The 72,089-nt window shown below is 44.2% G+C and overlaps 1 long non-coding RNA gene, 1 other non-coding gene and 2 pseudogenes across 8 annotated transcripts; 2 read left to right on the top strand and 2 right to left on the bottom strand.

Moving 5' to 3' along the window:
- Nucleotides 3,626-4,081, bottom strand: Gm9391 (predicted gene 9391; annotated as a pseudogene).
- On the top strand, nt 15,453-16,066 carry Gm18076 (predicted gene, 18076; annotated as a pseudogene).
- On the top strand, nt 24,901-69,082 carry Gm41253. 7 transcript variants are annotated; one of them, XR_874981.1, is made up of 6 exons: nt 24,901-25,101; nt 38,586-38,681; nt 40,934-41,341; nt 56,649-56,802; nt 60,350-64,903; nt 68,173-69,082. It is a non-coding gene; the product is annotated as a predicted gene, 41253 (long non-coding RNA). The 7 variants fall into 7 exon arrangements; XR_874987.1 differs by lacking the exon at nt 68,173-69,082 and having other exon boundaries at nt 40,934-41,117; nt 60,350-65,139; XR_874980.1 differs by lacking the exon at nt 68,173-69,082 and having other exon boundaries at nt 60,350-65,139.
- Gm25781 lies at nt 32,233-32,340 on the bottom strand. Its single transcript, XR_003951331.1, has one exon. It is a non-coding gene; the product is annotated as a U6 spliceosomal RNA (small nuclear RNA).
- Nucleotides 69,083-72,089: the final 3,007 nt, after the last annotated feature.

Here is a 72,089-nt window from a genome sequence, read left to right as displayed (position 1 = left end):
TCATTTAAAATAATCATAGTTTAATTAAACAACCTGAGAGGTGTCAATACTTTGTCCTGATTTGCACTGAAATAATCAGTGTAATAAAACTTCTGGGGATGCCTAAAACTTGGTCCAATTATAAATGCCAAGTGGGGGGACAATGAGATAGCTCAGTGGGGGGACATTAAGATAGCTGAGTGGGGGGCAGTGAGATGACTCAGTGGGGATAGTGAGATGTCTCAGTGGGGACAGTGAGATAGCTCAGTGGGGGAAACAGTGAGATAGATAACTCAGTAAGGGGGGCAGTGAGATAGCTTAGTGGGGGGGAATGAGATGTCTTGGGGGGGGGGTGGACAGTGAGATAGCCCAGTGTGCAAAAGTGTGTGTTGTGCAGGCATGGTGCTATGGCTCCATTCCCAGTACGCATGAACGTCGAGAGAACCAGCTCTGTAGCGTTGCCCCGCCTCCGCCTATCATAGAGAACCAGCTCTGGAGCGTTGCCCCGCCCCTGCCTATCATAGAGAACCAGCTCTGTAGCATCGCCCCGCCCCCGCCTATCATAGAGAACCAGCTCTGGAGCGTTGCCCCGCCCAGCCTATCATAGAGAACCAGCTCTGTAGCGTAGCCCCGCCCCCGCCTATCATAGAGAACCAGCTCTGGAGCGTTGCCCCGCCCAGCCTATCATAGAGAACCAGCTCTGTAGCGTAGCCCCGCCCAGCCTATCCTAGCCAGAAGAACAGTACAAGAGTGAGTCATTTCTGCACAAAGTGACTTTTTGTTAAATGGACACACACAGGGCCCAACAAAGCATTGATCTGGTCTCAGAATTTTGTTATTTTAAGACAGTTTACAGCAGAGCCAGCTTCAGCTATGCATTTGCAACAGCGCAGAACCAGAAGCATAATAAACACGACAGAGGAGGTGTGAAACGTATTCTATGAATACATTTGAAATGTGCTTGATTGAAAGGCAGATCGGACCATCTATCGGTGATGGGAAGTAGTGATTTCTCCCTGGCTGTCTCATTAAATAAAAGTCTAGAATTGATCTATTTGGGCGGTGAGGGGGCCATCAATCCCGGCAGGCTTTTAAAGATTAGTGTTTTGAGTGGACTGTTGTGATTCTGGTTCTGAGTTCTTGTTAGCCAGTAGGATTATTGTCATGTTAAAGATAGTCTATTATATAACATAAGCCTGTCTGAGACTAAACTTATGCATAAAATACTCCCAGGTGCCAAAGCGTCACTGAGTCACAGCTCATGAATAGCCCTGATTTTACCCCAGCTGTATTTTTGACATGCTAGTAATTTAACTTTTTTTTAGATTTATTTATTTTATGTGTATGAGTGTTTTTCCTGAGTATATGTGTGTGTGCATGCCATGTGCATGTCTGGTGCTGATGGGGTCCAGAAAAGGGCATTGGACCCCGGAACTGGATTACAGATGATTGTGAGCCACTGTTTGTTGCCTGGGTGTTCTGGAGGAACAGACAGTGCCCTGACCACTGAGCCATCTCTTCACAGACAGTGCCCTGACCACTGAGCCATCTCTCCACGGACAGTGCCCTCTCTGACCACTGAGCCGTCTCTCCATGGACAGTGCCCTCCCTGACCACTGAGCCGTCTCTCCACGGACAGTGCCCTCCCTGACCACTGAGCCGTCTCTCCACGGACAGTGCCCTCCCTGACCACTGAGCCGTCTCTCCACGGACAGTGCCCTCCCTGACCACTGAGCCATCTCTCCACAGACAGTGCCCTGACCACTGAGCCATCTCTCCACAGACAGTGCCCTCCCTGACCACTGAGCCGTCTCTCCACAGACAGTGCCCTCCCTGACCACTGAGCCGTCTCTCCACAGACAGTGCCCTGACCACTGAGCCATCTCTCCACAGACAGTGCCCTGACCACTGAGCCATCTCTCCACAGACAGTGCCCTCCCTGACCACTGAGCTGTCTCTCCACAGACAGTGCCCTGACCACTGAGCCATCTCTCCACAGACAGTGCCTTCCCTGACCACTGAGCCATCTCTCCACAGACAGTGCCCTCCCTGACCACTGAGCCGTCTCTCCACAGACAGTGCCCTGACCACTGAGCCATCTCTCCACAGACAGTGCCCTGACCACTGAGCCATCTCTCCACAGACAGTGCCCTCCCTGACCACTGAGCCATCTCTCCACAGACAGTGCCCTCCCTGACCACTGAGCCATCTCTCCACAGACAGTGCCCTCCCTGACCACTGAGCCATCTCTCCACAGACAGTGCCCTGACCACTGAGCCATCTCTCCACAGACAGTGCCCTGACCACTGAGCCATCTCTCCACAGACAGTGCCCTGACCACTGAGCCATCTCTCCACAGACAGTGCCCTCCCTGACCACTGAGCCATCTCTCCACAGACAGTGCCCTCCCTGACCACTGAGCCATCTCTCCACAGACAGTGCCCTGACCACTGAGCCATCTCTCCACAGACAGTGCCCTCCCTGACCACTGAGCCATCTCTGCAGCCCTCACTCTCTCATGGTGTCCCCATGGAGAGTTAACCCACAAGACCTTCCAGGAAGTGAATGGTAGGGACGCATAGAGCTCCCCCACTTAGAGGCCACATTTAAAACAGCACGAGACTCCTGACTTTGTTTTGTAATTTGCCACTTGTAGAGGGATGGAGCTGTCTGTTACAAGCTTGCCCTGAAACATGAGAGCTTGATCGTCAGAGCACACACATGCAGACACTGGCCATGGCAGCACATGCATGTTATTCTAGTGCTGGAGGTAGAGACAGGCAGATCCCTAGGGCTCTAGGGCTCACTGGCCAGCCAGCCTGCCTATGTGGCACACTCCAGGCCATCGAGAGGCTGTCTTCAAAATCAAGGTGGCCGGCACTTAGGGAATGACACCTGAGGTTGATGTGTGGGTCACACATATATACAGGCACATGCACACACATGCACACACACACACCCCATAGTAGATATGTCTGTTATGACTCTAGTTCCCTAGTATCCCTGGTTGTAGGTTTTATTAATTAGTAAAGTGGAAATCAGTCTGCAAATTTTGAGCTAATAATTTATCACTGCTGTTAATGTTTGTCATAGATATTAGCAGCATGCTTGTTTGAATGTAAGGTGTGTGTAGGGGATAGGGGTGGGAATAGGGTACTTATGGAAGTCAGAGGGCAGCAACAAGCATGCTTTACCTACTGAGTCATTCATTCCCACCCTCTGTGATTTTGTTTCCAATGGACACTCACATGCATATGAAACATATAAAGCCAGAAGTCCACGGGCAAGCACTAAGTCAAATATCAGTCCAATATGTTTGCTGTGGCAGATGGTCACGTCTTGTTTTATACTCCATACATTCTCTGTGTGCGTGTTTGTGTGTGAACATGCTTTTCCGTGTATATCTATGAGTTTATATCTGTCACCTTGTTGACCTGTTTACAGATTTAAAAACTGGGACAAATGTATACTTTGATACACAGTATTGCATCTCATTAGTGTCCTTTACTGTGAGATAAGGTCCCACTGTGTAGCCCTGGCTGGTCTTGAACTCACAGAGATTCAGTTGCCCCTGTCTCCCAAGTGCTGCAATTAAAGATTTATTTATTTATTTATTTATTTATTTATTTATTGATCGATTGGTTGATTTTCAACACCTAGTATTTTATTCAGATAGCAGTCCTGTTACACATGGTCCAAGAACATTCAAATAAGAACTCAAATCAGAAGTTAAAGATTGGTTTTCAAACATTATAGCCAACAATGCCACATTTGCCTATGATCTCTCCGATATAAAACCACATCCACACCTCAGTGGCCACCAAACCATTCAGCACAGCTTCCTTCACTGTAAGGTGTTTGAAGTTATCAGTTTTAACACTTTGAATGATTTTTTTTCACACTCCAAATAGCTGTAGGGATTTCACTAGGGGTTGGGGGAACCAGCTCAACCTTGGCGTAGTGCCAAAATGTGGCCAATTGAGACTTCGAGTAAGTCATGGCAGCGGCCACCATCGACGGTGCCTTCTCTGAGAAGTTACGAATGAACTTGGCCATGGTCTAAGGTGGAAGGTACGTCTCCCCGAACAACCAGCTGAATGTCTTATTTATTTATTTTATGTAGGAGTACAATTATAGCTGTCTTCAGACACACCAGAAGAGGGTGTCAGATCCCATTACAGATGGTTGTGAGCCACCATGTGGTTGCTGGGAATTGAACTCAGGACCTCTGGAAGAAGAGTCAGTGCTCTTAGCCACTGAGCCACCTCTCCAGCCTCCAAGTGCTGGAATTAAAGGCATGAACCTCTGTACCTGGTCCTCATTCACATTCATGTAAGCAGTAGAAATAATTATTAGCATCGTTCAGCAAGAGGAGGAAAATCAAGACACAGACTAGAGAAGTTAGGTGATCAGGGTCACCCCCATAGTCAAGTGCGACTGCTGATACTAACACAGTATTGGTAATATGATAGGGGATCCACACGTACTGACAAAGTCAGGATCTGAACAAGAGTGAGATCCAGAGACCTCCTATTACCTTCAAAGCAGAAGGAAGAAGAAGAAAGACAGAGACCAAACAGGAGAAAGGGGACCAGCAAAGCAGGTGAGGCTGAGAAGGGAGTGTGTCACTCAGTGGAGACCTTGACATGAGGTGCTAACACAGAGAGCTTCCAGATGGCATTTGCCTGCAGAAAACAGTCTTGAGACTTGGTATTCACACCGACTCCTTCGTGCCTTAGATTCTTCATGATGTGTTTTGGTGTCATGAGAACACAGGAACATGGTCTTACCCATGGAGACCATGGCTACTGGAGTCTTTGCCAAAGCTGGGACACTTCCAAGACTCCAGTTCTCTCCTGTCTAGGCAGATGGAAGGGTGGGAGTGAGTATAAACGTGGCAAGAGAGAGAATCTTTCTATTTGTTTAGCCTCTGCAAATTTCTATTTTATTGCCAAAGTTTTTTTTTTTTTTTTTTACTTAAAAATTTCCCACCGAATGAATAATATTGGGGTGTTTGGTTAAAAGACAGACAAACAAACAAACAAACAAATCTAAACTTTGTGATTTTTTTTTTTTGCCTTTGCCATTATAAATTTGAGATGGTCTCTGAGACAAATAACAGGCCTGATGGCGTTACATATGTCTGAGCAGTGAGAACAACAGACATGCCCAGTGATCTGCTTGTTTAGCCAGTGATGTAACAAGCCAGGGCGGCGCTGCCTCTAGGGCTGCACTGCCTTTTGGAAGCAGCTGTTTTCCAAACCAACCACTTAGTCCACAGTGAAGCTGGAATCTTTCCTCACTTTGCTAGGCTCCTGTGGCTTTGAACTCAGAGGTAGCTGGCTGAAGTGTTCAGCATTTTGAATCTGGGAGTCAGTTTGTTAGAATCCACAATCCCCATATTTTAAGGCAGAGAGAGGAGCCTTTACCCACCGAGCCATTTCGCCCTCATACACTTAAATCCAGCCAGGTCAATGAGCACACTCACAGAAACAGTTAAATCACAAAAGCCGGATGGGGAGGAACACCTCTGCTTTTCCAGAGGACCCAAGTTCTATTTCCAGCACCCACACGGTAGCTCAAAACGGCCTGAACTTCAGTTATCAGGAGTGTAAGGGAGAAATGGTGCACAGTGCAAACAAATTTACCAGCAGGACTGGTGATGCTCAGCTGCATCTTCTCTTAAGAAGAATCCCAAGGCGTTAGAAGAGAACTATAATGCATGGTTTTCCACGATTTTGCACAAATACTCTGAAAGCAAAGGAACAGAATTAGCAATTCAAATCTAATGATTAAAAAAAAAAGGGGGGGGATGGTACATCCAGACAAGGGGTTTAACTTAGGAATGCAAGGTTAGTTTAACATTTGAAAATCAATTAATCGGGCTGGAGAGATGGCTCAGCGGTTAAGAGCACAGACTGCTCTTCCAGAGGTCCCGAATTCAATTCCCAGCAACCACATGGTGGCTCACAACCATCTGTAATGAGATCTGACGCCTCTTCTGGTGTGTCCGAAAACATCTACAGTGTACTTATGCATAATAAATAAATCTTTGGGCTGGAGCGAAAAGGGGAAAAAAAATCAATTACTCATGTTACCTTGGAGGTCGGAGGCATCGGATACCCCTGGAGCTTGCGCTTCAGACAGTTGCAGGCTGCCTCGTGTGGATGCTGGTAACTGAACTTGGGTTTTCTCAGGAGCAGTGCACACTTTCAATCACTGAGCCATCTCTCCAGCTAGTCTCTGTTCCCACTGTAATTTCATATACTAGCAATGCACAATCAATTTAAGAAGCACCAGTTTTAAATGGCACAAAAGAAAACTATTTAGCCATAGAGATGACAAAGGCATATGCGAGGATTGTGCATGAAGAACGACAGATGAGGACGCTCGCAGCCAATGCTCGGACTAAGTGAGGAGAACCCAATGAAAGAGCTGCGGGGAGGACCGAAGGAGCTGAAGGGGATTGCAACCCCATAGGAAGAACAACAATATCAAACAACCAGACACTCCAGAGCTCCCAGGGACTAAACCACCAACCAAAGAGTACACATGGAGAGACCCAAGGCTCCAGCTGCATATGTAGCAGAGGATGGCCTTATTTGGCATCCCCAGGGTAGGGGAATGCTAGGGCGGCGAGGTGGGAGTGGGTGGGTGGGTGGGTGGGCAAGCACCCTCATAGAAGCAGGGTAGAGAGGGGAATGGGATAGGGGGTTTGTGGAGGGGAAAATGGGAAGGGAGATAGATAACATTTGAAATGAAAATAAACAAAATAACCAATAAAATATATTAAAACAAACAACAAACAAACAAATGCAACCAATGCCAAAAAGAGGCCACATTTAAAGCATCTATGTTCGAGGACTAGAGGGCTGTTATTGTTCCAAACTGGTCCATGCAAAAGCAATCAAAACCCCTCAGACCTTCTCACTGAAACTGACAAGAGGACTCTATAAAGTCTATGTGGGAATAAGAAGAACCTTGAGTAGCTTAAACATGTTTGCAAAGAAAGTTGGAAGAGCTAGACCTGTTGGCCCTAGGTCCACAGGAAACCCAGCCAAGCCCAAGATTTGCAAAGTCCACTGCAACTTGCAAAAGAGTCTTTTATTTTCAAGTTCAAACTCTGGTTTGGCCACCTAGCACTCACTGCGTGAATGCTGACAAGTGACCCTGAGTCCAGAAAACATTGGGTTTATATACAGTATTAGGAACAGTGTGAATATTCACAGAAAGGGGAGTAGAGAGTGGGATAGTACTGAAGCGGGAGGGGGGCTAATGGGTGTCTGTTCAAGGACTATTTTATGGCCAGTCGTAACTGTCTGTGACCTGACCTCTGTTTACCTTTTACTTTTTCCATGGTCTTCCTCGAGCTTGTTATTTCTCTAAGGTCTCAAGGACAGGCACCCGGAGTTCTTATCAGCAGGAGTGTTGGGTTTTGGAGACACAGAGGATGAGAGAATGTCTCCTCATTATGGGCTGTGCCATTCTAACAATAGGGGAGGGGAAGGAGGAGGGGGAAGGAGCCAAGGAGAGGATGCAGCACAGAAACCAGCTGTCTGCATATCATGTAGGGGGTGGGGTGGGGAGAAGAAGGGGGAGGAAAGGAGGATGGGAGACTCTGGTGGGGAACTCAGAGGCAAACTGTACAACACTGAAGTCTCTCTAATATCAGTAATTCCGGGGTTACAACAGACTGATGGTGGTGTCTGCAGGGTCCTCCAGAAGTGGAGAACCCAAGTCCAGTGAGGAATAGAGTTTTGATGAAGCCATAAAAACAATTTATTGGGAGAGGGAATTTAGTTTTTTCATAGGAGGGTGTTAGGACATGCATGCATACTCAGTCACTGGGCAGAGAGTGACTTCATCAACTATGAACAGAATATGGCAGTGGTCTTATAAGATGAAGATGAAACTTAGAGCAATACACCTCATATATTTGCTGTGTTTCCTAGGTGCATCAGGAGGCCACACTGAGTTATTGACCTGGGCCAGTGAGCTGTGGGCAAATAGACCCTCAGGATGTTTGCATAACAAGTCACGGAGTAGAGAATGTCTTAGAGTACATTCCCGTAGTTAAGCAGACTGTGGTGTCACGTGCACAAAACCCAAACTCAATCAAACAAAATCCTCAACTCCTGTGCCACATGGGAACTGTTTAAGATAGCTGAGACCTGACTGTTGGTGATGGGCTGAAACATGACTGTGTGGTGTGCTCTTACTTTTGGTTTTGATTTATCTTTGTTTTACTTAGTTTAGGTTGTGGTTCTTTATTGTCTTAGTTTGGGTTTCATTGCTGTGAAGTGACAACATGACCAAAGCAACTCTTACAAAGACAAAATTTAATTGGGGCTGGCTTACAGTTTCAGAGGTTCAGTCATTGTCATCATGGTGGAAAGCATGGTAGCATCCGGGCAGATGTGGTACTGGAGAAGGAGCAGAGAGTTGTACATTTTGATTAGAAGGCAGATAGAAGAAGACTGTCTTCAATACTGGGCACAGCTTGAACATATATATATATAACCTCAAAGCCCACCTATACAGTGACATACTTCCTCTAAGGCCACACCTACTCCAACAAGGCCGCATCCCCTCATAGTGCCACTTCCCATGGGTCAAGCATATTCAAACCACCACATTCCATTCCCTGGCCCCCATAGGCTTATTCAAACATACAAGTCTATGGGGGCCATACCTAGCCATAGCATAATGCAAAATACATTTAGTCCAACTTCAAAAGTCTCTGTAGTCTACCATAGTCTAAATGATATTTAAAAGTCCAAAGTCTCTTCTGAGATTCATGCAATCTCTTAACTGTAATCCCCTATAAAATAGAAGTAAAAATAAAACAAATCACATACTTCTAATATCACAGGATACACATTACCATCCCAAAATGTCACATTGAGGAAATACTGGACCAAAGCAAAACCAAAAGCCAGCTGGGCAAACTCCAAACTCTGCATCTCCAAGCCTGACCTCAAAGCAGTCTTCAGATCTCCAACTCCTTTCATCTTTGTTGACTGCAACAAATTTCTTTCTCCTGGGCTGGTTCTGTTCCTCCCTGTTAACAGCTGTCCTTGGCTGTTGAGGATAGCCCTGGGGATAATTATATTTGATGTTAATTCCATTTTCCTGTGAGTGGTTGTGAGCAAGGAATGAGTCAGCACTCAGGTGATTTCCTGTAAACCTGCTTCCCACCTTAATTTGTAAAATAAAGGCGAGCTGATAATTGGGCAGATAAGAGGGAAGGTGGATTGGAAGGTGGGGGGGAAGAGGAGAAAATGGAAGAGGAAGAGGATGCAGAGGAGGAGGAAGAAGAAAAGCGAAGCAGAAGCACATGGCCTGGAGAAACTGCAAGTTCTAAGGGGTCTCATAAGCTGTGGAAGATGGTAGTGTAGCAGTAGATCTGTCCAATCTAGACACACAGCATGTAATCATATTAACTGTGTTGTATTTTCATTGCCGGGGCATATTTGGGGTGGAGAGATTTACCGCAACATTTGGCAAATACCCTATGGCTTTGACATCGCTAACATTTTGGGGGCATCTAAGGCAACTTCAACTTTACAGCTTCTTGTTCCAATGTCTGGGATCCACACATGATCTTCTGGGGTCCTCTGAAGGGCTTGGGTCATTTCTCTATCTCTGCCCTCTGTAGCACTCTAGGCTCTGGTTGTCTCCTCTCCATTACTTCTGTTGTTCTTGGTGATCATCCTATGACAGTGGCATATACACTGAGGCCTTTTGCTGCAACTAGGCTTCATCCATAGTCTCTCATAGGCTCTCTTCGTGGTACCAAGCCTCAGCTCCTTTGCATGACCCCTTCAGTCCTGGGCTGTCAACTGCAACCGAGGCTGCACCTTCACTAATGGCCTTCCATGGTCTCTCACAGTGCCAAGCCTCAGCCACTCTTCATGACTGCTTTATGCCTTCAAAACCAGTACCACTTGGGTGACTCTTAGAGATTATGAAGTACAGCTGTAGCACTAGGTACAACCTTGGCTATCTCTGGAACATAGTGTCTTTGTGCTCTCAGAAAACACTTCCCAGAAGATTTCACCTCAGTGATGCTGGTCTCTTCTTAATCACCTCTAATTTCTTAGCTCCAGCTAACCAGTATCAATTGTCCCAGTAGTCCCTTCTATTCTTTTTTTGTTTGTTTTTGGTTTTTTTTAATGTTAAAGCAACATTTTAATATATGTGATATTTTTAGAGTATGATATTGAATTTTTGAAATTTAATTTTATTTTATTTTTTACTTATTCATTTTACATCCCACCCACTGCCCCTCCTGGTCATCCCCTCCTACAATCTTTCCCCCTTCTTCTCTGAGTGGGTGAGAGCCCCCTTGGCACTTCAAGTCTCTGTGAGGCTAGGCGCTTTGCTTCCTTTCCCACTGAGGCCAGACAAGGCAGCCTAGTTAGTAGAACATATCCCACATATAGGCAACGGTTTTTGGATTAGCCCCCATTCCAGTTGTTTAGGACCCACATGAAGGTCAAGCTGCACATCTGTTACATATGAGCAGAGGGGCCTAGGTCCAGCCTGTGTATATTCTTTGGTTGGTGGTTCAGTCTCTGAGAGCCCCAATGGTCCAGGTTAGTTGACTCTGTTGGTCTTCCTGTGGAGTTCTCAGAGGACAACATGCTCCTATCTGCAAGCATAACAGAGCATCATTAATAGTGTCAGGGATTGGTGCTTGCCCAAGGGATGGGTCTCAAGTTGGGCCAGTTATTGGTTTTTCTTCCTTAAGTCTCTGCTCCTTCCTTCATTTCTGCATTACTTGTAGACAGGATACATTTTGGGCTGAAAGTTTTGTTGGTGGGCTGGTGTCTCTATTGCCCCACTGGGGTTCCTGTCTGGCTACAGGAGGTGGCCTCTTCAGGTCTCATATCCCAATGTTGTGAGTCACAGCTAAGGTCAACCTTACTGATTCATGGGCACCTCCCTTATCCCAGGTCTCTGTCTCATCCTGGAGATGCCCTCTACTTCCTTGCCCATCATCAGTTGCAGATTTCCATTCATTTTCATGGACATCTACCCATTTCCCCTGGCCTTCTCCACACCTGATCCTGAATCCCCTATTCCCCTCCCCATCCCTCCTCCATCCCAGTTCCCTCCTTCCATCTGCCTCTCATGACTATTTTATTCCCCCTTCTTTTTTTTTTTAAAGATTTATTTATTTATTATATGTAAGTACACTGTAGTTGTCTTCAGACTCACCAGAAGAGGGCATCAGATCTCATTACAGATGGTTATGAGTCACCATGTGGTTGCTGGGATTTGAACTCTGGACCTTCGGAAGAGCAGTCAGTGCTCTTAACCGCTGAGCCATCTCTCCAGCCCTTATTCCCCCTTCTAAGTGAGATTCAAACATCCTTCTTGGGCCTTCCTTCTTGTTTAGTTTCTTTGGGTCTGTGGAGTGTAACATGGTACCTGTATTTTGTGACTAATATTCACGTGTAAGTGAGTACATACTATACATGTCCTTTTAAGACTGGGTTATTTCACTCAGAATGATATTCCCAAGGTCCATCCATTTCCCTGAAAAAAATTCACGATGTCCTGGTTTTTCACAGCTAAATAGTATTCCATTTTGTAGTTGTACCACATTTTCTTTATCCATTCTTCAGTTGAGGGACATCTGGGTTGTTTCCAATTTTTGGCTATTACGAATAAAGTTGCTATGAACAGAATTGAGCAAGTATATTTGTGAAATGGAGGAATCACCACCATCCCTGACCTCAAGCTGTACTATAGAGCAATAGTGATAAAAACCATACAGTATTGGTACAGACACAGATACATTGATCAGTGGAATTGAATTAAAGACCCAGAGATAAACCCACACATCTATGGACACTTGATTTTTGATAAAGAAGCCCAAATCATACAATAGAAAAATGAAAACATCTTCAACAAAAGGCGCTGGACTAACTAGATGTCTGTATGCAGAATGAATATAGATCCATATTTATCACCCTGCACAAAACTCAAGTCCAAGTGGATCAAGGGCCTCAATATGAAACCAGATACACTAAATTTCATAGAAGACAAAGTGGGAAATACAAGTACTGTACAGTGCATTGGTACAGGAAACAAGTTCCTAACAGAACGCAATGTCTAAGGCTCTAAGATCAACAATTGACAAATGGGACCTCACGGAACTGCAATGCTTTTGTAAGTCAAAGGACGCTGTCAATAAGTTAAAACAGCAGCCTACAGATTGGGAAAGGATCTTCACCAATCCTACATGTGACACAGGGCTAATATTAAAAACTTATAAAGAACTCAAAAGTTAAACACCAACAACCCAAATAACCCAATTAAAAAGTGGGGCACAGAACTAAACAGAGAACTCTCAACAGAGGAATCTTGGATGACCAAGAAGCACTTAAAGAAATGTTCAACATCCGTAGTCATCAGGGAAATGCAAATCAAACAACTACAAGATTCTATATTATACTTATTAGAATGGCTAAGATGAAAAACTCAAGTGATAGCACATACTGGCAGATATGTGGAGCAAAGGGTACACTCCTCCATTGCTGGTGGGAGTCCAAACTTGTACAACCCCTTTGGAAATAAATTTGAATAGTTCTACCTCAACACCCTGCTATACCACGCCTGGGCATATACTCAAAAGATGTCCCTTCTATTCTTGACTCTAAAGCCAGAGCCATATGGATGAAGCTGCTGAGTTCTGGTGCTTGCTCTGGCTGGAACATGGCCCCATTGTTTATTGCATCATCAGCTTTCTGTTTTCCAACTTCTTCACCCACTAAGTTTGACTGTCCTGGAACTTTCTCTGTAGACTGACCTTGAACTCAGAGATCTGCATGCCTCTATCCTCTGTAAAGGTGTATACCAGGATGCCTAAACATAGACTTTTCTCTATTTGGAGCTTACTCTGTACCAGTCTAACCTTGAACTCAGAGATCTGCTTGCTTGTCTTCTGGGATTAAAGGCATGTACCAGCATACCTGGACCTAGGCTTTTCTTTAGCTTTTCACAGAATCTTATAAATTCTGGGTTGTAGTTCAGTCCAGATATAGACAAGTTGATAACTGAAAATAACCATCACAATCCACCCCTTGTCCAATTGACACACAATCATATCTCCTTTATGTCCAAGTAAAAACAATAACCAGGTCATAATAACACCTAACATGATATAACCATTCTCTTGTCCAACTGAAAACACATAAACAATGAGTTTAGCTGGATAGAATCTTGCCCCAAAGTCACCACTCCATTAATTCCGTTTAATAATCTTGAACACAGGATTTAGCTCCATTACACTTCCTGGTGTGCACTTTTGTTTTTTTTTTTAATTAATTAATTTTTTTAAAAATATTTATTTATTTATCTATTTATCTATTTATTTTACATTGGAACTGTCTTCAGACATTCCAGAAGAGGGCGTCTGATCTCATTACGGATGGTTGCTCTCTCTGGCCCAGCTTGCTCATGCCCTGCTTCTTCCAGCCCCTGGTGTGCCTTTAATCTTTGAATCTTACATTTTGTATTTTTCCTTCCTGTACTTGCTATGCTTGATCAAAATGTTCCTCATGAGAGTGAACCACTGGACAAAGTCTAAACTAGACTTTTTTTTTTTTGAGACTTCCTTTGCTGATGCACTTAATCTAAATCTCTTTACCTTACCCTCAGGCAGACTTTTCAGACAAGGGCAAAAGCAACCACAGTCTTCACCAAAATATCACAAGAACATCCCCTAGGTAACATAACCAAAATCTGATTCCTCTGAAACCTCTTGAGCCAGGCCCCCACCATTAAATCACCCTTAGCCCCACTGTCTTCCATGCTTCTCCTAGGATGGCCCAGTAAGCCCCACTTAAAAGCCTTCCAGTGGGGGCTGGTAAGATGGCTCAGTGGGTAAGAGCACCCGACTGCTCTTCTAAAGGTCCAGAGTTCAAATCCCAGCAACCACATGGTGGCTCACAACCATCTGTAACAAGATCTGACGCCCTCTTCTGGAGTGTCTGAAAACAGCTACAGTGTACTTACATATAATAAATAAATAAATCTTAAAAAAAAAAAAAAAAGCCTTCCAGTGCTGTCCTAATCCAAAGGTCCAAAATCTACATCCCTCCAACAAAAGCAAGGTCAGGCCCATCACAGCAACACCCCATCCCTGGGACCAACTTTTCTCTTAGGGTTTCATTGCTGTGAAGAGACACTGTGACTAAAGCAACTCAATTTAATTTAATTTAATTTAATTTGGTTATTTAAGTGGGGCCAGCTTACAGTTTCAGAGGTTGAGTCCATTATCATTATGGTGGAAAGTGTGGCAGCATCCAGCTAGATGCGGCATTGGAGAAGGAGGTGAGATTTCTACATCTTGATCTGAATGCAACCAGGAGGAAACTGTCTTCTGCATTGGGTGGAGCTTGATTGAGCACTAGGAAACCACAGAGCGTACCTACACAGTGACACACTTCTTCTAACAAGGTCATACTTCCTCCAACCAGGCCACCCTCCTAATAGTGCCACTTCCCATGGGCCAAGTGTATTCAAATTACCACACTCATACAGAAACTCAAAAGTTTGGAGACAGTTTAAAACTAATGGGTTCCTGCCCATTGACCAAGCTAAGACTATTGAAGTTTTAGAAGACCAAAGAAAATGTTTATGGCCTTGGTAGTATTCTCTCTCTCTCTCTCTCTCTCTCTCTCTCTCACACACACACACACACATCTCTCTCTCTTTCTCTCTCTCTCTCTCTCTCTCTCTCTCTCACACACACACACACACACAAAAGTTTCACTTGCAATTTATAGATTTTCTCTTTTGGAGACAGGATTTCATTCCATAGCTCAAGATGGCCTCAAACTGGAAATGCTCCTTTCTCAGACTCTAGAGGGCTGTTTATGCCCCACTGTGCCCAGGTCTTTGTCATAGTTTTCTTAAATGAGGCACAAAAATCACAGATTTTTGAAAGGAGTTGATAAATTTGACAGACAGAAATCATTTGCTCTTCAAAAGGTTCTATCAATGACACAAATAGGCAAGCGACAGACTGGGAGGATATATTTGTAACCCATTTCTGGCAAAGGACTTGCATCTTGGGTATATAAAGAACACTCATGATTCAACAATATGGGGATTTTAAAGCATCCAATAAAAATGGCCAGATGATTTGAAGAGCTGCTTCATTATCAGACTAAGCACATGAGAATATGCCAATCTTCAGGCATTCCAGTAAGTTAACAGGACAACCAACACACACTTCCTAGAGTGGTCATAGACAGGTGGCTAGGCTCTGGTGCTACTGGGATGCTCTTACATCACTAGTGGCATGTGAGACCATACAGCCATTCTAGGAAGCAGGGTCCCCTTCTAGGAATTTACCTAAGGAAAATGAGAGGGTTTATGCCTGGGTATTCACATAGTGGCTTTCATTGTGATCATACAATATGGAAACAGCATAAATGCCTATCAAAAGGTGACCAAATTATGTGGTTAAGGACATGAAGATCAAGTCCTTGGAGGAGATCTACCTGTTCTCCCTGCCCATTAAGGAGTCTGAGATCATTGACTTCTTCCTGGGTGCATCCCTAAAGGATGAGGTTCTGAAAATCATGCCAGTGCAGAAGCAGACTCAGGTTGGCCAGTGGACCAGGTTCAAGGCTTTTGTCCCTGTTGGGGACTACAATGGTCACGTTGGTCTTGGTATTAAGTGCTCCAAGGAGGTTGCCACTGCCATCCGAGGGGCCATCATCTTGGCCAAGCTTTCCATCATCCCTGTGCAGAGAGGCTACTGGGGGAACAAGATTGGCAAGCTGCACACTGTTGCTTACAAGGTGACAGGCCACTGTGACTCTGTGCTGGTGCGTCTCATCCCTGCCCTCAGAGGCCCTGGCATTCAGCCAGAGGCTGCACTGTCATCCTGGGCAACTTTGCCAAGGCCACCTTTGATGCCATCATCAAGACCTACAGCTACCTGATCCCCGACCTCTGGAAAGAGACTGTGTTCACCAAGTCTCCTTATCAGGAATTCACTGATCATCTTGTGAAAACCCACACCAGAGTCTCTGTTCAGAAGATCCAGGCTCCAGCTATGGCTGGTGTGGGTTTTTTATACAAGAAAAATAAATAAAGTCTGGAAAAAAAAGTAGAACAAAAGTTCCTTCAGAGATACTGGAGGGAGGTGGGAGAAAGGTCACCCAGGGCCTTGATGAAGCCTTTGGGGAGGATGAAATAGATGTTCATTATGTTTCTTAAATGTGTGTGCATGTACATGTGTGTGTGTGTGTGTGTGTGTGAGAAAGGCATGCCCTTCTGTGCACACATGTGAGTGTTTGCCACAGTGTGAGTGCATGGGGAGGCCATAGGACAACCTTGGGTCATCTTCCATTTTGTGTGAGAAAGGGTCATTACTGGATGTCAAGCTAGCTAGCCACATGCTTACACACACATACCCACACACACACCACCACACACACACACACCACACCCACCCACACCCACGCACATGCACACACATGCACCTCCACCCACACGCACATGCGCACACACACACACACACACACACACACAGACACGCACACGCACACACACACTTTAGAACGATAGAATGATTGTGGTCATGGTTTCTTGTTTATGCAAAAGCCGGAATGTAACAGAGTCACAGTTCATTAAATGTTTTATGCCAGTCTACTCTACACCTCAGACGAGCTCCTGGGAAGTCGGTGAACATGAACCAGAAGGTGGAGAATATGTTCTGTGACCCTTACTAAAGCTCCTGAGATTTCACATCAGCTGTCACTTGTGCTGCTAATAGCCAGATTTTGGTGTCGGAAAAATAGCAACTTATAAAAAGGTTTCTTGTTCAGGAAGCTTTGAACAAACAATTCATTCGCTTCAAGCACACCAAGCACGCCCGTGTTGTTACCATGCTGCGCCCAGTATGAAAGGGGGGGTTGTTGCAACCATGGACCCAAACTCCTTGTTCCAAATACTAGGAAACAACAGCCTAATGAGTGATTTTTGAAAACCGATTTCCACCCCCAAATGAAGTATAAACCCTGTTGATGCTTCAGAACACAGAAAATGAACACAGATGGTAAATCAAATTTAGGGAGTGGGGACATTCTCCACAGCGCCTAGCTGCCAACTTCAAAACACTAGATGGCTCCCCTAATGTATTTTAGATTGAGTTAAAAATAGGGCTTCTCATCAGAGTTATTGAGAAAGATGACAATCATTTCTCAAGTGACGGTGCCGTTCTTAAGAGCTCTGGCTTACGAAGAAAGGAAGCTGCAGGGCAGGCCCAGAGAGATGGCTCAGGGGTGGCACCACAGGTTCCTTCTCATTAAGACACCTGAGCAATGGTGGGGACTCATCATGTGTCATTTCAAAGAGGGAACAGCAAGTGGGTAGTTTTTCATTTATCTTGAAAGATTTATTTTATGTGTGATTGTGCACACACATGTACACACACATGTACACACATGCACACACATGTACACACACATGTACACACACATGTACACACACATGTACACACACACACACACACACACACACACACACACACAGGTGCCTGAGCATATATCAGTGTGACACGCACACAGGAGCTTATGGAGGCCAGAAGAGGGCATCAGATTTCCTTGCAGCTGGGGTTACAGGCAGTTGTGAGCTGCCCACTGTAAAATAAGTTTGGTTTTTTTTTTTTTGTTTGCTTATTATTGTATTTGCCTGTGTGGATATGGAGGTCAAGGGTCACCTCCTACCGTGTGCATCCTAGGGGCAAACCTCAGGTTATCAGCCTTGGCAGCTAAGGGTCCCTGACACCAGCTAGTGGTTCTTAGTTTAATTTTTTTTTTTTTTTTTTAGATTTTACTTATTTTTATGTGTATGTATGTTTTGCCTGATGTAAGTCTATGTACCACATGTCTGGTTCCCATGGAGTACAGAAGAGGACAGTTGATTTCTGGGAACCTGTTGGGAGCTATTAAGACAACACTATTGTCCTGATCTCTGAATTGGGCCTCTCCCCCCACCCCCGAGAAGAAAAGGGGGTCAAAAGTGGGCCACCGATGCACCGCTCTGAGAACAACCACAGATTGTTCCAGCCCTAAGTCAGCGCCTGATGTCCTGACCTCAAGATGTACCCTGATACCGCCAACTTCCTGCTTCCCCGTGTATTCGCCAAAAGAAAAATTTCCGCTGTCCCATTCCTCCTGCTGAGAAGTACTTCCCCTTTTGCTTGTGCATTTAAACCTTGAGCCTTGCTAATACAGTGAGACCTTGATGTTACTCAGACTGCTTCCGTGTGTCGTTCATTGCACAAAGTTCTCGTCTCTCTCTATCCCCCATTTGGTTCTTAGGAGAAGGTCCCCTTGAGACCCTTGAATAACTGGACCTGCTGGGCGGGTCAGGAACCTAGAGTTACAGATGGTGGTGAGCCACCATGAAGGTGCTGGGAGTCAAACCTGGGTCATCCAGAAGAACAGCCAGTATTCATAACTGCTGAGCCATTTTTCTAGCCTCCGGCAATTAAAAATAAAATTATTTGGCCAGGAAGATGGCTCAGTCATGAGGATGGGAGCTTAGTTTCCAGCATTCACATAACAGATCAGCTGTAGTAGCATGAGCCTGTAGCCCCAGTGCTGGGATATGTAGACACGGGGATTGGGGAAGCTTGCTAGCCAGCCAGTCTAGACCAATCAATGAGAGACCCTTTCTCAAAAATAATGAGGTGGAAAGTGTCTGTGGGAGATGCTTAGGGTCAACTCTGGCCTCTATATGTGTGTGTGCACACAGGTGCACATGCACACAAAGCAAGTATTTGATAGATGCTGTTGAACTTGGAGCTTGACCTTCTGCTCCATCCTTGAGGGAGTTTTGTCAACAGGATAGAGGTCTTAATTCTCTGAGGGGTCAGACAAGCTCAGGTAGACAGGTAGACAGGCAGGCTCTGCATAACAGAGCAAAGCTATGGGTTAGAGCTTCCACACTGATTATGAACTGTTGACCCTGGCAACTTACCGGTTTTTAAATCATTGGTAAAGTGGGTATTTGAGAAATACCAGCACACTAGTGTTGTAAATGATTATAATCCACCCTGAATAGGATGGAATAGGAAACTCTTGGTATTTGCAGGATGCCTTATATTTTGTGAAACATTTTCATATTTATGAGTAATTTGCGAATTTTTGTTAAGAGGAATGTGCTTTCTGATGCAACGTTACCCAGAAGCATGGTGTCTAGGGAACATAAAAGCAGACTTACCCTGGTTCATCAAGGTATAGAGTTTCTACCCAGGCCCATACCAGGTCCTATACCAATACGTGGTCTGCTTCCGACCAAGCGCACCTGGCTCCTCCACCAGGAAGGCAGGTGCTTTGCTCAAACACCAGGACAAAGTGGACGTTTGCATGGCGCAGAATCTTAGAGACCTGTTTACTCTGAAGTCACACACAGATTTACTTCATCATGGCGTTATATGCCGGGATTGCACAGAGGTGCTGGCGTGGGCACTTGGGATATTTTTACAGCTGGGTCTTTTGCTCACCGAGGAGTTGAATTCTGTCTTTAAAACACCTATATTAATGAATAGCAACCAGGCCTGTGTCTTGGAGGATACGAAGAAAGCAATTCAAGTTTGTTGCTTGAATCATTATGCAAAGCTGGAGAGCAATAATGACCTTCATTTGAACACTGGATGCGGGTAAAAGCATTCCCCTTCATCTTAGATAATTGAATTCCTTCATGTAAAATTTATAATAAATCTTGGCTTAGTGACTAATAATGGCATTGTTCTATTTTTTTTTTTTAATTAAAGGGGATTTTAGCTTAGCAGCCCATGGTAGTTTATGATTTTGTTTTATTTTGAGACAAGATCTTATGTAGCCCAAGCTGGCCTTGAACTATATTTCTAAGGATGACCCAATCAAAGATGGCCTTGAACTTTCCAGTCTTATTGGCTTGACTTTTCAAGTGTTGGAATTGCAAGGGTGGATCATCCCATCTGGTTTGATGCAGTTCTGAGAATGGAACCCAAGGTTCATGCATGCTAGGCAACTAGGCTACCTTTCTGCCCTTCCACGGGGTTTCTTTTTTTCTTTTTTTTTAATTAGGTATTTTCCTCGTTTACATTTTCAATGCTATCCCAAAGGTCCCCCATACCCAGCCCCCCAATCCCCTACCCACCCACTCCCCCTTTTTGGCCCTGGTGTTCCCCTGTACTGGGGCATATAAAGTTTGCAAGTCCAATGGGCCTCTATTTGCAGTGATGGCCGATTAGGCCATCTTTTGATACATATGCAGCTAGAGACAAGAGCTCCGGGGTACTGGTTAGTTCATAATGTTGTTCCACCTATAGGGTTGCAGTTCCCTTTAGCTCCTTGGGTACTTTCTCTAGCTCCTCCATTGGGGGCCGTGTGACCCATCCAATAGCTGACTGTGATCATTCCACGGGGTTTCTTGTAGAGCAAAGACTTCATGTCTTTCAGGTGCCAGCAACTTTCATCCCTGTTCTCTTTTCTGGCTAGTTTTATGTCAACTTGACCCAAACTAGGGTCATCTGAAAGGAGGGAACCTCAATTAAGAAAATGTTGCCATAAATCCGGCTGCATTAGTGATCAGTGCTGGGGGGCCCAGCCCATTGTAGGTGATGCCATCCCTGGGCTGGAGGTCCTGGGAAGAAAGCAGGCTGAGCAAGCCACGATAAGCAAGGCAGTACTCCTCCACCGGCTCTGAATCAGCTCCTGCCTCCAGGATCCTGCCTAATTCTAGTTCCTGTCCTGGTTTCCTTCAGCTGGTCTACATATTGGGTGTTATCCATATGGATTTGTGGGGCTCTGGCCCAGCCGAAGAGGCCAAAGAGTTGCAGGTCTCCAAGGGGTAGCGGGAGCAGGGCTGGCTGCTGGGCCTCTTCTGGGGCTGCAGGAGGTGGGAGGTAGTAGGGAGGCTAGGAGCCAAAGTCGGGGCCACTGGACAGGAAGTGGCTGCAGCTGCTCGAGCAGCGTCCAGCCATGTCAGCTTCGGAAGAGAATACTCTTCTCTGGAGTGTTACAGTTCGATGAGATATGCACTCTCAGACGATCTTTGGTGAAATAACTCATGCACTTCATTCCTTGTGGATAGGACCTTATCAACATTTGGGTGTGGGTTGGGATCTAGAGGCAGATGCGCTCTATGGGCTTGGTCTGAGACTCTAGGGATGCCTCATCTGCACGAGGAAGAACTTCAGGTGTTGTCCCTAAGTTACTCAATGGGGTGTCGTGGTCACACGTTCCAGAACAGGAGCCTGGTTGGGAGTAGATTTAAGTACCATTCTCAATGATGAGGATTCCTGAATCCGCCCAGCCTTACCAGGTTTTCTGTCTGGTGGCATGCTTCACCGCTCCACAATGGAGAACGATGTGGAAGTGTAAGCCAAATAAACCCTTTCCTCCCCACATTGCTTTGGTCACGGCGTGTCATCTCAGCAGTAGTGACTGTAACTAGGACAATCACTTAAGCCATGTAGCATGCTTCTCCTAGGCAGAGCATCTTAGTTCCTGCTTCAGTTTTAAGCTACTGCGGGCCGTATGAATTCTGTGAAGCTGCCATCTTCAAGGCCTGTGGGTTGCTACGTTTATCTCCTACATCATTTGCAGCCGATTCAGGCATGGTGTGTGAGGCTCTGACTGGGCACAGGGCCACCTGTGGGAGGGGGTGGTACAAGTCCTTGTTTTCAAGGCTCTGATTCTCTGGAAAGGGATGCTCCAGTCATATGGGCCTCCGCCTCCTCCCTCCTGTTGATGAAGTTTAGTCAGCAATTTGAGGAAAAAGAGACAAAGCAGAAAACATATGGGTTGTCAGCCCTAAGGGGCGATTTGGAGTAAGAAGGTTAGCCTGGGGCTTTTGGGTCATATGTCATTTTGGTATTAGGTAGTTATTTTATTTTATTTTGTTTTATGTGTATGAGTGTTTGGCCTGCATGCATATGTGGGAACCATGAGCATGACCTGTGCCCTCAGAGGCCAGAAGAGTGTCTTGGATTCCCTGGAACTGGAGTTAACAGGCAGTTGTGAGCTGTCACGTAGGTGCTTGGAATCAAACCTGGATACTTTGAAGGAGCACCAAGTGCTGTTAACCACTAAGCCATCTCTCCAGCCCCAGTTGGTGGTTTTAAATGTTATTATTATTATTTTTTACATGTATTGTTGTGGGATATCCATTAGAGAAGACTTGTTGGATATAGGTTTAAGTCAATAAAAAGTCTTCCCAGTGTAACCCACAGCTATTCCCAGGGTGAGCTTTTAAGCATAAAAAACAAAAACAAAAACAAACCAACACCCCCCCCCCAAAAAAAAACCAAAAAACAAAAAACAAAAAAACATGTTCTGGGTTGAGATTCTTCAGTTGACAAGAACAGTTAGCCAGAAGCAGAACTACAGAAGCCAAAAAGCAAGGTTAGTACAGTTAGTGACTTTCCCAGAGCTATGGACTTTGATGGATTAAGTTTTTGTTTTTGTTTTGGCTGATGGTACTGTCTACATGCTGGGTTTTAATGGAGTCAGTTGTGCTAAGGTCTGGGGTCCTATTACAGTATGGATGGTTGCCTGCATGTATGTGTGTGCACCATGTGCAAACCAGGTGCCAGAAGAGGCATTGAGTCCCTTGGAATTGGAGTTAGGGTGGGTTAGGAGCTGCCCTGTGAATGCTGGGAAATGTACCTTCACCCTCTGTAAAAGCAGCAATGCCCTTTACCACTGAGCCCCTTCTCTAGGGATGTTAAGTTAGAATAAAAAGCTGAAAAAAATCAGGGGCATGGGGAGAAAAAGAAGCCCTTTCCACCAGGATCTGGCTTGAGTTACTCACTCGCAGAGTCAAGAGCTTCAACATAACTGACCAAAAATGGAGATTGCCTACTGCCGTAGCTTGCCTCATGTGTCAGCTTGACACACTGGGGAAGAAGGAACCATACTGCAGGGATTGCTTCAGTTGGATTGGCTATGAGCATTTTCGTGACTGCTAATTGATGTGGGAAGGCCCATCCAACTGTGGGCAGCACCAGCACTGGGTGGGTGACAGGTAGGCCTGGGATGTATAAGAAGGGTAGCTGAGAAAACCAGAGTGAGCAGCCATTAAACACCATTCCTCTGTGTTTTCTATGTTAGTTCTTGTCTTAAGCTCCTGTCCTGGCTTCTTGAATGGAAGGAGGATGACCTGTGAGAGGAACTAAACCCTCTGTTCCCCACTGTGAGGCAATGGGCTATGCACAGACAGTCTGGTCTCCAGTCGAGTTGAGGTCTGATCCTCCCCCCTCCCCCAGAATCCGATGGGTGGTAATTCCCACCTACATGGGACATTCCCTCATGTCTCCTGGACCCCTGGCTCCTGTCGAAGTTACCGCCCCCACAGCCCCCACAGCCCCCCAAGAGAGGCTCGTGGCTAGCAGTCATGTACACAATGTCCCAAGCTTCTGATCTTCAAGCTAGACTCCTCCCAGTTACCTAGCAACAGCAAGATAACAAGCCCACTATAAGAGGGGCTGCTTGGCCCCACCTCGCTCTCTCTCTCTTACTCTCTCTCTTACTCTCTAAGCTTTTACCTCTCTCTCTCTAAGCCTTCACCTTTCTTACTCTCTCTCTTTCTCTCTTTCCCTTCTCTCCTCTTGGCCATGGCTGGTTTTTCCTCTCTCTCTTTCTACTTTTTCTCTTTCCTTTTGCCTTTCTACAATAAAGCTCTAAAACCATAGATTGTCTCTGTTTAACAAGGCCCAGACTAAGGACTCTCGCCTGCATGGGAATCTCTCTCCCTCTGCCTCTTCCTGTATCTCTGAGGCCGAGAGAGTTGCTCCGAGGCCCCTATTCTGTTCTCAGCTCCTCTGCCGTATGGAGCATGGGATGCCAGAGACCGAGAACCTGGTACTGGGGGCTGCCCCTTGTCCGCCCCTGTGGGGAGCGGGTGTGGCGGCAGTCCCAAAGGCGCCAGGGACTGCAGCTAAGTCATATGACTTGCACCTGACTTCCTCATATAAGACACAAACATCTTGAGTGCTGCGCAGGTGTACCAGGATACAGGTGAATCCAATTTGGTGGAGATTTGCCCCTGCTGCCCTGATTAGCTGAAGCTGCGTGCCTGGTGAGGTGGCGTGGCCTGCTGTGCGTGGATGGGAACTGAGAGTATAAAAGAGTGAGAGGCCCAGGGTTCGGGGGAGATATAAAAACAAGGGAGATATAAAAACAAGGGAGATATAAACAGGGGAGATATAAACAGGGGGAGATATAAAAACAAGGGAGATATAAACAAGGGAGATATAAACAAGGGAGATATAAACAAGAAGAAACAGGACTGAATAAACATGTGCAGAAGGATCCTGTAGCAGCGTCGTTCTTCCTGGCCAGTTGAGCGCGCGCAACACGCCCCCCCCTCCCCCCCCCCCCCCCCGTGGGGTCAGTGGCTTCACACAGCCAGTTGCCTGGGGCCACGTGGAAAGCATTTGGCAGTCTTCCTGCATCTGCCCGCCCAGAGCACAGGAACTCTGGCAGGACAGCAGCTCCCTTCAACACCCACAGCCCCACATCCCATGTTGCTATTGGTCACGCTGTTCATGGTGCTCTTGGTCATGGTGTGTATCACAGCACAGGAAAGCAAAATTGAACTCTTACAGAGAGGCTATAAGATGTCTTAAGATGTCTCAGACAAGGTTGTTATGGACACAACAGGTGACGCTTGCTCAGAGCGGGGACATTTGTGACCTTCTGGTTTAGTCCACTCTGAACCCCCCACAGTCGCGACCCAGACTGTGCACCCAGTAAAACCAACCCAGCTTCTCTGACAAGAGGGGATTCTTGAGGAGACCGCTTCCATGTAGACGCCTCAGGGGCGTGGTCAGGGGCGTGGTCAAGGGCACTGGAAGTTGGCTGCCTCCTTTCCTGTCCAGTCAGTGGTGCTCAACAGTGTTGGTAACGGGCATTTTTTTTTTTTAAAGACCAGAACGGTTGTGATGCCTCATAGGCAAAGCAACCTCAGGGCCTTTCTTAGTAAGCCTGGCTAAGAAGCAAAGCCTTCCGTCCTGGACTCCTTGCTGATGGACCCTACCTGCCCTTGGGGTTGGAGCTGAGGTGGTGCAGAGCCAACAACACAGACTCCCGGGAGCAGGTGAGAAACAGCCAAAGTTAGCTCTCAGAGCACTGCCTCCAGCCACCACTATTGGTCCCAAGAAAGCAGCTCTTCTAAACAGCACTTCCTGATTGGCTGGCAGTGCCTGCACCAGCAATCCTTGCTCTCTCAGGCAGTCTTCAGTCAGGTTCTCCTATAGGAGATGCTGGTTTTTCAGGCAGTCCTCAATTAGGTCCTCCTGCAGGAGATGCTCTTGGGGCTGCAAGGCCCCACAGTGTTTACACAGAGGCAGCCCAGACCCTCCTTTCCTGCTACATCTCAGTTTATCTTTTGCCTGCTGAGTCCCACCTGCCCCCTTTTCAGACAGAGTCTCACTGTATAGCTCTGGGTGTCCTGAAACTCACTGTGTAGACCAGGCTGGCCTAGAACTCACAGGGACCTTGTCTCTGTCTCCCAAGCACTGGGTTAAAAGTCATGTGTCACCATGCCTGGCATCTTGATTGTTTCCCAGTCTGGATAGCTATGCACAGTACCATCATCAACGAACCTGTGTGAGGTTTTGTGTGGACATAAATTTTTGGTCCCTTTGGGTAAATATTAAGGAGGAGGCAGTGAGATCAGTCTGCTGGCTCTGTGAGGAACCGCAGAACCGTCTCCCAAAGAGCCTGTTGTGTTTTAATTTCCAACAGATTGTTCTCGTTCCTACCACTGTTGTTAACCACACCCTCTGACTGGTCCTGTTCAGTTTGTGTGGTTTGATGAGGAAAAGCTGTGTTGTGTCACTGACCATTGATACAGCCCTATTTTATGTTCTTTTACTATGACCTTCAAGCAACTGGCCTCCCGGAGAGTGAAACTGGACTGAGGCAAAAACTGCCTAGCTCTCGGCTCTGGCTGCCAGAATTCGTTCTCTACACTGACTGAAATAGATTAAGAAAATTATATTTTCCAACCTTATCCTCTCAAAATAAAAGTACATGCTACTTAAGTGTTAATCTTCTCTTTATGCTGAGCTTCCTGTGCTGTGGGTATTTCAATCTGGCTCAATGTTCAGATCTTTCCCTCCACAGAAATCTGTATTTTTTTTTTTTTTCAGTCAAGAGAAGGTCTGTGAAGGTCTGTGATTTTGCTTGTCAATTTGATTGAACTCAGAAACAGCCAGTGGGAAAACACACCCACCCACCTAGGGCATTAGTGAGGTACACCTCGTGGGGCCATGATCAGAGAGCTTTTACTGAGGAGGGAAGACCCACCCAGTATTTGGGTAGAGCCATCCCTTGGGTCCAGGTCTCAGAAGGAAGTGGAAAAAAGAGAAAGTAATCGTTTTTTGCTGGTGGCTGCTCTTTACACAGGCTGTATCCTGGCTTCTTGGTGCCTCACTCAAAGATCTGAAGAAGCTCACACAAAAGGAAAAGTGGTGTGGGCTTTATTCAGAAGGCTCAGCAGGCTGGGGGGGGGGGGAGGGAGGAAATTGCTTAAGGGCTCCCCGGTTACTTCCCATGTGTGCCTTTGGTGATTCTTGGGGGAGAAAGGAGGAGCTGCTAGTGCGGGTGAGGGCGCAATGAGACCATCAAACTGGAAAACTCCAGGGGAAGAAAGAAAGGTTTGGGGAGATTCAAATGGTCCAGGTTGATCCTGGGGGTGGGGGTGAGGGTGAGAATGGGAGTGGGGGGCAGGCAGAGAAAATTACAAACGGTGTGGATAGTCTTGCCAGTTTTAAGGAGTCAGGTTGCTTCAGGAGAAAGGCTGAGAGCCACAGCAGCCTGGGAGTTAGAGTATCTGGGATTGCAGTTTCTGACATCCTTAGCAGCACTGCCATTTTGGGGCCGTTTTGGACCTAACATTCCAGACTTTTCTTGATATTAGGCATGCTGGTTGTCATGTGGTTGCTTTCAGCTGAGTGAGGAAGAACATGGGAGTCGCCTTAGGAAAGCTGAGTTGGGGGGTCATCAGGTGGCCTGATGGCAGGAGAGTCAGGGAAATTTCATCAGAAGCATTGTCTGGTTTACTGACCATCGGGTAATTTCACCAATTGTCTCCCGAGAGAACCGGAAGAGGGAACCGTCGTTGTTACAAGAAATGCAGATATCGGTGGGCTAACGAGATGGATGAGCCAGGGGCCCAAGGAAGACACAAAGGAGAGCCATGCATAGGTCCCCCTGGAAGCTTCAGATTGCGAGGCAGCTCCTGTAAGCCTTTAATCCTCTTTTCCGCTTGACTGCACTGGTTCACACGCTAGCAGCCCTTTTCATTGATGAAGAGGCAAGCAGCTCCGCTTTCAGCCCTCAGCAAGTTCAGGGCTTGCTGGGTTTGTAGGACCACAGAGGCGAGGGAGCTGAGCTGGTTTTGGTGTTGGAGGGCTGAGGTTGATTTTTGGATGGTATCTGCCATCTGAGTGGGGATCAGCTGAGACAGATATAGACGTGGGCAGAGAAGGTAAGGTGCACACGGGGATCTTTATCTTCGGTGTATGTTTGAAACTTCCAGACCTCTTGCGTGCTCCTGGCAGAAAGAACACCCAATAGAAAAGAGAGGAAAGAGCCCAATCTCAGGGACAGGAGGGAGAATTTAACTTTAGCATCCCATGGAAGGGTAGGAGTACTTATCAGGTGGATGTGGGAGCTGGGGGTGGGGGAGGGGGTCCTAGAGCTCGTTTTTTTGGGCTGTGGCAAGAGGATCCCAGTTTCAACACCCTGAAATTTACATAAAATTTAAAGACAAAAAGAGGTAACAGTCCAATCTACATCTACCCAGAAGGGAGAATGAGGACAGAAAGGTAGGGTGTGTGCTTCCGTTCCGCTCCGTTCATCTTTTGGGTCCTCAAGCCTTTCTTCCCCTCAGTTTTCTTCCTGTCCCGTTACAGATGAACGTTCATGCTCATGTTGATAACCTACAGGTTTTATTTTTGCTATGGCTCAAAACATGAGTCTGTTTGAGCAGCTTGCAGACACTTATTAACTGCTTTGTCTACAACAAAGATTTCAATACAGATTAAAACAAGCTGTGGTTCTGATGATACCGCTAAAACTCGAAGCTTGTTTTCAGTTACGTGCTTCAGGTTTAACTTGACAGCTTATACAGAAAACTAGACTGGTCTCTCCCTCCAAGCTGGTCTCTGTAAATGAATTATATTTCTATTTTATATGACTAAAAACACAGTTCTGAAAACATTAAAGAATTTAATTATTTAGAGCTGGGCGTGGTGGTGCACGCCTTTAATTCCAGCACTCGGGAGGCAGAGGCAGGCGAATTTTTGAGTTCAAGGCCAGTCTGGTCTACAAAGTGAGTTCCAGGACAGCCAGGGCTATACAGAGAAACCCTGTCTCAAAAAACCAAAATAAATAAATAAATAAGTAAATAAATAAATAAATAAAATAAAAAAAGAATTTAATTATTTATAAAGAGACTGTCTTAGTCAGGGTTTCTATTCCTGCACAAACATCATGACCAAGAAGCAAGTTGGGGAGGAAAGGGTTTATTTGGCTTACACTTCCATGCTGCTGTTCATCGCCAAAGGAAGTCAGGACTGGAACTCAAGCAGGTCAGAAAGCAGGAGCTGATGCAGAGGCCATGGAGGGATGTTCTGTACTGGCTTGCCTCACCTGGCTTGCTCAGCCTGCTCTCTTATAGAACCCAAGACTACCAGCCCAGAGATGGTTCCACCCACAAGGGGCCTTTCCCCCTTGATCACTAATTGAGAAAATGCCTTACAGTTGGATCTCATGGAGGCATTTCCTCAACTGAAGATCCTTTCTCTGTGATAACTCCAGCTGTGTCAAGTTGACACAAAACTAGCCAGTACAATTGACCCCTTGTCAACTTGACACACAAATGCATCACTAGTAAGCCTCAACCCTTAAAATCTTATTCATCCCCAAGATCTAAATAACTTTAAAAGTCCCACAGTCTTTACATATTCTTAAATTTTCAATCTCTTTAAAATATCCATCTCTTTTAAAATCCAAAGTCTTTTTACAATTAAGTTTCTTAACTGTGGGCTCCACTAAAACAGTTTCTTCCTTCAAGAGGGAAAATATCAGGGCACAGTCACAATCAAAAGCAAAAGTCAATCTCCAACCGCCCAATGTCTGGGATCCAACTCACGATCTTCTGGGCTCCTCCAAGGGCTTGGGTCACTTCTCCAGCCATGCCCTTTGTAGCACACACATCATCCTCTAGGCTCCAGATGCCTGTACTCCACTGCTGCTGCTGCTCTTGGTGGTCATCTCATGGTACTGGCATCTCCAAAACACTGCATGACCCCTTCAGTCCTGGGCCTTCAATTGCAACTGAGGCTGCACCTTCACCAATGACCTTCCATGGCCTCTCACAGTGCCAAGCCTCAGCTGCTTTGCATGACCCTTTCATGCCTTCAAAACCAGTACCACCTGGGTGACTCTTACACAGTACCAAGTCCCGCTGCAGCAGGAGTACAACCTTGGCCATCTCTGGAACACAGCCTGTTTGTGCTTTCAGAAAACACTTCCCAGAAGATGTCACCTCAATGATGCTGGTCTCTTCTTAATCACCGCTAATTTCTTAGCTCCAGCTAACCAGCATCAATAGTCCCAGTAATGCAAAGTTTTTGCTTTGGTAGTTCTGGTATCTTGTTAATCACAGCTGATTCTTCAGCCCCAGCTAACCAGAACTACAGAATCTTCACAATCAAAACAGCAATGGCCCTGAAAAGAGTCTTTAATCTTCCCTCTGAAATTTCACAACCCAGGCCTCCATCCTCTGCACTGTTCTCAACATTATCTTCCAAGCTCCTACACAACATTCGACAGAGTTCTTAACACCGAATGGATCTTCTGGCCCAAAGTTCCAAAGTCCTTCCACAGTCCTTCCCAAAACATGGTCAGGTTGTCACAGGAATACCCCACTCTGCTGGTACCAATTTGTCTTAATCAGGGTTTCTATTCCTGCACAAACATCATGACCAAGAAGCAAGTTGGGGAGGAAAGGGTTTATTTGGCTTACACTTCCATGCTGCTGTTCATCGCCAAAGGAAGTCAGGACTGGAACTCAAGCAGGTCAGGAAGCAGGAGCTGATGCAAAGGCCATGGAGGGATGTTCTGTACTGGCTTGCCTCACCTGGCTTGCTCAGCCTGCTCTCTTATAGAACCCAAGACTACCAGCCCAGAGATGGTTCCACCCACAAGGGGCCTTTCCCCCTTGATCACTAATTGAGAAAATGCCTTACAGTTGGATCTCATGGAGGCATTTCCTCAACTGAAGATCCTTTCTCTGTGATAACTCCAGCTGTGTCAAGTTGACACAAAACTAGCCAGTACAGAGACTGACCATACACTTGTATGTCTTAACTATCTTTAACAATGTACAGCAAGTTAGTAACTTTTTTAAGATTAGGATTTTATAATTTTTATCTCTGTTGAGTTTGAGCTTTAAAAATGTGTAATTTTTGAATTGAAGACCCTTTAGTATCAAAATAAGATTGAAAAGATAAATACAGTTCACGGAGAGGCCAGGAATCTCACTTTCCTGATCCTTTTATAGTGTACTTTACAAGATACCAACGCTTTTTATATTACTCAATTTCTCTAAATAACTAAAGCTTAGTGAAGGCAGCAAACACATAGTAGCAGTTAGACACAAATCTTCAAATTCCATTAGCCCGAATGGAGGATTATAACCTCAAGAATTTGTAAGCTTCAATCACCACCCAGATTTTGTTCCTAAATCCTACAAACCGTGTTCGTGATTTTATTCTCACTTGTTTTTTCTTCACTCTTAGAGTTAATCCCACTAAATGAGAGTAAAGCTCGTTATCCATTTTGTTTTTTTTGTTTTTTTTTTTTAGTTGAATTAAGCAAGGTTTATTTTCTGTTAGGCAGGGACTATCTTCCTAAAGTGGGGTTTGAGGAAATAACATTGAGCAAAGGAGAAGATGGGTTTCTAAGAGACCCCAAACTGCAAGGCAGGGGTTTTATATGAACTCGGCAGAATACCTCAAAATTATTTGCAGAATACCTTATCAGGGTAGAGGTCAGGGTATAGGGTATGAGATATAACAAGTTCCAGAAAATAGGTCAAGACATGGCCAAATCCAGCTTTTACCGACAGCAGGAATGAAGTTATATTGACCTTGTAATAAGATGACTTTTAAGCTTAAGATGGAATCAGGTTGGTTCAACCACATCCTTGATAGGTAACGGCTGTTTTTATCTCTCGTATGGGGCTGGCAGTGCTCTGGTGGGGCACTTTAGTATTTTTTATTTGGAGAGAATAACATTTGTATCATGGCTAGGGTCTCTCTAATTCCATCTGATTGGTTAGCATAGAACGAATACATTTTTTTCTTAAAGCTATCCTTTTGTTCTGCTCAGAGCAGATTGAGTGCCCATCACATAGTAAACTATTTCAGCTAACGAATCTACTTATTGATAGATCTTGGTTTATTTGGTTTTCACAGGTACCTTTCTGATAACGGGAAGCCAGGTATGCTAATAGGTTTACGTGTAGTCATTTTTGTCCGCTTTGCCAAGGAGCTTCCTTTGGATCTAATATTCCTTTGTAGAGGATAAGGGAGATGTAATCTCATCTGCAACTGTTTCTTGGCTGAAATTAGGATGTCATTAGAAGGTTCAGATGTGGGATTAAAACGGGTCCCAAGTCCACTTGGGGCTCGGGCCACTGGGCGAAGCAGGATGCGGGAAGTCTGACTGCGTGGACCCCTCGCAGCTGACGTTGGGCTGTGAGAAGCTGAAGGACCTCACTCCGTGGGTGGGAAAGGCACAGTCTGAGGTCTCTGTGGACCTGCCTGAGTTGGCTAAGGGGTCCAGGGCCGCATGGAGGCCGAGACGGGCAGGTTCTCACTCTTGGGTACCGCAGACACCACTGAATGCTGTGGAAGAGCTGAGAACGGAGTGTGGGCCTGCGGGGGTGGGGGTGGGGAGACACTCTGGCCCAGGGCTGAAGGGAAAATGGCAGGAGAGAGCTTCAGCTGGGTCCCGTGGAAAGGGAAGTCCTAGGCAGGCGTAGTGGTCGGGTAGGCTTGGTGGAGACAGTGCCTGAGAAGGCAGAGAGGCCTCCAGACAGGAGGTTAGATACAAGACTTGTTAGAGGAAGACCTGCTTCATTGCTCCAGGACGGCAGGTTCCAATGAGAAGAGGCAGTCCATGGTTTTTTTGTTTTGTTTTGTTTTGTTTTGTTTTGTGTGTGTGTGTGTGTGTGTGTGTGTGTCATCTTTGCGCAGGGGCCATGCTAATCTTCTCTGTATCGTTCCAATTTTAGTATATGTGCTGCCAAAGCGAGCACCAGTCCATGGTTTTAAGGCATTTAATGTAGAAAGGCAGAGAGAGGGACAGAGTAGGGAAGTAGAGGCCGGCCATGGCTATGTGGAGAGAGGGGGAGCAAGAGGGCAAGAGTGAGAGAGGCAGGGGCAAGATAGTAAGAGAGGGAGGAGGGGGCAAACAGCCTCTTTTATAGTGGGCTGGGCCATCCTGGCTGTTGCCAGGTAACTGTGGGGGTGGAGTCCAGACAGAATACCAGGAGTTTGGGACATTGCCTACATGACTGATGGCCACACACCTCTGAGGGGGTGGGGGTTGTGGGAGGCTGTAGTTGCGACAGTGGCCAGGGGCCCAGGGGTTGTGGCCGAACACCTGCTGTCCCTCATAGGTGGAAGTCATCACCAGGGACCAGGCTGTCTGTGCATGGGCTTACCGCCCTACATTCAGGAAGGCTGGAATGCTGGTCAAAAGCCAGGAGGGGATTCAGGCAATGGGGCACCCATCAGAAGCATCTGCTTTACTGACCCGGCTGAAGAGGCAGGGATCTGTAAATGTGATGTAATGCAATCACATTAGCAGGGGTTGGGGGTGAAGCAACAGGCAGGGAAAGTCTTGCCGGTTTTAAAGAGACATGTTACAATAGGAGGGAGCCTGCAAGCTGTAACAGCCTGAGAGTTGGAGCAGTGGGGCCAGGGAGTGGATAATGGGCCGGGAAAGCTTTGGAGCTAGTGTGAGGATTTTATCTGTTGTGGGCTGGTGTGGTAGTTTGAATATGCTTGGCCCACAGGGAGCGGTGTTGGAGGAAGTGCGTCACTGTGGGGGTGGGTTATGAATCTCGAAGAGCCAGTGAGGAAGAGCCAGTCTCCTGTTTACCTTTGGAACAAGATGTAGAACTCTCAGCTCCTCCTGTGCCATGCCTGCCTGGATGCTGCCATGCTCCTGCCTTGAGGATAATGGACTAAACCTCTGAAACTGTAAGCCAGGGCCAATTAGATGCTGTTGTCCTTATAAGAGTTGCCTTGGTTATGGTGTCTCTTCACAGCAATGGAAACCCTAACTAAGACAGCTGGCCTGAGTTAATAGGGAACTAGGCGCCCCATTGCTGGAGATAGCTGTTTGTAATTGAGATAGAAGTAGCCCAGTGTCTCCTAGTAGTACCTGCTTTCATGTCTTCAGTGTTTGCGGGTTGGTGGAGACAGGTCGATCAGATGCCTTTATGAGAGGCATGCTGAACACAGAAGAATCACACTGCTGCTGGGGACTAGTTGACTTTCTGTCCCCTTATGGTTTCCTTGCAAGCAATCTGCCTTTGTGTCCTGCTCTCAGCTGTGAAGTTTTCTCTGCAGCTTCATTTGCTGCAGTTTCTTGACAATATTCCTGGTTTTGGCTTTCCTTTAATTTATTTAACGTGGGATTCCTTAAGTGCCTGAGATTGCCTATCTCAAGTCAGTTCTAGAACCTTCTTAGGCTTTATTTCTTTAACTGCTTCCTTTTTCCTGGTCCAGGCTCACTCAAAAAAAAAAGCACCCAAGTTTTCCTGTCTTGGAAAATACTTTGAGGGGAAACTGACATATGCTCCAGGGGCTCGGGTTTGCGGCTGTCACTTGTCCTTAGCTCTGCGAGTCCTTTAATGATGTGGTTAAGATACTTAGACTCATTTTACCTGTCATTTTCAGCGGTTTCTGCACAAGAATGTGAATTTTCAGAAAATGGAAATTTAAAACTCCATTTGAACAGGGCTGGAGAGATGGCTCAGAAGTTAAGAGCATTGGTTGCTTATCCAAAGGTCTTGAGTTCTATTCCCAGAATCTACATGGTAGTCATAACTGTCTATGAGATCTGGTGCTACCTCTTCTGGTATGCAGGAAGAACACTGTATATATAAATAAATCTTTAAAAAAAAGAAACCATTTGAACCCTATTCTATCTTAAATTAATTCTGAGGTACAGGCTGCGGATGTATGAACCCAGATTTCCTGTTTTGTTTTTTCCATCATTTTATTTTGAAGGGTTTAACTATTTCTCACTTATTCACTAAGGGTTTCATCTGCCATTGTTTTTATATAACAAAATCCAGTTATAATTCGAAGATTTCTGAGCTTTTAAATCTATTTAATTAAATTAAATGAGAACCATCTTGTTTTAATTACTGTAGCTTTGTGCTATATTTATATCTCTTCGGAGGTGTAGCTCAAGCCTTGTCAGTCTTTCTGTAAGTGAGGGTTGTAAGCAGCTGCTAGCTCTTGGACAAATTCATTCAAGCTATGTGTCATAGATTGGACTTACTTTGCTGAGTGCTGAGACTATAAAGTAGGCCAATGTAATAAAGAAGTCCAATGTAAAATACCAGACATGATGAGTTTTATAGTCTAAGCAGAAAAGGGAGATTGTTAGAAAATAACAACATGATTTAAACGACAAGGGCAGACAAGTAGTGTGGGGAGCGGGTGTGGTGGCAGTCCCAAAGGCGCCAGAGACTGCAGCTAAGTCATATGACTTGCACCTGACTTCCTCATATAAGAAACAAACATCTTGAGTGCTGCGCAGGTGTACCAGGATACAGGTGAATCCAGTTTGATGGAGATATGCCCCTGCTGCCCTGATTAGCTGAAGCTGCGTGCCTGGTGAGGTGGCGTGGCCTGCTGTGCGTGGATGGGAACTGAGAGTATAAAAGAGTGAGAGGCCCAGGGTTCGGGGGAGATATAAAAACAGGGGAGATATATAAACAAGGGAGATATAAAAACAAGGGAGATATAAACAGGGGAGATATAAACAAGGGAGATATATGGAGAAAGAAGAAACAGGACTGAATAAATGTGTGCAGAAGGATCCTGTAGCAGCGTCGTTCTTCCTGGCCTGTTGAGTGCGCGCAACAAGTGGTGCCGAAACCCGGGATGAGAAGACCCAGGACGAGAAGACCTGGGACGAAAAAACCCTGGAAAAGAAACATCTTCAGGCATGAGTGAAGACCCCCTGCTACAGGGAGGATTCAGAACTGCATCACGGGGAAGAAGGGGTTAATAAAGGTTCCCATAAAACAGACTGTTGAGAAGGATCCGGCGTGGATTCAGAACTCTTCAGCTGGGGAACGGTACTGATGAAGAGAAAGAAGAAAGATGAAGACTGAATAAACTGCTGTTAGAAGGACTGGTGGTCGTGTCGTTCTTGCTGGTCGAGAGCGGGCGCGACAATTGGTGGCCCGTACGGGGAACTGACTCCCCCACCGAGTTCAGAACTTTCAGCAGTCAGTGGTTGCCGGCAGGGTAAGTTCACGGTGAGTGAAACTTGGGACCCCAGGAGTTTGGGAAGGACCTCGGATAAAATAGAGGTGAGCATAAAGTTGCCAGGAAGTAGGCACAAAGTAACCCAGGAGTTTGGGAAGGACCTCGGATAAAATAGAGGTGAGTATAAAGTTGCCAGGAAGGAGGCACAAAGTAACGATAAGGTTCCTGGTTTTGGGACAAGTTAAGGTTCCTGGTTTGGGGACAAGTTAAGGAACTATGATAACCTCAGTGTAGTGATCAATAGATCCTCGCTGTGTAGTTATGCTTTTTTCTCCCATTGACCCTTTGTGGGTAGGTCTGATAGTTTTGGTCTTGTTTGTTCTGATATATGGACTCTGTTACTGTTTGAAACTGTGTGTAGAGGCAGTCAAGACAGGTCAGAAAATCCTTACAGAGCAACAAGAAAGTATGTCGGAAGAGGAGAAGGGCTTAAAAAGAAAAAGGAAAAAGAAAGGAGACACAGTGTTATCAGGTGGACAGAAAGGACAAAACAAAATAGCCGAGGCGGAGGAGGAAGGCGAATTAGCTTCTGTGCCTCCTCCCTATGCCTCCTCAGCAGTGAAAACTTGACTCTCATATTGACTCCCCAGATGGACACACAGGTGATTGAGGTTATGGTCTCATTACCACGAGGTATTGTGTCCATCTCCCCTGGGGATCGACCAGATCAGGTGTTGACGTGGGCGAGAGGGTCTGTTTGTGTGTTTCCACAGGACCAGACGGAACCTCTTTGGGTGCCGGAGAGATTGGTGAGACGCTGCAAGAATGAGGCTCCTGATCCAGTTGCCCCTGTGGATGTGGTGGATGATCCCACAAGCACAAACGATGGAGCCGAGATGAGAGATCCTTTCGGTATTCCAGAAGCCGATACCAGCTCGACATGATATTCTTTCCACGCTTTTTGATCCCTGAATTCCCCTTAAAGAGATAGCCCCGCTGGCCATCTATCCCTTGCTTCAGGGAAGATGAGCGGGGATGAGAGCCCTGGGATGTATGCTTGTTATAGTGCGTGTGCGTTGTGTGTTTGGCACATGTGTTAGGTGCAGAGTGTGCGGCCCGCACTTTCGCCATGGTAGCATAGGCTTTTGCTGCAGTGGAGGCGGGACAATCTCCTCAGATTCGGTTTGCCACTCTAAAAGAAATTATGCTGCATTATGCCGTGGGGTGCAAGGCTAAGCACTGCACAGAGGATAGCTGCTGTTGGCATCCTGTGGAAGGCATGTCTGATTGCATGAAGGTTCAGTGTCCTAGTTCCCTTCCCTCAGGAAAAACGACACGGGAGCTGGCCAAGACCTCTCTGGGTGATGAGCCTAAGGGATGGTTTTGTGTAGGGCCCCTATGCTTGCACACTGGGGATCAGACCACTACCTTCACCCATGAGGCTTGCTTGCAGCAATTAAGATCTGGCCATAGGTTAAGTAACATCCTGGCCTTTTGATGCACCTGCCGCAAGCAAAACACAATCTCCCCAGGAGTGGCTTGGCATAATAGAGAGGTAGTCAGTGATAACACTCCCTGGGCATGTCACCAACCTAAGACAGGGATCAAACCAATGCTGTTTGTCTCCCAAAGACGGGTAAGGGGCATGGCTGTGGGGGGCTATCTACAGACATTCTCTCTGCCAAAAAAGAAAAAAGGGGGAATTGTGGGGAGCGGGTGTGGCGGCAGTCCCAAAGGCGCCAGAGACTGCAGCTAAGTCATATGACTTGCACCTGACTTCCTCATATAAGAAACAAACATCTTGAGTGCTGCGCAGGTGTACCAGGATACAGGTGAATCCAGTTTGATGGAGATATGCCCCTGCTGCCCTGATTAGCTGAAGCTGCGTGCCTGGTGAGGTGGCGTGGCCTGCTGTGCGTGGATGGGAACTGAGAGTATAAAAGAGTGAGAGGCCCAGGGTTCGGGGGAGATATAAAAACAGGGGAGATATATAAACAAGGGAGATATAAAAACAAGGGAGATATAAACAGGGGAGATATAAACAAGGGAGATATATGGAGAAAGAAGAAACAGGACTGAATAAATGTGTGCAGAAGGATCCTGTAGCAGCGTCGTTCTTCCTGGCCTGTTGAGTGCGCGCAACAAAGTAGAAGAGAAGTTGGGTTATAAGGCAATGACTGCTGAAGTCCTGACACAGCCCATAACACGTGCTCCTTCATCCCGCTTAAGTGTATGTATCACACTGCACAGGGATAGCCCAGTGCTTCATCTGTCTCCTGAGGGGTCCTTCTGCTGTAGAACAAGAGGACCCTGTGCAGACCAACGGCCCTGCATTGACTTCAGCAGGGGGTGGATGGGGGTGGGGTGGGGGGGTTGGGGGGATGGGGGATGGGGGATGGGGGAGTGGGTGATGGGTTGGCCCTCTGTGTTTGAAGTTTCATTCCAGCCTGGACTTCACTTGCTTTCCTTGGTTACTGTGAGTCCAGTGGCAGGAATGTTGACTTCTGATGCCACTCACCTGCAGATATGCCACAACTGTTTTTGCAGAACTGTCACGGTTGGCTGCCATTGGGCATGGTGTGATGCAGGCAAGATAGAAGGAAGGAACATACAGATGTGCAGAGATGTCATCCATGGTCTGGGCAGGGATGAGAAGTCATTTTCAAAGAGTTTGAGAATAGCAATGCAGAAAGTAGGACAAGAGGGTTTTGCACCAAGCTCACCCTGGAGGACGTTCAAAGTTCAGGAGGCAACACCACCAGTAATTTAAATAGACACAAAATAGCATAAAGGACTATCAACTAGTAAGAAAGTGTTTAACTGTTGTGATGGTTTGAATGAGAACGGCCCCCAGAGGCTCTTATATTTGAATGCTTAGTCACCAGGAATGGAACATTTGACAGGGTTAGAAGGGTTAGGAGGTGTGGTCTTGTTGGAGTTGTGTAGGAGTTGTGTGAAGTTGTAGGAGGAGTGTCACTGGGGGTGGTGTCTTTGAGGTTTCAAAAGCCCAAGCCAGACCCAGTCTCTCTCTGTTTGCTGTCTGCAGATGGGAATGTAGTTCTCAGCTACTGGTTCAGCACCATGTCTATCTGCATGCTGCCATGCTCCTGCCATGGTGTTAACGGACTCAGCTTCTGAAATGGTAAGCAAGCTCCCAATTAAATGCTTCTTAAAAAAATAAGAGTTGCCTTGGTCATGGTGCCTCTTAACAGCAATAGAAAGTGACTAAGATAAGTATTAATAGAAATGAAGAAGATGCCAAGGATTCCAGGAGCAGCCGTTTCCCAGAGCACCTACTTGTCTCTGACTGAGAGACTGTGAGGAGGAGAAGAATCTTGAAGCTCAGGGTTGTGGGTGTAACCTATGGAAAGGACTTGGGAGGCACAGGATGTGCTTGTTGCTAGGGACGGAGGAGACACACTAGGGCTGGAGATGAACTTGCTGAAGATGCAGCTGGTCATAGTCTTTGCAGTTAAAAAAAAAACCAAAACAAAACAACAAAAACACCACAAAAAACCAAACCAAACCAAAAAAACCCTTGTAGGAAGGAATACCCTGCTAGGGAATTTCAGTGGTGCATCTGTGAAGCCTCTGGGGTGTGTGCTGCAGTGCCCTCTGCAGGAAGTCAAGGGGATAACACTACAAACGAGGAAAGGGTTGTGAGTTGTAGCTCACTGGCAGAGTACTTGCCTCTGATGCATGTAGCCCCCTGGCTTTGACCTTCATTACTAGAAGGAGGAAGAGAGTTCCTTCTTCCTGCTTTGGCTCTCCAAGTTCCCTCCAGTGTCCTCTTCAGACAAACATCAAGCTAACTAGAGAAGGAGAAATGTCCATAGGGCCAGTTCTAGCATCTCAAGGCTGAGCAAGGAAAAGGGCAGCGGCTGAGGAGCAATAGAGGCACAAAAGCCCCACTTCACAGCACAGGATGTTGGAGGAAGAACAGCCAGCAGACGTTACAGACACTGTGTCTCTGTTCAAGTGTTTCCTCTCTACTGAGAAGTGACGAGAGCCGGGCGTGGTGGCACACGCCTTTAATCCCAGCACTCGGGAGGCAGAGGCAGGCGGATTTCTGAGTTCGAGGCCAGCGTGGTCTACAGAGTGAGTTCCAGGACAGCCAGGGCTACACAGAGAAACCCTGTCTCGAAAAACCAGAAAAAAAAAAAAAAAAAAAAAAAAAAAAAAAAAAGATACAGAGTAAACCAAACCAAAAAAAACCTTTTGTTTAACACTGTTGTGGATTGCTTTGGGCTGTTTGTATTGTCATGCTGATCGTGCCCCACTGCCCCCTGCCCCCACGAGGAGTGGGTCAAGTACTTAGAGGATTCCACATGAACCTGCTCCCCAACTTAACTGGTCAAATAAAAAAAAAAATGGAGCCGACCCATGTGGCCTGGAGGAGCCACAGTAGTCAGGGATCTCTCAGCTGGGGAATAGAGTAGTGGTGGATCTGCTTAACCCAGGCATGCAGCTTATAAATATTACAACTGAGTTGTATGTTCTTTGCATGGGCACATTGGGGTTGGAGATCTACCGAAACAAATCTGGCTGGTGTAAATATCGGACGCCCTCTTCTGGTGCGTCTGAAGACAGCTACAGTGTACTCAGATATAATAATAAATAAATCTTAAAAAAAGAAAGTAGTTCAGGGTGGGGTGGGCCAGAGAGATGACTCAATGGTAAAGAGTACTTGTTGCTTTTTCAGAGGACCTGGATTCAATTCCCAGCACCCACATATTAGCTCATAACTACATATAACTCCATTTATAAGGGTTAAACTTCTCTGACCTCTTTGTTCACCAGGAACACATATGATGCATGTTTATACACACACACACACACACACACACACACACACAGAGTCAAAACACTTAAAGACATAAAATAAACAAAAGTAATAAAAATAGTCCTTTTGCCTCAGGCACAGGTTTGATGAGTTGCACACGTGTTCCAGAGCATGATGTCTGGAGGAAGGTATACTTTGGGAACTCCCAGCTGAGGTTAGCTTCCAGGGCCTTGACAGGGAGAGGTTTTCTCTGTCACTGTGCTTTCTTCCCCATTCCCCAGCACCTCAACAGGACACCCCAAGTTCTCCCCTCTAGCTACTGACCATCTTCTATGTGTGCGCTGTGTACCTTCTGCGTACCCAAGTATTTGCTTTAATTAGCCTTTTAGGTTAGCATACAGAGCAATAGTTATCTTTGTGGCATCTTTATACACAGGTGTTGGTTTTGATTTTTCAAAACCTACCTTAATAAGAATTTTTAAATGCTAAACCTCCCTTCTTGCCCTCTACCCACCAGAGGTAGTGGAGAAGCAAGGTTAATAGAGCAAAGGGGGATGTGGACCTGGTCAGAAATAGTTCTCTGGGGTGATTCTGGTCTTTACTGTCAGCAGTCCAGTCCTCTAGCAAGCCACCAACATGAATCAGCAGCTGCAGTCCTGTCCACTCGGCAATCACCACTCACGAATCAGCAATGGCGAAGACGTAACCATTCCAGAAGGAACCATGAGGCTCCCCAACTAGTCGGAGTTCGAGGAAGTGCCAAGATGCTGCTGGAATATCAGGAGGAGCTCTTCGGTGAGTTACTCTCTATGAAGTCATGACAAGTGACGATCAGCAACTCGATGCAAGGCAAACCAGTACATGAGCATCACCAGCAAAGACTAGCGAAGCAAAGCAAGGAGAACCAGTGTGATAGCTTCCTCCCACTGTCTGTGGGGTTTAAACATCACCTGTGTCTGCTTCAGCAAAACATTGTGACCCGAGTCTCCAAAGAAGCCAGAAATCTGCACTTCACACAGGTACCATCTATTATCCGTTGTTCTCATTACTTCCTCTACTGCTCTCCCCCATGCCCCCTCCCCGAGCTGGTTCCCACCATTCTCCCACATGATCCTTCCCCCTCCAGTTGGTTCTCACTGCTTTCCCCCAGGACTCCTCCCCCAGCTAGTTCTCACCATTCTCCTCCATGACCTCTCCCCCTCCAGCTGGTTCCCACTGCTCTCCCCCACTGCCCCTCCCCCTCCAGCTGTTTCCTTTTTCCCTTGTTAGCCCTAACTTCTGATTTCCTATTATCTTCATTTCATCACTCTCTTGGCTTTGTTTCCTCCTCTTATAAGATCTCTTCCACCCATCTCATGATTACATTTCTGGCTTTGTGACTTAAACACACCCACATACATAGTTTTAAATGTAGGTTTTGTATATGAGAGAAAATGTGCAGTATTAATCTTCTGAGACTGGCTTATTTTGTTTAAAAATAATTTCTAGCTTTCAGTCTGTACCTCCACCCAGGGAAGATGGATGTGCCCACCGCTTTCCCATACTCCACAGCCTATACTCTCACAGGAGGTCTGCAATAATTAATCAGGGAACAGGTGAGACCCCCGCCTCAATACCCACACCAGAAGATGTGGGATCTAACCTGCTCCTTCCCCATAGTCCTTCTGGTCTGTACATCTATCTGCAACTGGGGAAGATTGTGCCCCCAAACCTCAAAGCCTGCTTGTCTCCCAGGAAGTCTGTCCTAACCAGGGACACAGAAAGCCTGCTGTAACCAGGGACACAGGAGCCCCCCGTCCCCCACTTGGGATAGCATTGTCTGCCTCCCAGGAGGCCCACTCTAACCCAGGTCACAGAGATCTACCTGTCTCCAATGAGGTCTGCTCCAGTTAAATACACCCAGGCCAGTTAACACCACAGATAACCAGATGGCAAGAACATAAGCAACAGAAGCCAATGTAATTTGGTACCATCAGAACCTAGTTCTTCCACCATAGCAAGCCCTGGATACCTTAGCACACTTGAAAAGCTAGATTATGACCTAAAATCCCATCTCATGAAGATGATAGAGGCCTTTAAGGAGGACATAAATAACTCCCTTAGAGACATACAGGGGAAAAGAGGCAAACAGGTAGAAGTCCTTAAAGAGAAACAAATAAGTCTCTTAAAGAAATTCAAGAAAAATACAATCAAGCAGGTGGAGGAATTAAACAAAATGGTCCAAGACCTACAAATTTAAATAAAAACAAAAAAGAAATCACACATGGAGACAACCCTGGAGATGGAAAACCTAGGAAAGAGATCAGGAGCTATAGATGCAAGCATCATCACCAGAATACAAGAGATAAAACAGAGAATCTCAAGCACAGAAGAAGCCTACAGAACACCAAATAGCTTGGACTACGAAAGAAAATCCTCCCATCACACAATAATCAAAACACTAGATGCACAGAACAGAGAAAGAATATTAAAATTTGTAAGGGAAAAAGGCCAAGTAACAAATAAAGGTAGACCTATCAGAATTACACCAGACTTCTCAACAGAGATTCTAAACATCAGAAGATACTGGACAGATGGCATGCAAACCCTAAGAAAATACAAATGCCAGCCCAGGCTACTATACCCAGCAAAACTCTCAATCACCATAGATGGAGAAACCAAGATGTTCCATGATGAAACCAAATTTAAACAATATCTTTCTGCTAATACAGCCCTGCAGAGGATACTAGAAGAAAAACTCCAATACAAGGAGGGTAACTACAATCAAGAAAACACAAGAAATGAATCATCTCACAACAAACCCAAAAGAAGAGAATCACACACACACACACACAATAACACCTCCAACAACAAAAATAACTGGAACAATCATTGGTCTTTAATATCTCTCAAGTCAGTGGACTCAATTCTCCAATAAAATGACGCAGGCTAACAGACTGGATATGTAAACAGGATCCATCATTCTGTTGTATACAAGAAACCCACTTCAGCAACAAAGACAGACACTACCTCAAAGTAAAGAGCTGGAAAAAAAGTTTTCCAAGCAAATGGTCCCAAGAAACAATCTGGAGTCACCATTATTATATCCAATAAAATAAATTTTCAACTAAAAGTAATCAAAAAAAATGGAGAAGGACACTTCATATTAATCAAAGGGAAAATCCACCAAGATGAAGTCTCGATTCTGAGGCATCTGCTTTTGTAAAAGAAACTTTCTTAAGGCTCAAAACACACATTGTACCTCACCAATGGACAGGTCATTGAAATAGAAGTTAAACAGAGACACCTAACAGAAGTTATTAACCAAATGGATTTATCAGATATCTAGAGAACATTTCACCCCCAAATAAAAGAATATACCTTCTTCTTAGCACCTCATGGATCCTTCTCTAAAATTGACCATATAATCGGATACAAAACAATCCTCAAAAGATACAAGAAGATTGAAATAATCCCATGCATTCTATCAGATCATGACAGACTAAGGCTGGACTTCAATGTCAACAAAAATGACAGAAATCTCACATATTTATGGAAACTGAACAACTCTTTACTCAATGATAACTTGGTCAGGGAAGAAATGAAATGAAATTCAATGAAAATAAAGACATAGCATACCTAAACTATGGGACACAATAAAAGTAGTGTTAAGAGGAAAATTAATAGCGATAAATGTCTTCATAAAGACATAGGAGAGATTTTTTTTTACAATTTTTTTTTATTATTAGGTATTTTCCTCATTTACATTTTCAATGCTATCCCAAAGGTCCCCCATACCCACACCCCCAATCCCCTACCCACCCACTCCCCCTTTTTGGCCCTGGCGTTCCCCTGTACTGGGGCATATAAAGTTTGCAAGTCCAATGGGCCTCTCTTTGCAGTGATGGCCGACTAGGCCATCTTTTGATACATATGCAGCTAAAGACAAGAGCTCCCGGGTACTGGTTAGTTCATATTGTTGTTCCACCTATAGGGTTGCAGTTCCCTATAGCTCCTTGGGTAATTTCTCTAGCTCCTCCATTAGGGGCCGTGTGACCCATCCAATAGCTGACTGTGATCATCCACTTCTGTGTTTGCTAGGCCCCGGCATAGTCTCACAAGAGAGAGCTATATCTGGGTCCTTTCAGCAAAATCTTGCTAGTGTATGCAATGGTGTCAGCATTTGGAAGCTGATTATGGGATGGATCCCTGCATATGGTAATCACTAGATGGTCCATCCTTTCGTCACAGCTCCAAATTTTGTCTCTGTAACTCCTTCCATGGGTGTTTTGTTCCCATTTCTAAGAAAGGGTAAAGTGTCCACACTTTGGTTTTCGTTCTTCTTGAATTTCATGCGTTTGGCAAGTTGTATCTTATATCTTGGGTATCCTAAGTTTCTGGGCTATTATCCACTTATCAGTGAGTACATATTGTGTGAGTTCCTTTGTGATTGGGTTACTTCACTCAGGATGATACCCTCCAGGTCCATCCATTTGCCTAGGAATTTCATAAATTCATTTTTTTAAATAGCTGAGTAGTATTCCATTGTGTAAATGTACCACATTTTCTGTATCCATTCCTCTGTTGAGGGGCATCTGGGTTCTTTCCAGCTTCTGGCTATTATAAACAAGGCTGCTATGAACATAGTGGAGCATGTGTTCTTCTTACCGGTTGGGACATCTTCTGGATATATGCCCAGGAGAGGTATTGCTGGATCCTCCGGTAGTACTATGTCCAATTTTCTGAGGAACCGCCAGACTGATTTCCAGAGTGGTTGTACAAGCTTGCAATCCCACCAACAATGGAGGAGTGTTCCCCTTTCTCCACATCCTCGCCAGCATCTGCTGTCACCTGAGTTTTTGATCTTAGCCATTCTGACTGGAGTGAAGTGGAATCTCAGTGTTGTTTTGATTTGCATTTCCCTGATGATTAAGGATGTTGAACATTTTTTCAGGTGCTTCTCTGCCATTCGGTATTCCTCAGGTGAGAATTCTTTGTTCAGCTCTGAGCCCCATTTTTTAATGGGGTTATTTGATTTTCTGGAGTCCACCTTCTTGAGTTCTTTATATATATTGGATATTAGTCCCCTATCCGATTTGGGATAGGTAAAGATCCTTTCCCAATCTGTTGGTGGCCTTTTTGTCTTATTGATGGTGTCTTTTGCTTTGCAGAAGCTTTGCAATTTTATGAGGTCCCATTTATCGATTCTTGATCTTACAGCACAAGCCATTGCTGTTCTATTCAGGAATTTTCCCCCTGTACCCATATCTTCGAGGCTTTTCCCCACTTTCTCCTCTATAAGTTTCAGTGTCTCTGGTTTTATGTGGAGTTCCTTAATCCACTTAGATTTGAGCTTAGTACAAGGAGATAGAAATGGATCAATTCGCATTCTTCTACATGATAACCGCCAGTTGTGCCAGCACCATTTGTTGAAAATGCTGTCTTTTTTCCACTGGATGGTTTTAGCTCCCTTGTCAAAGATCAAGTGACCATAGGTGTGTGGATTCATCTCTGGGTCTTCAATTCTGTTCCATTGGTCTACTTGTCTGTCACTATACCAGTACCATGCAGTTTTGATCACAATTGCTCTGTAGTACAGTTTTAGGTCCGGCATGGTGATTCAACCAGAGGTTCTTTTATCCTTGAGAAGAGTTTTTGCTATCCCATAGGAGAGATCTTATACTAGCAACCTAACAGCACATCTGAAAGCTATAGAACAAAAGGAAGCAAATGCACCTAAGAGGAGTAGAGAGCAGGAAAGAGCCAAACCCAGGACTGAAATTAGCCAATTAGAAACAAAGAGAACAATACAAAGAATAAACAAAACCAAGAGCTGGTTCTTTAAGAAAATCAACAAGACAAATAAACCCTTATCCAAACTAACTGAAAGGTATAGAGACAGCATCCAAATTAACAAAATCAGAAACAAAAAGGGAGACATAAGTACAGAAACTGAGGAAATTTAAAAAAATTCATAAAGCCTATACTCAATAAAACTGGAAAATCTTAGATGAAATGGATGACTTCCTAGACAGACACCACATTCCAAAGTTAAATCAAGATTAAGTAAACTAAACAGTTCTATAACCCCTAAAGAAATAGAAGCAGTCATTGAAACCCCCCCACCCCCAAAAGTCCATGGCCAGATAGTTTTAGTGCACAAAGTAGAAATAGAAGGAACACTACCTAATTCATTCTGAGAAGTCACAATTATGCTGATACCTAAACCCCACAAAGACTCTACAAAGAAAGAGGACTTCAGACCATTTTCGCTTATGAATATCAATGCAAAAATACTCAATAAAATTCTCACAAGCCAAATCCAAGAACACATCAAAATGAACATTCACCATGATTAAGTAGGCTTCATCCCAGAGATGCAATATATGGTTCAATATATGGAAATCCATTAACATAATTCACTATATAAACAAACTCAAAGAAAAAAATCACATGATCATCTCATTAGATGTTTTGATAGAAAATTATCAAATTAGTAAGCCTTTGATAAAATACAACATCCCTTCATGTTAAGTCTTGGCGAGATCAGAAATTCATGGCACAAACTTAAACATAATAAAAGCAATATACAGCAAACCAACAGCCAATATCAAATAAAATGGAGAGAAACTAGAAGAAGTTCAACTAAAATCAGGGACAAGGCTGCCCACTATTTCCTTATCTATTAAATATAGTACTCGAAGTTCTAGCTAGAGCAATGAGACAACAAAAGGAGATCAAGGGCATACAAACAGGAAAGGAAGAAGTCAAAATATCACTATTTGCGGATGATATGATAGTATACATAAGTGCCCCCCCAAATTCTACCAAAGAACACCTACAGCTGATAAATTTTTTTTTCCATTTTTTATTAGGTATTTAGCTCATTTACATTTCCAATGCTATACCAAAAGTCCCCCATACCCACCCACCCCCACTCCCCTACCCACCCACTCCCCCTTTTTGGCCCTGGTGTTCCCCTGTACTGGGGCATATAAAGTTTGCAAGTCCAATGGGCCTCTCTTTCCAGTGATGGCCAACTAGGCCATCTTTTGATATATATGCAGCTAGAGTCAAGAGCTCCGGGGTACTGGTTAGTTCATAATGTTGTTCCACCTATAGGGTTGCAGATCCCTTTAGCTCCTTGGCTACTTTCTCTAGCTCCTCCATTGGGAGCCCTATGATCCATCCATTAGCTGACTGTGAGCATCCACTTCTGTGTTTGCTAGGCCCCGGCATAGTCTCACAAGAGACAGCTACATCTGGGTCCTTTCAATAAAATCTTGCTAGTGTATGCAATGGTGTCAGCGTTTGGATGCTGATTATGGGGTGGATCCCTGGATATGGCAGTCTCTACATGGTCCATCCTTTCATCTCAGCTCCAAACTTTGTCTCTGTAACTCCTTCCATGGGTGTTTTGTTCCCAAATCTAAAAAGGGGCATAGTGTCCACACTTCAGTCTTCATTCTTCTTGAGTTTCATGTGTTTAGCAAATTATATCTTATATCTTGGGTATCCTAGGTTTGGGGCTAATATCCACTTATCAGTGAGTACATATTGTGTGAGTTTCTTTGTGAATGTGTTACCTCACTCAGGATGATGCCCTCCAGGTCCATCCATTTGGCTAGGAATTTCATAAATTCATTCTTTTTAATAGCTGAGTAGTACTCCATTGTGTAGATGTACCACATTTTCTGTATCCATTCCTCTGTTGAGGGGCATCTAGGTTCTTTCCAGCTTCTGGCTATTATAAATAAGGCTGCTCTGAACATAGTGGAGCATGTGTCCTTCTTACCAGTTGGGGCATCTTCTGGATATATGCCCAGGAGAGGTATTGCTGGATCCTCCGGTAGTACTATGTCCAGTTTTCTGAGGAACCGCCAGACTGATTTCCAGAGTGGTTGTACAAGCCTGCACTCCCACCAACAATGGAGGAGTGTTCCTCTTTCTCCACATCCACGCCAGCATCTGCTGTCACCTGAATTTTTGATCTTAGCCATTCTGACTGGTGTGAGGTGGAATCTCAGGGTTGTTTTGATTTGAATTTCCCTGATGATTAAGGATGTTGAACATTTTTTCAGGTGCTTCTCTGCCATTCGGTATTCCTCAGGTGAGAATTCTTTGTTCAGTTCTGAGCCCCATTTTTTAATGGGGTTATTTGATTTTCTGAAGTCCACCTTCTTGAGTTCTTTATATATGTTGGATATTAGTCCCCTATCTGATTTAGGATAGGTAAAGATCCTTTCCCAATCTGTTGGTGGTCTTTTTGTCTTATTGACGGTGTCTTTTGCCTTGCAGAAACTTTGGAGTTTCATTAGGTCCCATTTGTCAATTCTCGATCTTACAGCACAAGCCATTGCTGTTCTGTTCAGGAATTTTTCCCCTGTGCCCATATCTTCAAGGCTTTTCCCCACTTTCTCCTCTATAAGTTTCAGTGTCTCTGGTTTTATGTGAAGTTCCTTGATCCACTTAGATTTGAGCTTAGTACAAGGAGATAAGTATGTATCAATTCGAATTCTTCTACACGATAACAACCAGTTGTGCCAGCACCAATTGTTGAAAATGCTGTCTTTCTTCCACTGGATGGTTTTAGCTCCCTTGTCGAAGATCAAGTGACCATAGGTGTGTGGGTTCATTTCTGGGTCTTCAATTCTATTCCATTGGTCTACTTGTCTGTCTCTATACCAGTACCATGCAGTTTTTATCACAATTGCTCTGTAGTAAAGCTTTAGGTCTGGCATGGTGATTCCGCCAGAAGTTCTTTTATCCTTGAGAAGACTTTTTGCTATCCTAGGTTTTTTGTTATTCCAGACAAATTTGCAAATTGCTCCTTCCAATTCGTTGAAGAATTGAGTTGGAATTTTGATGGGGATTGCATTGAATCTGTAGATTGCTTTTGGCAAGATAGCCATTTTTACAATGTTGATCCTGCCAATCCATGAGCATGGGAGCTCTTTCCATCTTCTGAGATCTTCCTTAATTTCTTTCTTCAGAGATTTGAAGTTTTTATCATACAGATCTTTCACTTCCTTAGTTAGAGTCACGCCAAGATATTTTATATTATTTGTGACTATTGAGAAGGGTGTTGTTTCCCTAATTTCTTTCTCAGCCTGTTTATTCTTTGTATAGAAAAAGGCCATTGACTTGTTTGAGTTTATTTTATATCCTGCTACTTCACCGAAGCTGTTTATCAGGTTTAGGAGTTCTCTGGTAGAATTTTTAGGGTCACTTATATATACTATCATATCATCTGCAAAAAGTGATATTTTGACTTCCTCTTTTCCAATTTGTATCCCCTTGATCTCCTTTTGTTGTCGAATTGCTCTGGCTAATACTTCAAGTACTATGTTGAAAAGGTAGGGAGAAAGTGGGCAGCCTTGTCTAGTCTCTGATTTTAGTGGGATTGCTTCCAGCTTCTCTCCATTTACTTTGATGTTGGCTACTGGTTTGCTGTAGATTGCTTTTATCATGTTTAGATATGGGCCTTGAATTCCTGATCTTTCCAAAACTTTTATCATGAATGGGTGTTGGATCTTGTCAAATGCTTTTTCTGCATCTAACGAGATGATCATGTGGTTTTTGTCTTTGAGTTTGTTTATATAATGGATTACATTGATGGATTTTCGTATATTAAACCATCCCTGCATCCCTGGAATAAAACCTACTTGGTCAGGATGGATGATTGCTTTAATGTGTTCTTGGATTCGGTAAGCGAGAATTTTATTGAGGATTTTTGCATCGATATTCATAAGAGAAATTGGTCTGAAGTTCTCTATCTTTGTTGGGTCTTTTTGTGGTTTAGGTATCAGAGTAATAGTGGCTTCATAAAATGAGTTGGGTAGAGTACCTTCTACTTCTATTTTGTGAAATAGTTTGTGCAGAACTGGAATTAGATGTTCTTTGAAGGTCTGATAGAACTCTGCACTAAACCCATCTGGTCCTGGGCTTTTTTTGGTTGGGAGACTATTAATAACTGCTTCTATTTCTTTAGGTGATATGGGACTGTTTAGATGATCAACTTGATCCTGATTCAACTTTGGTACCTGGTATCTGTCCAGAAATTTGTCCATTTCGTCCAGGTTTTCCAGTTTTGTTGAGTATAGCCTTTTGTAGAAGGATCTGATGGTGTTTTGGATTTCTTCAGGATCTGTTGTTATGTCTCCCTTTTCATTTCTGATTTTGTTAATTAGGATTTTGTCCCTGTGCCCTCTAGTGAGTCTAGCTAAGGGTTTATCTATCTTGTTGATTTTCTCAAAGAACCAACTCCTCGTTTGGTTAATTCTTTGAATAGTTCTTCCTGTTTCCACTTGGTTGATTTCACCCCTGAGTTTGATTATTTCCTGCCGTCTACTCCTCTTGGGTGAATTTGCTTCCTTTTTTTCTAGGGCTTTTAGATGTGTTGTCAAGCTGCTAGTATGTGCTGTCTCCCGTTTCTTCTTGGAGGCACTCAGAGCTATGAGTTTCCCTCTTAGAAATGCTTTCATTGTGTCCCATAGGTTTGGGTACGTTGTGGCTTCATTTTCATTAAACTCTAAAAAGTCTTTAATTTCTTTCTTTATTCCTTCCTTGACCAAGGTATCATTGAGAAGAGTGTTATTCAGTTTCCACGTGAATGTTGGCTTTCCATTATTTATGTTGTTATTGAAGATCAGTCTTAGGCCATGGTGGTCTGACAGGATACATGGGACAATTTCTATATTTTTGTATCTATTGAGGCCTGTTTTGTGACCAATTATATGGTCAATTTTGGAGAAGGTCCCGTGAGGTGCTGAGAAGAAGGTATATCCTTTTGTTTTAGGATAAAATGTTCTGTAGATATCTGTCAGGTCCATTTGTTTCATAACTTCTGTTAGTTTCACTGTGTCCCTGTTTAGTTTCTGTTTCCACGATCTGTCCTTTGAAGAAAGTGGTGTGTTGAAGTCTCCCACTATTATTGTGTGAGGTGCAATGTATGCTTTGAGCTTTACTAAAGTGTCTCTAACGAATGTGGCTGCCCTTGCATTTGGTGCGTAGATATTCAGAATTGAGAGTTCCTCTTGGAGGATTTTACCTTTGATGAGCATGAAGTGTCCCTCCTTGTCTTTTTTGATAACTTTGGGTTGGAAGTCGATTTTATCCGATATTAAAATGGCTACTCCAGCTTGTTTCTTCAGTCCATTTGCTTGGAAAATTGTTTTCCAGCCTTTCACTCTGAGGTAGTGTCTGTCTTTTTCCCTGAGATGGGTTTCCTGTAAGCAGCAGAATGTTGGGTCCTGTTTGTGTAGCCAGTCTGTAAGTCTATATCTTTTTATTGGGGAATTGAGTCCATTGATATTAAGAGATATTAAGGAAAAGTAATTGTTGCTTCCTTTTATTTTTGTTGTTAGAGTTGGCATTCTGTTCTTGTGGCTGTCTTCTTTTTGGTTTGTTCAATGATTACTTTCTTGGTTGTTCTAGGGCGTGATTTCCGTCCTTGTATTGCTTCTTTTCTGTTATTATCCTTTGAAGGGCTGGATTCGTGGAAAGATATTGTGTGAATTTGGTTTTGTCGTGGAATACTTTGGTTTCTCCATCTATGGTAATTGAGAGTTTGGCCAGGTATAGTAGCCTGGGCTGGCATTTGTGTTCTCTTAGTGTCTGTATAACATCTGTCCAGGCTCTTCTGGCTTTCATAGTCTCTGGTGAAAAGTCTGGTGTAATTCTGATAGGCCTTCCTTTATATGTTACTTGACCTTTCTCCCTTACTGCTTTTAATATTCTATCTTTATTTAGTGCATTTGTTGTTCTGATTATTATGTGTCGGGAGGAATTTCTTTTCTGGTCCAGTCTATTTGGAGTTCTGTAGGCTTTTTGTATGATCATGGGCATCTCTTTTTTTATGTTTGGGAAGTTTTCTTCTATTATTTTGTTGAAGATATTAGCTGGCCCTTTAAGTTGAAAATCTTCATTCTCATCAATTCCTATTATCTGTAGGTTTGTTCTTCTCATTGTGTCCTGCATTACCTGGATGTTTTGAGTTAGGATCCTTTTGCATTTTGTATTTTCTTTGACTGTTGTGTCGATGTTCTCTATGGAATCTTCTGCACCTGAGATTCTCTCTTCCATTTCTTGTATTCTGTTGCTGATGCTCGCATCTATGGTTCCAGATCTCTTTCCTAGGGTTTCTATCTCCAGCGTTGCCTCGCTTTGGGTTTTCTTTATTGTGTCTACTTCCCCTTTTATTTCTAATATGGTTTTGTTCATTTCCATCACCTGTTTGGATGTGTTTTCCTGTTTTTCTTTAATGATTTCTACCTGTTTGGCTGTGTTTTCCTGCTTTTCTGTAAGGGCCTGTAACTCTTTAGCAGTGCTCTCCTGTAATTCTTTAAGTGGCTTATGAAAGTCCTTCTTGATGTCCTCTATCATCATCATGAGAAATGTTTTTAAATCTGGGTCTAGATTTTCGGTTGTGTCGGGGTGCCCAGGACTAGGTGGGGTGGGAGTGCTGCGTTCTGATGATGGTGAGTGGTCTTGATTTCTGGTAGTAGGATTCTTACGTTTGCCTTTCGCCATCTGGTAATCTCTGAAGCTAGCTGTTTTAGTTGTCACTGTTAAGAGCTTGTTCTTCAGGTGTCTCTGTTAGCCTCTATAAGCAGACCTGGAGGGTAGCACTCTCCTTAGTTTCAGTGGGCAGAGTATTTTCTGCAGGCAAGCTCTCTTCTTGCAGGGCAGGTACCCAGATATCTGGTGTTCGAACCAGACTCCTGGCAGAAGTTGTGTTCCACTCACTAGAGGTCTTAGGATCTCGTGTGGAATCCTGTGTGGGCCCTTGGGGGTGTTGGGCAAGACTCTGCTGGCAAGGTTGCTCGGGGCTCGAGTGGAGTGGAAGGGACTTGTGCCCCAGATCAGGCCTGGGTAGCCTGCTTCCCTATGTACCGCAGTCTCAGGTTCCGCGCGATTGGATTGGGGCAGGCGCTGTGTTCCACTCACCAGAGGTCTTAGGATCCCGTGGGGATTCCCGTGTGGGCCCTTGTGGGTGTTGGGCAAGACTCTGCTGGCAAGGTAGCCCGGGGCTCGAGCCGAGCAGAAGGGACTTGTGCCCCAGATCAAGCCCGGGTAGCCTGCTTCCCTATGTACCGCAGTCTCAGGTTCCGCGCAATTGGATTGGGGCAGGCGCTGTGTTCCACTCACCAGAGGTCTTAGGATCCCGTGGGGATTCCCGTGTGGGCCCTTGCGGGTGTTGGGCAAGACTCTGCTGGCAAGGTAGCCCGGGGCTCGAGCCGAGCGGAAGGGACTTGTGCCCCAGATCAGGCCCGGGTAGCCTGCTTCCCTATGTACCGCAGTCTCAGGTTCCGTGCAATTGGATTGGGGCTGGCGCTGTGTTCCACTCCCCAGAGGTCTTAGGATCCTGTGGGGAGTCCCGTGTGGGCCCTTGCGGGTGTTGGGCAAGACTCTGCTGGCAAGGTAGCCCGGGGCTCGAGCCGAGCGGAAGGGACTTGTGCCATAAATTTTTTTTTTTAAGCAAAGTGGCTGGATATAAAATTAAATCAAATCAGTAGCCTTCCTGTATACAAAAAAAGATTGCGAAAGAAATTAGGGAAACACGTTTCACAATAGCTACAAATAATATAAAGTATCTTGGTGTAACTCTAACCAAGCAAATGAATGGTCTGTATGGCAATTCACTGAAGAAAGAAATTGAAGAAGAACTCAGAAGATGGAAAGATTTCCCATGCTCATGGATTGGTAGGATTAATATAGTAGGAATGGCCATCTTACCAAAAGTAATCTACATATTCAATGCAATCCCATCAAAATTCCTACACGATTCTTCACAGACATGGAAAGAGCAATTCTCAACTTCATATGGAAAAACACAAAACCCAGGATAGCAAAAACAATTCTCAAGAATAAAGGAACTTCTAGGGGAATCACCATCCCTGACCTCAAGCTATACTACAGAGCAATAGTGATAAAAACCACATGGTTTTGGTTTAGAGATAGACAGGTTGATCAATGGAATAGAACTGAAGACCCTGAAATAAGCTCACACACTTATGGACACTTGATTTTTGACCAAGAAGCCAAAACCATCCAGTGGAAAAAAGAAAGCATCTTCAACAAATGGTGCTGGTCTAACTGGCAGTCTGCATGAGAAGAATGCAAATTGATGCACATTTATCACCTTGTACAGAGCTTAAGTCCAAGTGGATCAAGGACCTCAACATAAAAACATATACACTGAATCTAATAGAAGAGAAAATGGGATATAGCCTTGAATGCACTGGCACAGGTAAAAATTTCCTGAAAAGAACACCAATGGCTCAGATTCTAATTTCAACAACTGACAAATAGGAAATCATGAAACTGAAAATCTTCTGTAAGGCAAAGGACACTGTCAATAGGACAAAATGGCAACTACAACTTGGGAAAACATCTTCACTAACTTTACATGTGATCGAGGCTAATATCCAAAATATACATAGAGCTCAAGAAATTAGACTCCAAAACCAAATAACCAATTTAAAAAATGGGGTAGAGAGCTAAACAGAACTCTCAGGAAAGGACTCTCGAATGGCTGAGAAGCACTTAAAAAATGTTCAGTATCCTTACACATCAGGGAAATGCAAGTCAAAATGACCCCAAGATTCTACCTCACACCAATCAGAATGGCTAAGATAAAAAACTCAACTGACAGGACATGCTGGTGAGGATGTGGAGAAAGAGAAATACTCCTCCATTGCTGGTGGGATTGCAAACTCCACAACCATTCTAGAAATCAGTCTGGAGGTTCCTCAGAAGATTAGAAATAGCTCTACTGAAGACCCAAATATACCACTCCTGTCTATATACCCAAAAGATATCCCACCATACTACAAGGACCTGGGCTCCACTATGTACATAGCAGCCTTATTTGCAACAGCCAGAAGCTAGAAAACAAAACAAAACAACAACAACAACAACAACAACAACAAAAACCCCAGATGTCCCACGACAGCAGAATGGATACAGAAAATGTGGTTCATTTGCACAATGCAATATTATTCAGTTATTAAAAACAAGGACATCCTGAATTTTGCAGGCAAATGGATGGAACCAGAAAATATCCTGAGTGAGATAACCCACTTCCAAAAGGACATGCATAGTATGTACTCACTGATAAGTGGATATTAGCCAAAAGGTACAGACTATCCATGATACAACTCACAGACCATAGGAAACCAAGTGTAGATACTTCAATTCTACTTAGATGGGGGAACAAAGTTATCATGGGAGGGAGGGAGAGAGAAAGGGAAGGAGGGAGGGAGGGACTTGAGTGGGAAAGGGGAGGGGGTGGGAAAAAGAGGGAGGCAGGGTCAGGTATAGGGGGAGACAGGAGAGAAGCCAAGAGGGAGAATGAATGGAAATATGCAGCAGCGGGGGCTGTGGTGTGGGGGGAACCTCTAGAAAGTCTGAGAGACCTAGGATGTGAGTGGTTCCCACAACTCAGCGGGGATGACCTTAACTGAAATGCCCAATAGTAGGGAGATGGAACCTGAAGAGACCATTTCTAAGAGATAGACATGTTTTTTGATCCAGAATTGTCCCCGTCTTAAGGAAATACAGGGACAAAAATGGAGCAGACTTAAGGAAAGTCTGGATAGTGACCTGCCCCAACTGGGGATCCATCCCATAGGCAGGTACCAAATCCTGACACCATTACTGATGCCACGTTGTGCTTGCAGGCAGGAGCCTAGTATGGCTGTCCTCTGAGAGGCTCTACCAGCAGCTGACTGAGATATAGATGCAGATACTTACAGCTAACCATTGGACTGGGGTTGCGGACTCCTATGGAAGACTTAAAGGAAGGATTGAAGGAGCTGAAGGGGATTTCAACCCCATAGGAAGAACAACAGCATCAACTAACTCTGACCCCTCAGCTCCCAGAGACTAAGCCACCAAACAAGGAGCATAACATGGGATGGTCTGTGGCCCCTGGCACATATGCAGCAGACTGCCTTGTCTGGCCCAGTGGGAGAAGATGTGCCTTATCCTATAGAGACTTGATGCCCCAGGGAAGGGGAATGCTGATGGGAGTGAGGTGGAGGTGGGAGGTTGGTGGGGGGCCATCCTCTAGGAAGCAAAGGGGAGGGGGAATGTGTGGAGAGCCAAAGTACTGCCATGAAAGCAGTCAAGGCCATGAGAGCAGTGTGTGTAGCCAAGGTCAGAGAGCAGTCTGTAGCTAAGAGGAACTCCTATCTATGTTTAGTCTGTAGAGAAACTTTCTCAAGAAGAGCTTTGTTTGCTGAAGTGCTTATAAGCTGGAGCTGCAGAAATGTACTTTGAGCCTTGATCAGAACCTTGCCTTGGCTTCATGCTTCTCTCACCCGCTACCCTTTTCATTTCCAGCCCTCCATTCAGGTGGACCCTGTTCATCCTCTAGACGCTGGATGGCTACATGTGGCTCCTGAATGAGGGACCTGAAAACGGGGGACCTGCTGAGAAATGCTGTCTTGGTTGGAGGGCTCCACAGAAAACAGAAAAAGTAAAAGTATCCTGCACAGTAAGCAACAAACGGCATTAACGACTTCTTTTCTTATTTGGATGCTAGCACTAGTTATAAATCTTATCTTTTAGAGGCTGTTGTTGCAGGAGTTGCATTCGAGGGGACTTCACCTAGGGATGACAGCGAAACGGGGCAGGGAGATACTAAACAGGCATTTGTCTGCAGCCTAAAAGTGCTGCTTCAGGCGAGAGGAGCAGGGTTTAAAAAACAGAAGTTAGAAAATTTTTTAGTTCAAATAGAATCATGCTGTCCATGGTTCCCAGAAGGTGGAACTTTGGATAAAGAAACCTGGGAAAAGGTGGAGAAGTTCTGAGAACCACCAGGCAGATCCTACTACCTCCTGCCTCTGGGCGCTCATAAAAGATGCTATTGATAATAAAAAACATAAAAAGACCTCTCAGGCATTAGCTATTGCCTAGGAACACCTTGAACACAAGGAAGAATGCCCGTCAGAGAAGGTTTCTCTCTCAACTCTAAATTAGAGAAACACAGACCTTACAAGGCAGATGTAACAACTATTAGCGGACAGGATTGGCCTTCAACTTGGCCCCTCTCAGATACTCACTCACGTCCATGGGATTGGTTATTCCAATAATCCAAAACAAAGTTCCAAACTTAAGATTTACAGAAGATGAATGAAGCTAGGGACTTATGAGGGCATTACAACCTGGCTTACCTGCTCCAGCTGCCATTCAAAAAAAAAAAAAAACCATATAAAATTATTATAGATTTAAAAGGTTGTTTTTATACTATTCCTTTGCATCTTGATGGTTGTAATAGGTTTGCATTTAGTGTGTCTGCTTGTAATTTTAAAGAACCCACGAAGCTATATCATTGGAAAGTTTTGCCTCAAGGAATGGCCAATAGCCCTACATTATGTCAAAAATTTATTTCTGCTTCAATACAAAAGCTTAGGACTTTGAATCCTATAGTGTACATTATTCATTATATGGGTATTTTATTAGCTGATCCCTCTGAAGGAGTTTTACTACAAGCCTTTGCTCTTCTTATACAACAAGCTTTAAAATTTTGGGGAGTAGTTGTTGCTCCAGAAAAGATTTGAAGACAGTATCCTTTTCAATATTTGAGACACCACTTATATCCTAAACAAACTGTGGCACAGAAAATTCAATTAATAAAAGATAGTTTACTTGCTTTAACTGATTTTCAAAAGCTGGTAGGAGATGTTAATTGAATAAGACCTCACTTAAGCTTGCCACATGAGGGGGCTGGCGAGATGGCTCAGTGGGTAAGAGCACCCGACTGTTCTTCCAAAGGTCCGAAGTTCAAATCCCAGCAACCACATGGTGGCTCACAACCACCCGTAATGAGATCTGATGCCCTCTTCTGGAGTGTCTGAAGACAGCTACAGTGTACTTACATATAATAAATAAATAAATCTTTAAAAAAAAAAAGCTTGCCACATGAGAACTTAAAACTCTGATATTTCTCAAGGGGAATGTGAATCCTAATTCCCCTGTACAATTAACTGATGAGGGACAAATAACTTTTCAGAAAAGTAGAGGAAGCTACTAGCCAACAACAGATACATTGTATAGACTATGATCAATTGTTGACTATTTCACAGCAGCCCTTTGGCAAAAGGGACCATTAATGTGGATTCATCTTTCTTCATCTCCAAATACCCTATTAAAGTTTAAACACCCTATTAACGATGCTGCTACTATGTTAAAACAGAATTGTAGGATAGAATCACCAAAGTATTTTGGGAAAGAACTTGAAGAAATATTTATTCCTTATTTTCAAACAGCAATTAAATTGGTTATTGCAAAATACTGATATTTGGCCTATTGCATGCAAACTTTTCAGGCAAATTTGATGATCATTATCCAAAAGGCAAGTTGTTAAAATTTGCCTCTATGCATACTTTTGTATTTCCTGTAAATGTATGCATGCAGCCCACAGAGAATATGCCTACTGTATTTATAGATAGTTCGTCTAAAGGGAAGGCAGCATATGTAATTAGATCACATGTTCACTCTCTTGAGTTTCCTCCCGCTTCCCAAATAATTGAATTACTTGCTGTAGTCACTGTTTTTGAAATGTTGAAAAATCAAGCTTTTAACTTGTATACTGATAGCTGATATATAGCTCATGGTTTAGAATTGCTTGAAATTGTCCCTTTTTAAGATACTGCTAATTCTCAAATTTTGCAATTATTTATGTAAATACAGCTTAATTTAAGAAAATGTACTGGTCCTTACTTTATAGGACATCTAAGAGCTCATACTGGATTGCCTGGACCCCTTAGTGAGGGCAATGCCACGGGAGGTTTGCATACAAGGCAGATTACAGACTTTACAGAGGAACAATTAGCACAACAATCTCATTCTTTATGTCATCAAAATAGTAATAGCTTAAGACAACAGTTTGCTATTTCTCGAGAATGTGCACATCAAATTGTGAAGACTTATCGTCAGTGCCCTCAGTGACTCATGTATCACATAATGGTGTTGTGTTAGTCAGGGTTCTCTAGAGTCACAGAACTTATGGGTAGTCTCTATATAGTAGAGGAATTTATTGATGACTTACAGTCTGCAGTCCAATTCCCAACAATGGTTCAGTAGTAGCTGTGAATGGAAGTCCAAGGATCTCTCTAGCAGTTGCTCAGTCCCACATGGCAAGCAAAAAAAGCGAGAGCGAGACTCCCTTCTTCCAATGTCCTTATATGATCTCCAGGAGAAGGTGTAGCCCAGATTAAAGGTGTGTGCCACCACACCTTTAATTCCAGATGACCTTGAACTCGGAGATCTCCCTGTCTTAATCTTCTGGAATCCATAGCCACTATGTCTGAAGATCTCCATACCAAGATCCAGGTCAGAAACTTCTATCTCCCAGCCTCCAGATTAAGGTCACTGGTGAGCCTTCCAATTCTGGATTGTAGTTCATTCCAAATATAGTCAAGTTGACAACCAGGAATAACCACTACAGGTGTTAATCCTTGAGGACCCATACCTAATCAATTATGGCAAATGGATGTTACTCATATTTCTGATCTTGAAAATTAAAAATATGTACATGTGACTACTGATACCCTTTCAGGCTCTCTGGTTACAACTGCTTTAACAAGAGAAGCAACTAAAAATGGAATTAGTCATTGCCTACGATGTTTTTCTATACTGGGTTTTCCAAATAAGATAGAAACTGATAATGGAACTGGCTATTGCAGTAAGGCATTTAAGATTTTTTTTTAATAGAGCTGAGGACCGGACCCAGGGCCTTGCATGCTTGCTAGGCAAGTGCTCTACCACTGAGCTAAATTCCTGACCCCTAAGATTGTTTGTTAACAATTTAATATTAGTCATATTACTGGGATTCCTTACAAGCCTCAATGACAAGATATTGTGGAACAGGCCCACGGAACTTTAAAATAATATCTTTAAAAAATAAAAAAGGGGAAATTATATTCCCATATACCACAAGATTATTTAAATTATGCCTTTTATTTTAAAATTTTAAAATTCAGTTGCCAAGGAACTCCCTGAGTGTGGGGAAGAGGTCATGTTTGTGTTTTTTTCTGCAGGATGCTGAAGGAGCATGCTAGCTGCCAGAGTGGTTAATGAGGCATGCTGATGCTGGGACAAAGAATGAGGCTGATCGTGAGCTTGCATATTTCCCTGACAATGATGGTAGGGAAGCTGTATAGGGGCGATGTCCCTGGTCTCCCCCCTCCCCATTTTACATCCAACGATATGGGAAGGGCCAGAAGTTGTGGTAATGATAAACAACACTAAGTTGATGGATATGGCTGCTGGAGGAAATTTCACTATCAGTAGAGAAATTAATGACCAAGGATTGGGAGCTGGTGTCTCCACAGGCTTTTCAAAGCAGAACTCTACTGGAGGTCCGAGAGTATCTCCTACTGCATTGCAGGGCAAAGATCTTGACTCATGCAAAGGCTGTACTGTAGCATTTTCCTCACTGTGGGATGAGGGAGTGCACAAATGTCACAATTCCCTGGAAAACATGTGTGGGAATAAGCCTGTGCTTTATCAGCCTCATGGGACTCACCTCAAGATTTTGGTCTACATTTGGTTGGAATATAGAGGAGTGGCTAGTATGACTAATTATGCTACTGTCTTTCCTTCTCCACCTATCCTCCCCTCATCAGCGTTGTCTGCTGGACTCTGGTAGACTCACACAGGTTATTAGCAACAACATGTATGGAAGTTGGGTGCTGCCGTAGATGATCTGAGTGGTCAGCCTGAAAGAGCAAGTCCAGCTTGGATGAAAGGGCCTATTGCAGCATTTGTTTGCATGCCTCCTGTCCTATCAGTAGGAAATATTAGCATTAGTCTACATTCTGAGAATAATACTTTTGATGTGTCTGGTGTTGGCTGTAATTTGACTAATTATGTTTTAAAAGCCTGTTCTAAGCGTTCTGTAATGATTTTACATCAACCTGCTTTTGTGATGGTTCCTGTAAATATTACTGAAGATTGGTTTGATGACAAGGGTTTATAGGTAATTGAGGAGTTAACAAAGGCGTTGGCCAGGCCTAAATGCATGATTGGTTAATTATAGGAGGTGATTACTTTAATGGCCACTGCTACTACAGCTGCTATTACCTTATCCCAAAGTGTTCAAACAGCTCATTTTGTATATAATTTATCCATAAATGTTTCCATGGCATTGCATACCCAGGAAGATACAGATGATATGATGTAACAGAAATTAGATGCCTTACTTGTGGTTAATTTCTTGGGGAAAGAAATTCAGGGGTTTAAAATACAAATTATATTTAGATGTCATGTTAGTTATCAATGGATCTGCATTATGCCAAAAATGTTTAATGATACTATATATAGTTGGGAGAGTGTGCAATCCCACTTGCAAGGTGTGGAATCATGCCAATGTATCTTTGGGCTTATTAAAGTTACACCAAGTAGTTATTAATTTAAAAAAACAGAGCCTCTACATTTTGATGCATCTCAAACAGCTAGAGATCTGCTAGGACAGTTGCAGGGTTGGTTTCCTTCTTGGCCTGCACTCCTACAACACAGCATCGCTGTTGCTGTCAGACTTGGTATAGTATTGCTCCTCTAGTTACTGCTGCCAAGTGTCCTTTGGTATACGTTGTCACAATTTTCACATCTGAAGAGCCAGATACATGGCCTCCATCTTAAAACCCCCTCCTCTCCAGTTTGACTGAATACGACCAGTGACGGGTAAGAGTGTTCTTCAGCTCCTTCAACCTAAGACAGAACATACATCAGTGCTGTGTATGCTTCCACGACGGGTAAGAAGGAGCAATGTAGACACCAACCTAAGACAGGTATATTCATCTGGAGCATCCTTTATTAAGTAAAATAAAAAAGAGGGGATCTGTGGAGAGCCAGAGTCCTGCCATGAGAGCAGTGTGTATTGCCAAGGCTATGAGAACGGTCTGTGTAGCCAAGGTTAGAGAGTAGTGTGTATAGCCAAGAGGAACTCCTATCTATGTTTAGTCTGTAGAGAAACTTTCTCAAGAAGAGCTTTGTCTGCTGAAGTGCTTATAAGCTGGAGCTGCAGAAATGTACTTTGATCCCTGATCAGAACCTTGCCTTGACTTCATGCTTCTCTCACCTCCTACCCTTTTCATTTCCAGCCCCCCATTCAGGTGAACTGTGTTCATCCTCTAGCCGCTGGACGGCTGCAGGGGTTGGGTGAAGAACTTGGGGAAAGGGAACCAGAAAGGGGGAGCAATATTTGGAATGTAAATAAAATAATTTAATAAAAATGCTTTCTACCAGAACATATTTTCCTGCAAATATTATGATTTTATTTTATTTTTTCCTGGCTGCATAAAATTCCATTGTGCCCAGTAACACAGCTGATCTGATTATCAGAACAAAGTATGTCCACTTAATCTGGGAACTAAAGATATTTTATCTATCATTTTATCATCCATTAATCTGTTGATGGCCATCTAAGCTGGCTCCATTTCTTGGCTGACTTGAATATAGCAGCAACAAGCCCGGGTATACAAGAATGTCTGCGGTATTAACTTAGAGTCCTTTGGGTATATATGGAAGAGCGGCATAGTTGGGCTATATGGTAGAAAGCCATGCTGATTTAAATAGTGGTCACACAGGTTTACAGTCTCTGCAGTAAGTAACGATCCCAGCCTTCTAATCCCCACATCCTGGCCAAAATTTGTTGTCCCTTGTTTTCTTGGTGATTGCCACTCTGACCTGAGTGATACGGAATCTTGAGGCAGTTTTAATTTACACTTCCCTGTTGGCTAAGAATGTTGAACACTTTTCAAAGTATTTATTGAATACTTGGGTTTCTTCTTTTAACAACTGTCTCCTGATTACTGATTGCAAGATGTAGATTTTTTTTTTTTTGGTAATTTTTCCATAGCCTCCTAATGTGTAGCTGACAAAGACCTTCATCCCATGCTGCAGGCTGCCTTACTCTGGAGATCATTTCCTTTGTTGTGAAGCAGCCTTTTAATTTCACAGAGTCCCATTTGTCAATTTTGGATTATTTCTTGAGCTATAGACAGAGCAGGTTCCCACCCCCTACTGGGTATCCATACTGTGGGGACTGAGCCCAGGCCCTGCCTTATGTTGGACAAGTGCTGGGCCACTCAGCTCCAGCCTCTACTCCACCATCTACTGCAACTCAACAGCTGCCCTGCACTGTTATCAACTGCTTACCAACACTGCTTTTACCACGGCTACCGACAAGCCACATCAAGTGCACAGATTTTGTCTTAAAAATCAGGTCACTTTTGTCAAAATAGGCATGTGCAATGTCTCTAGGCATTATTTTCTTTTATCCGTTACCTCTGTCTATTTCCTCTTGGTGTGTGTGGTGGTTTGAATAAGAATGGCCTCCACAGGCTCATATGTTTGGATGCTTAGTCGATAGAGAGTGAAACTGTTTCATAAGGATCAGAAGGTGTGGCCTTTTTGGAGGAGGTGTGTCATTGGAAGTAGGCTTTGAGGTTTCAAAAGCCTACACCAAGTCTTTGTCTCTCTCTCCCTCACTGCTGCCTATGGAACAGGATATAAATTCCTCAGATACTGTTCTAGTACCATGCCTGTATTCTTCCAGCCATGATGATCATAGACTAGCTCTCTGAAACGGTAAAGCCAGCCCGCAACTAAATGCTTTCATTTATAAGAACTGCCATGATTATGGTGTCTCTTCACAGCAATAGAGCAGCATCTAAGTGTTTACAGAATTCTCTCTCTCTCTCTTCCTAGTGCTAAACATATATGTTGAAATCATCTCTGAGTATGTCATTTTCACTAGATTATAAATGATTCCAACCTAGTTATTTCCCTCTCAAGTTCCCGTCTTTCTCTCTGTTCTTGTTTTTTCCTCAGAATGCCCACTTGAATCGACTCTTGTTACAATGATAGACATTTCATTAGTTCTGATTAGATTACCTTTGCCATGAGTAAGCACAACGTCTTAAATAAGGAGTTCATTTTCCCTCATAACAAACCCAGAGCCAGTCTCTGAGTTCTTACCATAAATCCAGAGTCTTTCTCCTTTGTCTGACTCATGTTCCATCTGCCTTTCATCTTTGTGACTGAAAAATGGCTGCCCTCGTGTCTCAGGGCATTGTATCTCTACACCTGGAAGGAAGACGGGCAAGGTGACTAGAAGGGGCAAACCCTTCCCCTGAAGTGCTACCTTTTCATCCTGGAAGCCTGACTCAGGGATTTCCATCTGCACCTCATTGGCTGAGCTGGGCAGCTGCCCCCCCCCATTGGCTGAGCTAGGCAGCTGCCCCCCTCCCATTGGCTGAGCTGGGCAGTTGGCCTCTCATTGGCTGAGCTGGGTAGCTGGCCCCTCATTGGCTGAGCTGAGCTAGGCAGATGGCCACACCGCATAATGCCGATATTGGGAATAGGTGCTGGGAAGGTTGCTGGCGACTCACCCTTTTCACTATTTCTTACTAGTGATGCCAAGTATCCGTGTAGCCCACGTTACATTATGATATGCAAGTTTCATATCTCTTCTATCTGTCGCATTTCCATCTCAGACCCATTACTTCAGATTGTCAGCAGCAGCAGCAGCAGCAGCAGCAGCAGCAGCAGCAGCAGCAGCAGCAGCAGCAGCAGATGTTAACAGCCAGGTAGCCCGATCATGTCTTTTCAGAGATCTCTGATGGGGAAACCTAGATCTTGACTTGTGCCACAGAAAGGAATTCCAGGACAAGATGACACGAGGCAGATTAAGTAAAGGAAGAACTTATTACGGAAAGGACCCAGTGGTGCAGATGGGTTTCTCGAGACATGCGTAGTTGAACTTATATGTAAGCTTTGATAGCGAAGGGGTTATTGATGACAAGAAGCAGGAGGAGTGGGGGCGGGGTAGGGGGGAGCAAGGGCTGCCCTAACAGGGCATGGTATCAGGTGCTTGAGAGCAGGCAATGGTGCAAGTCCTATGTTATGGACATGCCACAAAATGAAGCGAGGTTGGTTAGCAGCCCTCTGCGTCTGCTACACTGGTCCTGGTTGGTTTGGAGCAGTCACGTGGTATCAACCTGCAGTTCTGTCTGGCCTATCCTGTATCACTAAGAGTACAGTTAGTATTGATGTCTGAGGTACGCTGCTGAAAATGTTGGCACTTGGCTAACCTCAACTTCAGTGAGTTGGTTCTCATACGTTAAAAAAGTCTGGAGTTAATTTTCCCACCCCGTCCGTCCCCAGGTTATCAGGAGCTCGGTGCAGCTCAGACTTGCTTTACTTTGTAATGGAGCAGCGTTTTCTCTTTCTCAGCAACACTTTGTTCGAACCATCTGCCACCTGTCAGCTTTTGCACCTCAGCAGTCTTACCTTGTGTCCAGCGTTGAGAACGTGAATGCTGTTAGCACTTTCTTTCTGAAACTTGGCCAGTCATTCTTATGTCCACCTGTAAGGTCTGTTTAATAAAATTTGATTATACCAGTGGTTATCTAACATGTCTACCTTGGTAGCATATTTATTCATTCTTTAAAAGAATTATTTATTTTATGTATATGAGTACATTGTAGCTGTCTTCAGGCACACAAGCAGAGGGCATTGGATCCCATTACAGATGGTTGTGAGCCACCATGTGGTTGCTGGGAATTGAACTCAGAACCTTTGGAAGAGCAATCATTGCTCTTAACCACTGAGTCATCTCTCCAGCCCTAGAATATTCTTTTAAAGATAAAAGGTTTTTTTTTTGTTTTTTTTTGTTTTTTTTTGGTTGTTGTTGTTAAATTTGTTATTGAGAGTGGGGGCTGCCTTGGTGTGCACATAGAGATCAAAGGATAACTTGTCTGATACTGTTCTCTCCTTCCATATGTGGGTCCCAGAAATTGAACTCAGGTTATCAGGCTTGGTAGTAAGGTCTTTATGGACTGAGCCGTATGGTCAGCTAGCCACTCCCAGCCTTTTGAGATAAGGTCTGGCCTTAAGCATACAGGATCAGGCTGGCCTTAAGCATACAAAATGGCTGAGGGTGGCCTTGAACTCTTGACCCTTCTGCATCTACCTCCTAGGTGCTAGAATTACAGTCATGTACTACATCACCACACCTGCTAGTGCTAACATACACATTTTCAAATGTTATTTTCTATGCATCAAGCATAGTGGTATGATTCATGCTTTAGAAGACTGAATGTTGTTTGTTTCCTGGAGGAATAAAAGGGGCTATGGGTAGATGCTGCAAGAAGAATCCAGCGATTTAAGCAGGAGGAACTAACTCCCAAAACCCAGTCTTAAGAGACATAATCTGAAAGTGCTAATAGCATGCTGTATAATAATGCCGTGGTGAAAACAGGATTTTGCTTACTGAATAAACAACAAATCCACCAGATGGGGCTCTAATATTCTTTTGGACCAGTGACTGAAAAGTAAGTATTTCCTGCTATCTTTAGAGGAAAAAATATGCATATAACCATATTAACCTCCAAGAGAATCTTCCTGAAATAGGATTATGGTCTCCAGCAAGCATCGTCATTGTGTTTAATGTCTTCTGAGTCCCAGGGGGACATTTAGAAAGAAAGTGGCCAATTTGCTGAAAAAAAAAAAAACTGAGGCACCCAGAACAGCACAGTTCAATTACCCCTGAGCTGGGTCCTTTGTGGGCCCCACTTTAAGGAAATCGAGACGTATTTATGAACAAATGGCTGCCTTATTGCCAGTGTGTTCTTCCATCTTTGGATTTACTGACGCTATTTAAAATGTGAATTGCTTGAGATGAGGTGACATCATTGTTAAACCTGCCACAGCTGCAGAAACTCTCTCTCTGTCCAGTTATTTGGATGAGCTGTGCATCACGGTAAGGACGTGGGTTCTCCGTGGGATACATTTTGCTTCTGCTTTCCTAGGAGTTTCAGGTTAGATTTCTGAAGCAGGGCCCCCTTCCTGGACTCTATCCTTATGACTCACAACTGCTGTTCAACCTGGAACGGATGCCAGCTGGGAATTATAGAGCTGAGTTTTAACACAGAGTGGGCGTGTTGGCCAGGCTTTGGTCAACTTGTCACATGCTAGAGTCATCTGGGGAGGGGAACCCTCAATTGAGGACATACCCTCATCAGAATGGCCCATAGGCAAGCCTGTAAGGTGTTTTATTGATTACTGATAGATGTGGGAATATTTAGCCCATTACGAGTGGCGCTGTTCTGGGCAGGTGGTTGGTTCTGGGTTCCATAAGGAAGCAAACAGAGCAAGCTACCGGGAGCAGACCAGTAAGCAACGCCGTTCCACAGACTCTGCTTCCGGACCTATCTCCAGGTTCCTGCCTTAACTTCTCCTGATGATGGACCAGCAAGTCAAACAAATCCTTCCCTCCCCAGGTTGGTTATGGTGTTTCATCACAGAAACAGAAAGCAACTGAGGCAACAGGTTGGGGACTGAGTCAGGTTTCCTAATATGACATTGTCTAATGGAGCCCAGAGCTAGATTAGGCCAGGTAGCTCTCTGCGTCCCAGGATGGCAGTCAAGACACATCACCACTAAGGGCCACAGGAGTAAATGCTGACTCTCTCACAGAACGCTTTGAAATATTGGCTCACCAACCAAAGGGCACACACGGGCTGGTCTGAGGCCCTAGCACTTAAGTAACAGAGGGTTGCCACTTCTGGTCTCAATCAATCAGAGAGAATGCACCTAATTCTGCAGAGACTTGATGTGTCTGGATTATGGGATGCAGGATGGGGGCTGTCCTCTAAGAGACAACATTTGAGGGAAGGAAGGCAACATTTGAGATGTAATTAATTAATTAATTAATTAAGAAGAGAAATATTAGCTCATTTTGTCTTGCAGCTGACTTTGCTCCAACCACACACGTTGTCTGAACACATCAGGCTTTCTCCAGTCTGAGTAGTTCTATGTAGGAGTCTATTCTCAGGCCACTGCTTGCTTCTTTCAGGCATTTGCTGAAATTTCACTTCCTCATTGAGGTGTTCCTTTGCCACGTGGTTGAAAGCGGTCATGTGACCAGCTATGGAACTGGGCGTGCTCTCCTTTCTCACTGGTGGCCAGCAAGCCCCAGCGGTCCTGTCTTCACTCCCCACAGCGCTGGGGTTAGAGTTGTACGCAGCCACCTCCAGCATTTATACGGATGCCGGGATCCAAACCTGACTGTGTGGCAACTGCTCTGACCTACTGAGCCATCTCTTCAGCCTCGTCGCTTCTGATCCCCAAGCAATTGTTTCTTAACTAGCTCAGAACTGTCACTGTCATAGTTTCGATGTATTTATTCATCCATCAGCCATCAGCTGAAAGTCTAGAAGCAGGGCGTTGTGCTCTCTAATGGAAACAGTCACTTATTTATTATCTCAACTGCAAATGCTTTTATGCACATTTAACAAAGTTGCTTTGTTTAACTCATGGCAAATGATAGTAATGTGAAACTAAGAATTTGCAGAAAAGACCCGAGACATTCTACCAGTGTGTCAGCAAAGGCACTGAGCTGGTTTGTTAATCCGGTTTTGTTTCACTTCACTAAAACGCTGCAGATTTCTGGACCTCACTGAGTCACAGTTAAATAAATGGTGAAGGACACCAGTGGGAAAACAAACCAACCCCGTGGTTCACCCAGTCTCCCCTGTTGCTGCAAGGGCGCTGGCCTGGCTTGGTCACCTGACAGTCACAGGCCATGCCTGCCCAGTCCTTGAGCATGTCTCATTGCACTTTTTTCTAAAATATTGATCTGTTTGAATCTGTTTTCACCATTCGAGCTCCAGGAAGAGAAAGCGCATGAATGTCTCTCTCTGTGTGTCTGTGTATGTGTGTGCATGTGTGTGTATGTATGTATGTATGTATGTATGTATGTATATATGTATGTTTATGTATGTGTAAGCATGTGCATGTGTGTGTGTTTGTGTGTGTGCACTTGGGGAGGTCAGAGGACAACTTGTGGGAGTTGTTTCTTTCCCCCACTGTGAGTTTGGGGGTCAAATCTGGATGTCAGGCATGTGCTTTTATTTACTGAGACATCTTGCCAGGCCCTAGAACTATTTTATTTTATTTTTTAGTATTTTTAGAAATTATCACACTGTTTTCCTCAGAGGTCAAACAATTTTACGTTCCTGCTCTCAGTGTAAAAGGGTTCCAATTTCTTCACATCATCTCTAATATTTGTTTTATTTATTTTGGACAGTAGTTTTAAATTTTATTTTGGTTTTAGAGATCCTACTGATAGGAGTTGTTACTGAGATATGCATAAATATGTGTAAAAGTATATGAATTAATTTCATTCTAAAGCAATTGTAAAATATATACTTTTGTAAGTATAAATATGTGAATTAATATTAAATTCTGGTAAAGGAGATCTTAGCAAGTGCATTCTCAACTAGTACACATTGTATTCTTGGTATACAGAGGAGATGGTTTTAAATTTAAGAGTTATGGAAACATGGTATATGTATGTAAAAAAATCAAGCCACTTGAAAATTACAAAGAAGTAAAAAAGAAAACATTTTAGTATGCTCCTAACTTGTTTTTGCCTCCTATACTTTTTCTAATTAACTCCCCACTCTCTTACAGTAGCCGTTAAAAATGCTTTTCTGACCATTGAGAGAGCTATGTATGCTTCTATATCCGCATTATATTGAGAGTCAGATTTTGTGAAATGTATTTTTCATTAAGAATTGCAAATATGAATACTTTATGCAGTGGAAATGCTTTTTGAGTAAGAAGCGGTTATTTGTAATCAGTCCAACTGGACACTCTTGTTGAAGATGCTCTAATTATTGATGCTTACTCGAGACTTGGATGATGTGTAGCCCCTTGCACAAGAGCCATTTCTGCGTGTGAGCAGCACTGGAAAGGATATTTTACCCTAGCTCGTCTAGTAAACCCACTCAGGATGCTCTCTACAGAACCAAGGCCAGGCATCTCTTTATGATGTCAGCAGCGGCAGCAAGTTCCCTCTGACAATAGGTTTACCTCTTATGTTGGTGAGTGTAATGGTAAAGAACTTGGTTTTAATACCAAACAATTATTTGGGTTCAAGTCTTAGCTCTTAATAACCTCTCTAGTATCATCTACTGCTTGCTAATTCATTCATTCATTCATACATCTATCCATGCCTGTGGTCTGTCATTAATTATGTGTTGCTCCCAAGACAGTGAGTGAAGTGGAAGGGGCTCTTTACCCATTCAGTTTACACCCTGCACTGGAGGGCAGATAATAGATAGTGTAAAGGAACTCTCAAATCATGAAGCACTGTTAGGCTGTTGAATTCTATATCTACCATATGGCTTTGATGGCTGTTGTCTTCCTAGTAGAGAATAGAGACAGTGCCCCTCATGCATTCCTGATTTGCTCTTGGATTAGCAATGCTTCATTACACAGTAACTAAGCTGGCATCTGCTCTAGTTAATTTCGATGAAAATAATTCTGTTATCATTCAGGTTTCTGTTGATAGCATTGGAAATTGATCATAAGGTGTTAGAGTGTAGATATCTACAGGGCTGTGACAGAAAACTGGATTTAAAATCTGCAGAAGATAGTGTTAAATAAAAATACAGGTTGTTGTTGTTGTTGTGTGTGTGTGTGTGAAAAGTTGACCAACTCTCCCAGATTGCTTACTTAAATTGAATTCCTTTAAACCAAGCCTACTGCTAAAACCCACATAAATTTTTGAAAATTATAAAACATAGTATACAAATACAAACTGTTGGTAGTTATGAATTGTTGGGTAGGGACAGAGAGAGAGCTGCTTATGTTAGCTGCCTTTATCGAGGCCCTAGGTTTGGCTCCTGGCACACACATTAAAAGTCCCACATCTGCTTTTAATTATACTTTAGGGGATACAGCATCTTCTTCTGGCCTCTGCTGGTGCCTGCATACCACATACACATTACACATATGCATAAAATAAATTCAGTAAACCTTAAAAAAATTTGTGAGGTAGAATCAACCTCCTGCAAGTTGTCCTCTGACTACCACACTTATGTCATGGTATGGTGGTTTGACTAGGAATGGCCCCCATACGGTCATAGATTTGAATGCTTGGTCACAAGGAAATGACACTATTAGGAGGTGTGGCCTTTTTGGAGGAGGTGTGTCATTGGGGGTGGGCTTTGAGGTTTTAGAAGCTCATGCCAGGCCCAGTCTTTCTCTCTCTTCCTGCTGCCCACTGATCCAGATATACAACTCTCACCTACCTCTCCAATATCACATCTTCCTGCATGCTGCCATGCTCCCTACCATGATGATGATGGACTGAACCTCTGAATGGTGAACCAGTCCCAATTAAATGCTTTTGTTCATAAGAGTTGCCATGGTCATAGTTTCTCTTCATAGCAATAGAATACTAAGACCCACGGTATGCCCCTCAGCAAATAAATACAAAATATTTAAAAAATATATTATGTATTGTTACTGAGTGACAATAATCTGATGGGTAATTTGCTCCTAGACAGCTAGGGAAGCTGACTAGCAAGTCCAGCCTGTCCTCCTTTGGCATTGACACAAGGTCAAATCAGCACAGATTAACCCTGACCCCAGGTCCTCCCAGCTTTAGTAAAACAGTGGTCTTATTTTCTTGCCTTCTTAAGCTGTTCTAAGATCTGTTTGGGAGATATCCAGTTCACCCTAGAAAGCATTAGCAAACCTAGATAGCAAACCTTTCCACACTCTCTCGCCATATCTATGACATCATCAGCTTTGACACTCAACCCAATATTGAGTGGACATCCTGTTCCCAGTGTTGAGTGGGTATCCTGTCCAACACTGAGTGGATATCTCATTCCCAGTGTTGGGTAGGTATCCTGTCCCCAGTTTTGAGTGGATATCTTGTTCCTAATGTTGACTGTTTAGCACACTGTGACACGCAGG

The sequence above is a fragment of the Mus musculus genome, chromosome 14 (assembly GCF_000001635.26).
Source record: "Mus musculus strain C57BL/6J chromosome 14, GRCm38.p6 C57BL/6J".
Lineage (NCBI taxonomy): Eukaryota > Metazoa > Chordata > Mammalia > Rodentia > Muridae > Mus > Mus musculus.
Note: the sequence above shows the minus strand (reverse complement) of the source record. Positions and strands in the feature narration are given on the sequence as shown.